This window comes from Zingiber officinale, chromosome 6A (assembly GCF_018446385.1).
Source record: "Zingiber officinale cultivar Zhangliang chromosome 6A, Zo_v1.1, whole genome shotgun sequence".
NCBI lineage: Eukaryota > Viridiplantae > Streptophyta > Magnoliopsida > Zingiberales > Zingiberaceae > Zingiber > Zingiber officinale.
In genome coordinates, this window is record NC_055997.1 from 43,433,109 (window position 1) to 43,505,197 (window position 72,089).

At 40.0% G+C, this 72,089-nt stretch overlaps 1 protein-coding gene and 1 pseudogene across 1 annotated transcript; both read right to left on the minus strand.

The window, feature by feature from the left end:
- Nucleotides 1–9,564: 9,564 nt before the first annotated feature.
- On the minus strand, nt 9,565–14,080 carry LOC121996329 (very-long-chain aldehyde decarbonylase GL1-4-like). Its single transcript, XM_042550262.1, has 10 exons — nt 13,982–14,080; nt 13,411–13,637; nt 11,955–12,187; nt 11,661–11,880; nt 11,201–11,573; nt 11,005–11,112; nt 10,692–10,892; nt 10,480–10,578; nt 10,171–10,344; nt 9,565–10,025 (listed from the first exon to the last, which is right to left on the minus strand). The coding sequence occupies exons 1-10, from the start codon at nt 14,039–14,041 to the stop codon at nt 9,870–9,872; spliced, it is 1,851 nt and encodes a 616-aa protein (XP_042406196.1). The 5' UTR covers nt 14,042–14,080; the 3' UTR covers nt 9,565–9,869.
- Nucleotides 14,081–28,791: 14,711 nt separating this feature from the next.
- LOC121994776 lies at nt 28,792–31,918 on the minus strand (annotated as a pseudogene).
- Between the last annotated feature and the right edge of the window lie 40,171 nt (nt 31,919–72,089).

Sequence of the window (72,089 nt, forward strand, 5' to 3'; positions counted from 1 at the left end):
CCTCCTCAACTTTGCCGAACCACACATAGGTGCTAGCACACCTCTTTGTGTGTTTTTCTCCACCTACGTGTCCGTGTGGTTGCTTCTAGAGGAGTATCTATTTTGATACTCTTGAGATCCGACACCGTTTGGACGAGCGGGAACGCGAAGGGCTTCACTTCAAAGGTATAACCCTTTTTCCATGTAGATCTAGGAGTAGATCTCGGTAGAAACTCGTATTCGTAGTTTTCAAAATTTTTTTTTGCACGGATCCGTTGGCTTTGGGGCTTTCAGGGTTTCCGCGACGCGAAAACGTCGTTTTCACGGCCGAAAAACCCAACAGTGGTATCAGAGCTACGTGCGAAGCGAGTACGAGTTTAGATTCATATTTTTATGAAAAATATAGATCTATAAACTTTCTGTAAATTCATGTTTTTATAGTTTTAATGGGTATTTTTCTCGTAGAAGCGAAGCACAAGTGTTTAGACACTTGTAGGCTTCGACTACCGAGAAGAATTTTCCGAAACGGCAATGTTTCGCCCCAAAATTTTTTGGGATAGCGGGCTTAAGCACTGTTAGATCGCAAAGGAACCCTCGCGATGGTTAGATCGCGGGTAGTGGTGCTGCCCCTGGCCCCGCAAGGGGATTCGTTCCGCGATTGCGCCCGAAAACGCTAAATGGGACCGTCGGGAAAAATTTACTCATAAAATTGTAAAAATTATGAAAATTATAGAAAATTATGAAAAAATATATAATTTAGAATTATATATTAATTTTGTGATAGTCATGGCTCAAACGACCCAAATTGGATTTGGAAATGTATTGTAATTCATAATACGGCCTACGTGCCGTTATGTGATGTGCGTGCTGTATTTATTTATTTTTTTTATTTTCACGACCTGCGCATCGTGCCTTTCTCTTATATTCTGGTAGTAAATTAGATTTAGACTCGAATGTAACTCGAGTTTCAAAATTTTAATGTAAATTTTGAAGCGGTGGAAGGTCCACACGAGACGGAGTTACGAGGAGGGCGCGAGCAACACAAGGTGGTCAAAGGAAGAACCTTGAGAAGCTGTTGACCTTAGGTTGACCATCCGATCTTCTCATTGGCTTGAGAAGATCGTAGTAGGGCCATGACACAATCACAAAAATAATTTAATTAATTGCTTATATGTATGTGATGCATGTTTAATTAAGTAGTTAATTAGTGCCTAGCGATTAGATTAGATCTAAATCGTGCACATGATGCACCCCACGATTAGATTAAATCTAAATCAAGTATTTGATATGCATCATCATTTAGATTAGATCTAAATCACGTCAACTCTAATGCCTACCGTGCCGTGATACCTACTACTACCTCGATCACATGTGTTGTTGAATCTGCCAAAGCAGAGCAACACATATTATTTTGGTAGGGTACGGAGGGACAATCTTGGTCCCGCCTATCAACGCATGGGTGAGTTCAACTCAATTAGATTGAGTAACTAGTTAACTCGGTTGGATCGAGTACAACTATAGGCATTCTTCCAACGGTTGGAAAGGTAGGACAAAATCACGTTTATATTAACTTTCGGGCGTATTAGTCAAAGCTAACTCGAGTTTTAATATCAATGCGGATCTTGATCCTATAAACAAGAGTTGCATAGAGATGTAATTGGTAATCGTTACCTACCGATCATACTAAGTCTTGGGCGTATTAGCCAAAGCTAACTCAAGGGTTAGTATGATGTGGATCTTGTCCCACATGAATTATAAAATTCAGTGGGAGCATCATTTAGTTAAAGGCCTAATTAAATGATTAAGAATATGATACTTATTTCTGCATTTATTTCTGTTGTAGATTACCATGACGTCGAATACGAACACCTTCTCCCTGCGATCTATCCTCGAGAAGGACAAGCTCAATGGAGCAAACTTCCTGGACTGGTACAGGAACCTGAGAATAGTTCTCACCCAAGAACGTAAACTGTACGTTCCGGAGGCTCCTCCTGCCACTGCCCCGCGAGCTGACCGAGATGCTTTCAAGAAGCATCAAGATGACGCATTAGATGTGTCTTGTCTAATGCTGGCGACTATGAACTCTGAGCTTCAGAAGCAACACGAGTTAATGGGCGCTTACGATATGGTTGAACATCTTCGTCAACTGTATCAAGGACAAGCAAGGCATGAGAGATTTGAGATCTCTAGGGCACTATTTCAGTGCAAGATGTCAGATGGGGCTCCCGTAGGCCCATATGTACTCAAAATGATTGGGTACATAGAGAACCTACAAAGGTTGGGGTTCCCACTTGGCCAAGAGCTGGCTACTGACCTAATCTTGCAATCCTTTCCGGATAGCTACAGTCAATTCGTTCTAAACTACAATATGAATGAAATTGACAAGCCACTGCTCGAGCTGCTTAGCATGTTAAGAACTGCTGAGCTGAACCTTAAGAAGGCAAAGCCCAACACTGTTCTGATGGTTCAGAAACATAAGGGCAAGGGCAAGCCCAAAGGCAAGGGAAAGTCCCAAGCCAAGGGCAAAGGCAAGGAACTGAAGCCTAAAGGAGGGGTCGCCAAGGATGCTACCTGCTTCCACTGCAGTCAGACCGGGCACTGGAAGAGGAACTGCAAGGTATACTTGGAGGATCTTAAGAAGAAGCGAAGTGAGACTTCCACTTCAGGTATATATGTTATAGAAGTCAATCTATCTATTTCTACATCATGGGTATTAGATACTGGTTGTGCTTCTCACATTTGTACTGATGTGCAGGCGCTGAGAAATAGCAGGGCATTGACAAAGGGCGAGGTGGACCTATGAGTAGGCAATGGAGCACGGGTTGCTGCTGTTGCTGTAGGGACTTACTTTCTATCTCTACCCTCTGGGCTTGTAATAGAGTTAGTCGATTTTTGTTATGTGCCTGCATTAACTAAGAACATTATATCAGTTTCTTGTTTGGACAAGAAAGGTTTCTCGTTTACAATAAAGAACAAATGTTGTTCCGTCTATTTAAACGATATATTCTATTGTAGTGCACCTCTGATAAACGGATTCTATATTCTAGATCTTGAGAGCCCTATCTATAACATAAATACCAAGAGGTTCAAGTCAAATGACATGAACCAAACCTACCTCTGGCACTGTCGCTTTGGTCATATAAATGACAAGCGCTTATCCCAGCTCCATAAGGATGGTTTGCTGGACTCATTTGATTTTGAATCATATGAGATATGCGAGTCATGCCTACGAGGCAAGATGACCAAGACTCCCTTTAGTGGGCACAGCGAAAGAGCGACTGATTTGTTAGGACTCATACATAGTGATGTATGTAGCCCTTTCAATGTCACTGCTAGAGGTGGTTATAGATACTTCATCACATTTACTGATGACTTCAGTAGATATGGTTATGTGTACTTGATGACACATAAGTCTGAATCCTTTGAAAAGTTCAAAGAATTCAAGAATGAAGTACAGAACCAGCTTGACAAGAGTATTAAGATACTTCGATCAGATCGAGGTGGAGAATACCTTAGCCATGAGTTTCGTGACTACCTAGCTGAGTGTGGGATTCTATCCCAACTCACTCCTCCTGGAACACCACAGTGGAATGGTGTATCCGAAAGGAGGAATCGTACCTTATTAGATATGGTACGATCTATGATGAGTCACACAGATCTTCCGACATACCTTTGGAGCTATGCTCTAGACACGGCAGCTTTTATACTCAACCGAGTTCCATCCAAGGCCGTGATAAAGACACCATATAGGATATGGACTGGGAGAGATGCCCAGGTGTCTTTCATGAGGATTTGGGGTTGTGAGGCTTACGTTCGACGTCAAGTCTCAGACAAGTTAGGAACCAAATCCGACAAGTGCTACTTTATTGGATATCCCAAGGAAACTAAGGGATATTACTTCTACATTCCCAGTCAGCACAAGGTAGTTGTGGCAAAGACTGGGGTCTTTCTAGAAAGGGACTTTGTTTCTAGAAAGACTAGTGGGAGCACGTTCGATCTTGAAGAAGTTTAAGATGCGAACAATAGCACTGATGCCTCGATGGAAGTTGAACTGGAACCACAAAGTGTTGTGGATGATGTTGTTCCACAAGGAGTTGAGGAACAACAACCAGTTCAAGTAGACATACCTCTTCGCAGATCTGATAGGGTACATCGTCAGCCTGAGAGATACTCATTTCTCTTGTCTGACCATGATGACGTTATGCTCATAGAGGATGAGCCTACCACCTATCAGGAAGCTGTGACGAGACCAGATTCTGAGAAATGGCTAGAGGCCATGAGATCTGAAATGGAATCCATGTACACCAACCAAGTATGGACTTTGGTTGATCCACCTGAAGGGGTAAAACCCATTGGGTGTAAGTGGGTCTTTAAGAGAAAGACTGACATGGATGGACTTATCTATAAGGGTCGCTTGGTAGCTAAAGGTTTCAAGCAGATTCATGGTATTGACTATGATGAAACCTTTTCTCCAGTAGCGATGTTTAAGTCCATTCGGATCATGCTTGCTATTGCAGCCTACCATGACTATGAGATATGGCAGATGGATGTCAAAACAACGTTTCTGAATGGAAACCTACTCAAGGATGTGTACATGACACAACCTGAGGGTTTTGTAGATCCACAGCATACTAGCAGAGTATGCAATTTGCATAGGTCCATTTATGGACTAAAGCAAGCTTCTCGGAGCTGGAATATTCGATTCGATGATGCAATCAAACAGTTTGGTTTCATCAAGAACGAAGATGAATCTTGTGTCTACAAGAAGGTTGTAGGGGACATAGTTATCTTCCTCATATTGTATGTGGATGACATACTGCTCATTGGGAAGGACATCCCTATGCTTCAGTCTGTCAAGACATGGCTAGGGAGTTGCTTATCAATGAAGGACTTAGGTGAGGCATCCCGCATTCTAGGGATACAGATCTATAGAGATAGATCTAAGAGATTGCTTGGCCTAAGTCAGAGTACATACATTGACAAGGTACTCCTTCGGTTTGCTATGCAGAACTCCAAGAAGGGATTTCTACCGATGTCACACGGCGTGAGTCTTTCGAAGACTCAAGCTCCCTCTTCTAGAGAGGAGAGAGACCGCATGGATCAGATCCCTTATGCCTCAGCCATAGGATCGATCATGTACGCCATGCTATGTACTCGACCTGATGTATCGTATGCTTTGAGCATGACGAGTAGATACCAGTCAGATCCAGGTGAAAGTCACTGGATAGCGGTCAAGAATATTCTTAAGTACTTAAGAAGGACTAAAGAATATTTCTTGATATATGGAGGCAATGATGAGCTAGCTGTAAAGGGTTACAGTGATGCTAGCTTCCAGACCGACCAGGATGACTATAGATCGCAATTGGGGTTCGTGTTTTGCATTAATGGTGGTGCTGTGAGCTCGAAGAGTTCGAAGCAGGACACAGTAGCTGATTCTACGACAGAGGCCGAGTATATTGCTGCATCAGAGGCAGCAAAGGAGGCAGTTTGGATTCGCAAGTTCATCACTGAACTTGGGGTGGTTCCTAGCATTGCTGACCCTATTGAGCTCTATTGTGACAACAATGAAGCTATAGCACAGGCGAAGGAACCTCGCTCACACCAGCGGACCAAACACATACTACGACGCTTCCATCTCATTCGAGAGATCATCGAGAGAGGAGATGTGAAGATTTGCAGAGTACCTACAGAAGCTAACATCGCAGATCCCTTAACCAAGGCTTTGGCACAGAGGAAGCATGATGGTCACACTAGGTCATTTGGGCTTAGACCCTACACTGATTAGCACTAGTGCTAGTGGGAGATTGTTAGCTAGAGCCCTAAAGCCAATCATTTGATGATTGTATTAGGGACTTATTGTATCATATTTTTTTTATATTCATAAAGGCATTTGTTTGGTTATTATACTTACTTGTATTGATGCCAAATAAACTAAGTATAATAACGTCCTTGAGTAGAAGGTTCTTACCTATATCAATCGATTGGTTGAATCGATAGTGAGATGATATATGGAACACTACTCTAAATCATTCCTAGTCGAGTATTAACATTCAGGGACAATGTTAATGCAATAAGATTAGCATGTAGGTCAACTCGATGACTTGATCTCACAAGTCATGGATATAGAGATATCAAGTTGACACATGGGTATACATTAGAGAATGTATACTGAATGATCCGTCATGAGAAAGTATCATGGATCGTTATATGAGTGTCATATACTTTCTCATGTGGCTATTAGTATGACTACTAGTCCTTAGACCTGAAGTCACCATGGTTCCCTACATAAGGAGTTATGTACTTTGATTTCGTCAAACGTCACCCATAACTGGGTGGACTATAAAGGCGATTACTGGGTATGTAACAAATTATGCGGAGGGATGTGAGTGATGTAGATGAGATCTATCCCTCCTATATGACGGGAGAGACATCGGTATTCTTGATAGAGTGAGACCACGAAGTGCATGACCATGCCCAAATGAGTCAATATAAGATATTGAGCTCATTTTATTTAGTGAGTCTACTTGGAGTTCAAGATTTAGATTGATCAGAGGATGACACGGTCTATGCCTCACATTGATCAATCTAGATCTCTAGGATAGAAGGACACTTATCATATATTGTGAGGAGTCACAATTAGTAGTCACAAGGTGATATTGGATCTCAACATTCTTGTAACATTGGGTAGTAATGATGTGTTGCTAGATACCGCTCATTACTTATGCTCCTAAATGAGTTTAGGGGCATTGCCAACGTTACAAGAACCTATAGGGTCACACACTAAGGACAATTAGATGGAGATTAGGTTCATATGATGAACCAAGAGGATTAGATTCATTTGATGAATCAAATTGGATTAAGAGTAATCCAAATTGGGCTAATTGAGTTAGACTCAAGTTGATTCAAGTATTCAATGAGTCTAATTTAGATTATGACTCATTAAATCAACTTAATTTAATGAATTAAATTCATTATATTAAGTTGGCTTGAATCAAATGGTTAGATTAGATCAACCATGGAAGAGATTTGGTCAAGTTTGACTTGACTTGAGAGGAAAAGGAAGAGTCAAGTTTGACTTGACTAATTGCTACATCATTAGTGAGATGGCAAGATGTGGACCAATGATGATGCTCCACATCATCAAAGTGTTCCACCTCATGGGGGTTACAAAGTCATTCTCTTTAATGACTATATTTAATGAGAATGGGGTTACACATTCTAATGTAGCCGGCCACTTTAGTGTGGAAGTGAATTTGATTTTTTCATTCAAGCCTCATTATTCCTTCTTCTTCCTCTAGCTCTCCCTCTCCCTCTCCTCCTCAACTTGGCCGAACCACACATAGGTGCTAGCACACCTCTTTGTGTGTTTTTCTCCACCTACATGTCCGTGTGGATACTTCTAGAGGAGTATCTATTTTGATACTCTTGAGATCCGATACCGTTTGGACGAGCAGAAACGCGAAGGGTTTCGCTTCAAAGGTATGACCCTTTTTCCATGTAGATCTAGGAGTAGATCTCGGTAGAAACTCGTATTCGTAGTTTTCGAAATTTTTTTTTGCACGAATCCGTTGGCTTTGGGGCTTTCGGGGTTTCCGCGACGCGAAAACGCGGTTTTCGCGGCCCGAAAAACCCAACACCTGTATCATAGAGAGTATTCCAAAAAAAAAAAAAAACTCCAAGCTATGAAACAATCAAGTTATTTTCTAATCTTCTATTCGTTGTATTACTTTTATTTTATTTGCTTGTATCTTTTGTATTTGTGTGTTGCTATAAAATTACATACTTATAAGAGCTCCTTCAAAAGGAATCTAAAGAGGATAAAGATAGTGGTGTTATTGGAGTGTTAACCTGTTGAAAAGTAATAAATTGTGGAGTAGGAATCGAAGTGTTCCGAATCACATAATTGGATTTGTCAGTTTTTTTGTTTGTGTTATTTTTATTTATATTTTTGTTGCACACTAATCTATTATAGACGAGCATGAGATCGATACAAAAGGCAAAACATGCTATTCAACCCCCCAGCCTTGCATCCCCCATTCATGAACGCGTCTACTAAGCATCATTGACAAAGGTAATAGAAGACTATTTTATACCATAAAAGAACTATTTATTATAATTGATATTCTCTTATATTGTCACTCAGCTATGAAAATACATATTAGACGTGTTTTTTTAAAAAATTCAACTATCCAACCTATCAATTCGAGAGATAATTGATTCAATTCCATAAAAATTTTCTATTCATCATCTAAGTAAATCAAAAAATACTCATGGAGGTTCATCCAAGCTGTCAATTTTTTTAGAATTATCATCCCATTGGAAGAAAATTTCTATAGTATGCCACAATAGGAATTTGATTTAAATACCTAATTAACTACCGAAAGAATTTAATCGCTACATCTTTGCAACGACAAATCAATTTTTTTGGTAGCAAAAAATGATTCACTCGTTTCCAACGCCTCCGTTAGTCCATCTACAGGTCAACATGGAAGAGGTAAATCATGGATAACTACTAACTTTGGACAGTTAAATAGTACATGAGAGAGGACAAACACCCGATGACACACCAATTCTCTTAAACACATGCATAGTGGATTTGCTATATTCCTGGGACAAAACTAGATATCATGGCACTCTAAAAGCAACCACAATGTCTCATTCGAGTACTAAAGCCAAATACAAAGCTATTGTCAACGCTAAATCTATGGTCAGTTGCCTTCAATCTCCTCTCCAAGGCACAACTATCCACTATTATTGCACCCAAAATTTTTGTGAGAATATTAAAGGATATATCTGCTACAAAATTAATCTTCTATACTACACAAAACATGTGAAAATTTTGATTGGGAATGTATTACAAATATCAAATTACGCTTTTAAAATTTTTTATTCACAGTCAGATTGTTGATAGAGTCACGAATCATTGTTAAGGAAAATGTGTCCCCATAATCTTTTATGGGGAGGTCAGATACCCAATAAATTATTTTACACTGAGAATTAATTCTAAAATATATTAGCCACCATCCTTTGATGATTGTATATTGTATCATCAAGGTCATATCAGATATATAATGGCCTATTCAACCGTCTACAACAAGATATGAAATTATTCTCTTAATCTTGTTCTATTTCTATTCTCTATTTTATTACAATTTCTTAGTTGAACCTTTTTATATTAGCCTTTCTATGTTTCTGTCTTTCTCCATTTGCTCCTCTCTAATAAATTTTTAAAACATTTATAAAGAGTTTATATTGAAATGTTTAAATCTCCCTTCAAATCAAAGATGAGTAAGATTTCTGAGAAGAGCTCTGCCTCCTTTCTACGTTATTTTAGAAGACGCTTTTGAAGCATTTTACTTTGGGAAATTCCAACAAATCTTTTTACTGATATTCTTTAAGAAAATATCTATTTGCCTTAATTTTTATTCCCAAGTCGTTGATGTTGTCTCTTTTCCATTTCATTATGGTGCATTGGTGCTCGAGGACTTTTCTTAGATTGTAAATGGAGAATGCCAAGTGAACTTAACAAAAAATAACAATGACAAATAAAATATTTCATTTTAAATAACAGAAGCAACAACTTGATAAAAGTCAATAAGGCCAAATTTATAATCTGATAGCAGACACAAAGAGCAAAGTGATAAATCCAGCATAGATCTTGGAGATGGATGTAAATATGATCCATAAAGTTAGCTCCAAGAATCATCTTACTTGCTATAATATCTTGCTTGGACCATATTTAAATCGTCTACAGGCTTAATGATACTTGTGATACAATAGCATTTTATTGAAGAAAGCAGGTTGGTTCTTGGTTTTAGTAGTGGAATATTACAATATAAGTTTCAGAGATGCACCCATTATTCTGTTTTGGTTAAGACAACTGATGAAGCTTAATTTACGGGGAGAAAACCATGACGCAGAGCAGCAGCCCACATTTTGTCAAGATCCTGCATATTGTCTCCGCATTCATGTGAGTTCCATCCCTCTAGTGCATGTACTATACCAGCAATTCGAGATGCACTCATCACTCTTCTTGGTAACCAATTCTGTGAAAAGCAAGAGTGGTATAAGCAAGGTGTTTCCTAGAACACAATACTCATGCAATTGCCTCAAAATTTTAAATTGTCTCAGAATCTTCTTGCTATCTAAACTAGCTAATCAAGGTAAAATTGCATTGCTAATGGAACATACCTCACATGAGTGCATGTTCTCAAATGTTTTAGGGATTTTCATAGCCGGAGTGGTGTAATAAATGCAATCTTTCCGCACTTTCTTCGTCGGGAACCATGAGAAGGGGATAAAGAGTGTCCCTTTTGGTGCTCTTCTTTGTTGTATATCTTCCAACCCATCTCCTACTAACCAGACCTGGGATTACATACCAATGTTAACATATATTATATGCATGGTAGGTTCTAATTGTCCACATTGTAACTAGTATGATTGTTGGGAACATTTTAATCAGCTAGAATGCAATATTGATTTCTGACTATTCCCGATTACCTGTGCATTGCAGTCGTTTGAAAGAAGAAGAAAACTCGATGCATTTTCTGGTAACTGTGACTTGATCATATAGTAATCATTCTTCTGTCTCATAGTCACCTGATGCGCATATATACAATAAAATACTTGTTCAAGCAAGAATGATTCTGTCATGTGATGGATTCTCTATTACAGTTTGATAAAGTCGATTTTCTGTGGAGAAGTTTTCATACCTCAACACCTTTCTGGCAAAGTGCTATAGTTACTCTGTAGGCTACCTTTGACTGATTTCCAGTTAAGATGACTTTTCTTGTTTCCGGGGGAATGCTGTTAACAACTATTGCTGCTGCTAAGCTGCTTCCGTCCACGATTCTTAATTTCAATTTGGGGTACTTTTGAAGATAAAGTTCACCACTTCCATTAAGTTCTTGCGCCTGAAAGTAGACAATTAGTCTTTTAAACAACGAAGAAGGAAATTTGCCCAAGTAAATATGTTTTACCCATTTGCCTTTTCAATTCGTTGCCAGAGAAGAGAAATTAGCAAACCTGATTTAGGAGTTCCAAAGTGAGAAATTTGATTCCTTTGTTATCAGCCTCTAAAATTGCCTTTTCGACCAGATCATTGATCGCATCTCTTGCACTCAGCAGCCCATACTGTAAGGTGAACAATTTTTTATCACTATGAACTGAAAGATGATCTGACTTTACCGAAAGGGAAACCTTTGTTTTGAAAACTTCTTACCTGGAATTTGAATCTAGGTAACGCCCACGTTTGCATCTTGACTTTCTCAAAACTATTCCTCTCCACAGTGAAGGAGTCGTTTATCCACATAAATATGATCGAGATCCATGCCAAAGGCCACAAGGAGAAGATAGGTGTCTTGGGATCGTATGGCTTAGAAGCTAATGAAGCAAACCCAACTCTCAGATGGTAAATCGATAGGAAGGAAGTGAGGTGAGTAAGGTGAACCACGTCAGGTTGTTCCTCCTTCCCTTCCAATGCACTTTCATATAGGAGATCTGACGACTTGTCCACGGTTCCGTACACGTAGTCATAGAATGGCATGAACAGGGAGTAGTTCACTCGAAATTGCGTGTGATGAAGCGAGTGAAAGCTGTAGCAAGGTGGAATTCAAAGGAAGCTGCTTCAAAATAAATAATAAAAAAAAAGGGTAGAACAGGCAGTTATGCCATATACTTACGAGGGAGTATACATGAGGTACTTGAGAGGTGGAAAGACAGTAAATAACCATTTCGGGATGATCTCGAAGTTACAATGGCCCAAATTGTTCATGAAATCAATATATGCAATATACCCGATCATCGAAATTATGGAGGCAGTTCCACAAAGTGTAGCAGTCAACGTCGGAATGGAAAAAAGCAAAAAATACACTATATGCTCCGCGAACGGATGGATGACGGCTGTCAAAAGGAAAATCACTCAGACGTCAAGTATTAATAAGTTTCTTACAAGAGGAGAAGAATGTATGACTTACATGTGATTGGCTCGGTAACAATTGATGCATGGTGGTGGGAATGGTAGCGAGTGTAGAGGAAATGATGGTGCAGGGCTCTGTGAAACCAGTAATAGAGGAACTCCACAGGACCCATATGGAGTAATGCTATCAGCAGTGCTCCATCGGATCTCCACAGCGGAAGGTTTCTTCCAGATGGAATGTACATGAAGGCAAGATAAAACAGTAACCCATTGAAGATGATTTGGTCATCCCTGTTGCACGCACGCATACTCTTCTTGTTCAAGTAATTCGCCAACAAATGAAAAAGCAACGACAAGAGAAATCATCGGAAGGAAGTAGGAACCACTCAATGAAATTAACCATCATTCCTTCACCTTTCTGCGTAAGTGACCTTGAACTCCACATGGCCACACTCGCGGCTTAGAACATCAATTAGTGTGTTTTGCTCATGTTTGATAAATATCATATGCCTACTTTATAAATGTCTACTTAAGTTCACTCAAATCCATCCACTAGACCATAAAGATGCACATGCGCAAAGCTCAAAACAAACCCCGCCATTACACCTCATCAGTCATCTAAATCTCGCTTATAACATGACGACACTTCCGGTGAATGTATCTATCACACACTAGTGCATACACAAAAAAAAGTAAGCGAACTGCATCACTCACATGTGTTGCACATGATCTAGATCATGATATTTGCGCATGATTTACCTGTCCTTATCATGGTGCCCCCCACTGAATCCACCTTTCACCGACGCATAGCTTCATGTAAAAAGTCTATATTCCTCTCCGCAATCTAATTGTTCGACTAATTTCCACATGAAACCCCCAACAATGCTCTTTTTCTTCTTCCTTCATCGTATTTTGAAAAACTATGTGAAAATAATTTTTATTTCGAGAAGTTCTACAAAAGAAGCCTAAGTTTAACTTTTATTATATGCTTGGATGAAATGAAACTTAAGCTTTTGTAACTCCCATTGAATCGCAGGCAGACTTAAACAACACCAAAGATCCATGCTAGTTCAACCTAGATCCGAGGTCAGATGGCATAAACAAATTTCTTAAAGAATCTTAATTAACTAGAGTGACCTATAAAATCAAAAGGCAAACTAAATAATAAAGTTCATTTGATTTTCAGATGGTATTTTTCATCTCTTATTTTTTTTTTGTGTTCTTCAAAAAACAAAAAAAAAATTGACAAACAGGGACGGCAGAGAAAATTTTTGTGGTGAGACATCCTTAAAGACTTAAACAGACACCATTTTTATGATGTGGACTTCGTTCCTTTATGATGTGGACCTCGTTCATCATATATAACAACTACCATTTATTTGATGGTGATCGGCTATGCATCTTGGAACATTTATTCACATGTGATAGAACATAGAGTCTATTAAACATTTGTTGCTTCAGTATTAGACTTGTACATGAGTAATTCTTCGAGCAGGAAGGGGATGAAAACTCACCAGTTCCTCTCCCTGTCGACTTGCTCAAACTCGAGGCTCTTGTCGACGATTCGGTGGTGCTTGCTGCGAGCGTTCTGAAAGCGTGATATGCTGATCCAGACTTGGCTGTGCACCATCCTTAGCAGCAAAGAGGGCAAGATCAAGAGGTACGCCAGGTCCCACTTCTTCCTCTCCTGTGTCGCCAACAAGTAGAGGCCATGCAATGCCCAAGGTGCCAACACCACGTACTGCAACAAACATAATCGACCAACCTTTTAGGCACCAAGCCTTTCCTTGCTCCTAATCTTTTACATTTTTATTTTCGGAGAACGTTCAAATGATTTTTTTTAGTCCGAAAAATGTATGGACCAAAAAAAAAAAAAGAAAAAAGAAATGCTATGGTTCATCACGCTTGTTCGAGTTCGCAGGCCATGCATATCTCAGACTTCATCCAAAATTAAGTTTCTGAACCCTTGGATCCATTGATATAAAAAAAAAATAAAAGGAAAGGGAGAAAGGGAGAGTGTTGCGATATCTTGAGGAGAAATTATATATTCATGCAAAGCGACCATAAGAGGGAGGATTAGGAAACCTTGAAATTGCCAAGGCGCTGCCATGGCCATTCCGTGAGGAGGCCGGGTCTTGAAGCCATGATTAGTGCGAGCAGTGTGTTTGCAGCTCCCGGGGTGCCTGTTCTGTGTGAACCATCGCTGCTGCGTTTTATAGCGTGGGATGGGCTGACAAGAAACATGATCTGGTATTCATTAATGGCACGAAACAGAAACCACGACGTGTTGGATCGAAAATCTTTATTTGAAAGAACTAGCAGACGCGGATGGTGGGTGCAGAGAGAGACCGAAATGGCGTTTGGACACACTTTGGTTTTTTTTTTTCCCTCCAAGTTATTACTGTGCATTTGTGTATTTTCTACCTCAGTTTGTTTATCGATCACAAGAAAATTAAGAGTCCACGGAATCTGAGAAAAACAACACTCAACTGGGTTAGCTCATCAACTTCTTGTTGGCTAAGTTGATATATGCATCATTAATTCTGCGGGGCAATAAATAAGTGGTAGGGAGGAGGAACCTACTTTCGTCCTGGATTGCTGCAGAGGGCGGTTTAGATGGAAGGGTGAGCCATTTCATTCAGTTCCTGACTCAGTCGCAGCTGTAACACACGGTAAAATGGTTCTTTAGTAATATAGTAAAATACAAAAAACACAACAGATAAATAATAAATGACATTTGTATTGTGCATTTAAATGTATCTGACTTTTATTAATATTTAAATTGCCCGACACACTTATCTGAAACATCTAGACCATAAAATATATATATTTATTTTTAATAAAACATATTATAGTGAGTTTTAAAAACACTATTTTTCTCAGTAAAAGGTAAAAAAAACCACAACCAACTAAATAAAAGACAGAATTCAAATTGAAGACATGAGAATCTCAAGAATATAATAATGTTGATTTAGATTGAATCTAATAATAAATCTTATGAAGTTTTAATCGAAATTAGTAAATGACACATTAATGAATTTTAATCAAAATTTATTAATGGATATACACATCCAAGTCATCGCAACTAGGACCATAGCACTCTTAAATTTCACCACACTCATAAATTTTAATTCTACAGTTTATATAGTAATATGATATGTTGTGAGTGGACCAAAGGTGATATGGTAGTCAAAGTGAAGGTGAAATGACGGTTAAAGTCAAGATAAGATGGCGGTCAGAATGTCACTCTCAACGGAATTTAGCTCCTCACTCCTCATGACTGAGAACTTCGATATGAGGACGGTCGACCCGAGAGTCGGTCGGACTTGTGAGATCTAGTGCTCCATTTGTGTTCATTCAGTGTATAGCCGGTCAACCCAAAGGTCGATCAGACTTATGGACCTAGCTCTTATTCTAAATGTTTCTCAGCATACAGTCCAATCTATCCCAAAAGACCTGTTGGGATTACAGGGCATAGCTTCCTATCTCTTAGCATTAATGAGACTCTCAGCATATGTCCGGTTGGTCAAAGGGTCGGTTGGGTACAGGGTATAGTTCCCTATCTTACAGCACTAAGGCAACTCAGTATATGGTCAGTCAGCCCCAAAGTTGATCTAGACTTCCCAGGCTATGGCCGGTCGGTCACAATGTCAATCGGGTTTACGAGGCTCAGCACCTCCACTTATATATAAGTCAAATGTATGAGGTATTTCTCAGTGCAAACCTGGTCGAACATAAGGCGGGTCAAACTCCTAGGTTAACATTCCTAGGGTCGATCTATCCAAAGTGTCCATCGGATCTTATGAGGTTTGGCTCCCCCTCTTCAAAAATAGGTATCACAGCATACAGGCGATCGACTAAAGATCTGGCCAGGATATCTCCAGGGGACAACATAGTCAAGGAATGTAACAACCCATCAGAGAATAACAGCTACTTGTTAGATAATATTCTGCTGCTATATAGCATATAAGTGCGATGGAACCTTCCTCAAAGGGTGGCTATATATCTTCTATCACCTGACATTTTGATGGTATATTCTCTTAACCGCCTCATTGATGGTAGAAGTTATAAGAAGCGATTCATATACTTATAATGAAAGATTCCTCAAAAGATGACTGTACATCTTTCAGGCTGCACATCTTCCATCACTAGGCATATTCTGATACAAAATATTCCTTGTTGCGTTATTATTGCGGTATATTGTAGGTTAGTCCTAAGAAAATCGTACCGGTTCCACTGTACAAAATTTTTTTGTACAAGTGTCGAACCTTTCCTTAAATAACCTGTTGTGTTATTTAGAAGTTAAATTAGGAATTGCAGACGGAACTTAACATCATTGATTCCAAATTTAACTTATCTGTTCTTAATGGTTTAGATTTGAATCGCAAGAGGAACTTAACACTATTGATTCAAATCTACCTAAGTTATTAATTCCATAAATATTAATTTCTAAAATTGGCTTCTAGGACTGCATGGCGAGGTACATGACCTTCTTGAATATGGGAGCAACTACCACCGCCTAGGCAAAGCCTTTTAAGGAAAGTTAATATTTATTTCCTTAAATAATTCTAGGTTAACCAAAAAGAACAATCGAATCACAAATTCGAAAAAGAAGAAAACACAAACTCGAAAAAATATTTCGAAAACTCTAGAATCATATGCCTTTTGTGTTTGGTATTTCCAAAAATAACAATACAAAGAAAACTAGTATGATGCGAAAAACAATTACTAGTTATACCTTCCTTTGTAAGTAAAAATAACCTCTTGATCTTCTACCGTATTCCTCTTCTAACCTCGGACGTTGTGTGGGCAACGATCTTCCGAGACGAGAACCACTAAGCACCTTCTTCTTCCTTCTAGGTTTCGGCCACCACAATTTTCCAAGAGAAGTAGAGGTTCGGCCACCACCACCAAGCTCCAAGGGATGCAAGAAACAGAACCTCCTTTCTCTCCTTCTTCTCCTAGCTAGAACCGACCACCATCAAGAGCACCAAGAGGGGTTGCCGCCGGCCACAAGAAGAAGAGAAGAGGGAGAATCTAGGGCCGACCACCAAGGAGGAAAAGAGAGGAGAAGAATAATAGAGTCGTTCACCATGAAGGCACCTCTACCCCTTCTTTATAATCCTTAGTCTTGGCAAATAAGGAAATTTAAATAAAAAACTTCCTTAATTCTTTTGCCATGAAAAGGAAAATTTATTTAATTAAAAATAATTTTCTCTTCTCAATATACTTGGCCGGCCACTTATTTCCCCAAAACAAGGAGAGTTTTAATTAAAACAAAAATTAAAACTTCTTAATTTGTCTCCGGAAATTTATAAAAAATTTCTCCAATAATTTTTCCCTTCATGGTGGTTTGTAAAAAGAAAATTTTATAAATTAAAATCTTTCTTTTAAACATGTAGATAAAAAGAAAGTTATCTCTAAAAATTAAAATCTCTTTTAATCTACAAATAAGGAAAGATATCAAATCTTTTCTTAATCTTTTGTAGAAACTTATAAAAGAGAATATTTAATTTTTAAACTCTCTTTTAAATCATAAACATGGTTAAAAAGGAAAGTTTTCTCAAAATTAAAATCTACCTTTCAATCTACAAATAAGAAAAGATTTCAAATCTTTTCTTAATCTTTTGTAGAAAGCTATAAAAGGAAAGATTTAAATTTTAAACTCTCTTTTAAAACCATGATATCCACATAAGAAATAATTTTAACAAAAAACCTTTTTAATATGATGTGGCCGGCCACCTAAGCTTGGGCTCCAAGCTATTGGCCGGCCACCTTAAGGCTCAACCTTTAGGCTTGGCCGACCCTAAGCTTGAGCTTCAAGCTTGGCTTGGCCGACCCCTATTGGTTGGCTAAGAAGGTGGGTATGTGGTGGGTATAAATCTTTATATACAAGAGGCTACGATAGGGACCGAGAGGAGGAATTGATTTTGGTCTCCCGATGAAATTAAGCATCCCATGTTCGCCCCGAACACATAACTTAATTTCATCAATAATAATTCATTACACTAAAGAACTATTATTGAACTACCGCTCGAATCCCAAATTACATTTTGGGCTCCTTCTTATTATGAATGTGTTAGTCTCCCTGTGTTTAAGATAATGAATGCCCACTAATTAAATGAGTTACTGACAACTCACTTAATTAATATCTTAGTCCAAGAGTAGTACCACTCAACCTTATTGTCATGTCGGACTAAGTCCACCTGCAGGGTTTAACATGACAATCCTTATGAGCTCATCTTGGGGTCATTCTCAACCTAGATTACTAGGACACAGATTCCTTCTATAATCAACAACACACACTATAAGTGATATCATTTCCCAACTTATCGGGCTTATTGATTTATCGAACTAAATCTCACCCATTGATAAATTAAAGAAATAAATATCAAATATATGTGCTTGTTATTATATTAGGATTAAGAGCATACACTTTCAAAATAACTAAAGTCTAGTTCTTTTATCAAGTCAGTATAAAAAGAATTTACCTAAAATGGTCCTACTCAATACACTTAGAGTGTACTAATGTAATTTATTAGTCAAGATAAACTAATACCTAATTATACTACGAATATTCCAATGGTTTGTTCCTTTCCATCTTAGTCGTGAGCAACTGTTTATAATTTATAAAGAACTGATAACATGATCTTTTGTGTGTGACATCACACACTATGTTATCTACAATATAAATTAATTTAACAACTACATTTATCATAAATGTAGATATTTGACCAATGTGATTCTTATTTCTAGATAAATGTTTATACCAAAAGCTAGGCTTTTAGTATACACTCTAACAATCTTCCACTTATACTAAAAGACTAAGCTGTCATATCTGTTGGTATACATTTGATTCCCAACCCTTCAACATGCCCATCAAAAGCTCTTGCCTTAAGGGCCTTAGTGAAAAGATCTATAGGTCATTATCTGATGCAATCTAGGCGGCAACAACTTCTCCTCTTTTATATGATTTCTCGTATTGGGTGGTACTTGCGCTCTATTGTATTTACTTGCCTTATGGACTTATGGTTTCTTCGAGTTTGCTACTGCACCAAATTATTTTGGGTAAACCAGAAATCATATCTAACTCTATCTTGAAGTATCTGAGTCATACAACTTCTATGGCTATCTCAGAGGCTGCCATATACTCAGCTTCTATGGTGGAGTCCGAAAAAGCACCTATGCTTATCGCTCTTCCATAGTTATGACTTTACCTCCTAAAGTAAACACAAAACCCCGAGGTTGACTTACTATTGTCCCTTTCCGATTGGATGTTAAAATCCATGTAACCCACAGGGACCAAATTATCTGCCTTGTAAGCTAGCATATAATCTCTAGTGTCTCTAAGGTACTTCAATATATGCTTTACCGCAGACAAATGTCCTTATCCAGAGTTACTTTGATATCTGCTAACCATGCCCACCGTAAAACAGATATCCAGACTCGTACACAGCATTGCATACATTAGACTTCCTACAGCCGAAGCATAAGGAACTGCCTTCATGTCCTTTATTTCCTTTGATGTCTTCTGAGACATCTCTTTAGATAGAGCTACTACATGCCTAAAAGGTAATAAACCTTTCTTGGAGTTCTGCATGCTAAAACGAGCTAAGATTGTTTCGATATATGAAGCTTGGGATAAGTAAAATATATTATTTTCTTGCGATCCCTTTGATCCCAAGAATATATGCATTCTCCCAAGTCCTTCATATCAAATTGTTTGGACAACCATACCCTTACTTCTGACAACACTTTGATATTGTTTCCAACTACCAAAAATGTTATCTACGTATAGTAGAAGAAATACCATCACGTTTCCATCACACTCTTTGTATACACAAGACTCATTTGGTTATTAAATAAATCCAAAGATCTGGATTACTTCATTAAACCAGATTTTCCAAGACCTTAAAGCTTTGCTTCAATCCATAGACTGATTGAGCTTGCACACAAAATGCTTCTTTGTTCTTTGCAATGAACCCTTCTGGTTGCTTTATATGGATGTTTTCTTCAAGACTTCCATTAAGGAAAGTTGTCTTGACATCCACTTGATAAATCTCATAGATAAAAGAATTCGGGTAAACTTAAGCATGGCTACCGGTAAAAAAGGTTTCCTTTTTCAACAAGCCTTGCTTTGAAAGTTTCTACCTTCCTGTCTATCCCTCTTTTCCTATTGTAGACTAATTTTCACCCAATGGCTTTTACACCATTTGGTGATTTTATAAGCTCCCAGACTCTATTAGAATACATATATTCTAATTTTGTATTTATTGCTTTTTGCAAAGATGCTACCTCTTTATCTTGAAGTGCTTCGTCATATATCCGGGGATCAGGTTCATGTCCACCAGGGATCGAGTCCAAAGATTCTCCCAAAACATGAATATTTTAGGTTACCTAACAACCCTCCCACTACGACGAGGCACTTTCTGCAATTGTGTATCATTTGTGATACGTGTTGCAGTTTCTTGTAATATTTCATCTTGTACATTTGGTACTAGGTTAGACGTTTCCTTTAATTTCCTTAAGAATAATTTTTACTCATGGGCTTGTGGTTTATAGTATAGTCCTTTTCTCAAATCGAGCATTGGTGCCAACAATGACCTTCCGATTTTAAGGACTACAAAACTCTTTTCGTTTTTCTAAGATAACTCACAAACAAGTGAACTCATGTCCAATTTTTCAGTGTCTCTCACGTGCTAGACCACCCAAATCCGAATATGCTTCAGACTAGGCTTACGCCCATTCTGTAATTTTGTGGGAGTAGAGAGTTCTGACTTAGAAGGTACTATGTTCACTTCCGTTTCCAATGTATATCCTTAAAATGAATTTGGTAACTCATCATCGATCTAATTATTCCATAAGAGTCTTATACCTTCTTTCTACTACACCATTCTGTTGGGATGTACCAAGTGCAATTAGTTGGGATTGAATCCCTACTTCTGATAAGTGACTCCTAAATTCTCCCAAGAGGTATTTGCTACTACGATCTCACCGTAGTGTCTCGATATTTTTTACTTTGACATTTCTCCGCATCAGCCTCGTACTCTTTGAACTAATCAAAGCACTTAGACTTGTGGTGTATCAAGTAAATCTATCTGTGTCTCGAATAGTTGTCTATAAAATAGACGAAATATTCGAAACTACCTCTTGTCTGGATAGTCATAGGACCACACAAATCAGAATGAACCAATTCCATTATATCTTTGGCTCCATATCCCTTAGACTTAAAAGCTTCTCGGTTATTTTTCCTTCCAAGTAAGACTCTCAGGTTGGAAAGATTTCCACTACCAATGAACCCAAAAGTTCATTAGCTACCAATGAATCCTACTTAAGTTAAAATAACCTAGCCTTTGATGCCAAAGATATAATTTGTTCATTTCTGAAGGTTGCTTTCTCTTAATAGTTAGAAGATGTGTTATTAATTTCCATTTATTGCATCATGGGAGTTATTAGATTTATAAATTGTTAACCAACGTACCAGAACAGATTTCTTTCCTATTTTCTTGATAACAAGTTTGTTATCAAAATAGATAGAATATCTATTCTTCTATAGTTTAGAAACCGAAATCAAATTCTTTCTAAACTTGGTACGTAAAGATAATTTCTTAAAATCCATATTTTATCCCTATCAGAGGATAAGCATCTCTCACTGCAACAGCTACCATTTTTGCAGTAGTGCCCATGTAGACGGTGACTTCCCCTTCATATAGTTATCGGGTTTCTTGGAACCTCTGCAATGAATTGCAGACATGATTAGTGACTCCCGTATCTACACACCAGGTACCGGTAGATAACATCACTAATCATGTATTAACTAATGAATGAAATACACCTATTTTGTTCTTAGCTCTAAGAGGACAGTCTGCCTTAAATGTCCAAGTCCTATTTCCAATCATTACAATTGAGACTACTAAGTCTATTCTATAGTATAACAACTAGGGATTGGCAAACATTTTAAATCGTAAGAATCACAAAAATATTTGGTCAAGACCAACACCTTAAAATTCCCATGAATTTTGTATTGCCACGATAGTGTGGACGTATACAAAAACAAAGAGGAGATTTTATTCATTAATTTTATTATCTCGTCATCCTAACTTTATGACCAATAAAATTAATAGTTGGTCTATCAAATATTTTGGTCAATAACTTTGAATTTGAAATAATATTGATTCCTCAAAACAATATCATTTAAATTCACCAACACCTCAAACACCGTGAATTTTGCATGCCACGATAGTGTAGACGTATACAAATTCAAACATTTGTAAGAGGAGGGGTTTACCCATTAATTATCTTATCAATAAGTCTTTATGACACATAAAATTACCCCAAACACCGTGAATTTTGTATGCTATGATAGTGTGGACGTATACAAAACCAAACATTTGTAAGAGGAGTTTTTCCCATTAATTTTATTTTCTTGTCATCCTGACAAATAAAATTACCTCATACACCGTGAATTTTGTATGCCACGATAGTGTGGACGTATACAAAAACTCGACATTTGTAAGAGGGGGTTTTAATTTTATTATCTTGTCAACTTATCTTTTTGACAAATTAATAGTTGGTTTTTCTTTGGTCACACAAATAATAGCAGTGACTCCGATAGGGAGGATACTATTAGACGTGCCTAAGTGTATACAATTACTTGACACTAAGTCCATTAATAAGATTATGCCCCTTCCGATGGGGAAGATCACACGCTCTTAATTAATTTCCTATAGTCATCCTAAATGGAAGTTTGATCTAGTGATCCGCAAACAAACTCATCCGATATGGAGGAAGGTACTCAGAGCCAACGCGCAAGTTTGTTTGCATCACTTACAAACCAGTAATGGAGACCGTGGAATTTATTAAAAAAAATCCCTCTCCCACTTAGTTATTTAAAGTGAGGAATTTTAAGTTATCCTAGCATACATCACATACATACATACACATCACAGTAAATAAAGCAATAAATATGGAAATTATTTTCCAACTATTATGGCTTTTTCCTGTTACTGTCCTCCATATGCTCCAACCCTAGCTGCTGCCATCTTTAGCCACCGCCATTGGGTCGAGTTATCGCATCCATCTTGCTTCTTATTCCGCTGCGCCTCTGGTGCTCCAAAAGTACCACGCCTCGCAAGAATCCGATCCGCGACAAAAATAGAATTTTACATATATCGATCATATATTCCACAAGGGAATGTACATGTATTCTAGATCGAAAATAAAATTCTAAAATCCTAAGGCTAATACAGCTCCTGCTGTATTAGTTATATACAATCATGCACACACAAAAATAATGCCCTTGACATGTCCAAGGGTTCAATCACACACAACATCTATAAGCCATAATAGTTGGAGCCTGCAACCACAAAGTTAACACATCCTACTATTATCCTGCCTAAATTATGTATGACATGTGCATAACCTAATTTGAAAACCAAACACACAGAGGCAAACCCTAGCTCTGATACTAATTGTAGGTTAGTCCTAAGAAAATCGTACCGGTTCCACTGTACAAATTTTTTTTGTATAAGTGTCGAACCTTTCCTTAAATAACCTATTGTGTTCTTTAGAAGTTAAATTAGGAATCGCAGACGGAACTTAACATCATTGATTCCAAATTTAACTTATCTGTTCTTAATGGTTTAGATTTGAATCGCAAGCGAAACTTAACACTATTGATTCAAATCTACCTAAGTTATTAATTCCATAAATATTAATTTCCAAAATTGGCTTCCAGGACTGTATGGCGAGGCACATGGCCTTCTTGGATATGGGAGCAACCACCGCCTAAGCAAAGTCTTTTAAGGAAAGCTAATATTTATTTCCTTAAATAACTCTAGGTTAACCAAAAAGAACAATCGAATCACAAATTTGAAAAAGAAGAAAACACAAACTCAAAAAACTATTTCGAAAACTCTAGAATCATATGCCTCTTGTGTTTGGTATTTCCAAAAATAACAATACAAAGAAAACTAGTATGATGCGGAAAACAATTACTAGTTATATCTTCCTTTGTAAGTAAAAATAACCTCTTGATCTTCTACCGTATTCCTCTTTTAACCTCGGACGTTGCATGGGCAACGATTTTCCGAGACGAGAACCACCAAGCACCTTCTTCTTCCTTCTAGGTTTTGGGCACCATAATTCTCCAAGAGAAGTAGAGGTCCGGCCACCACCACCAAGTTCCAAGGAATGCAAGAAATAAAACCTCCTTTCTCTCCTTCTTCTCCTAGCTAGAACCGACCACCATCAAGAGTACCAAGAGGGGTTGCCGCCGGCCACAAGAAGAAGAGAAGAGGGAGAAGCTAGGGCCGGCCACCAAGGAGGAAAAGAGAGGAGAAGAATAATAGAATACAATCATCAAATGATTTGCTCTAGGGCTCTAACTAACAGTATTGGTGCCAAATAACTAAGTATAATAGCGTCCTTGAGTAGAGGGTTCTTACCTATATCAATCGGTTAGTTGAACCGATAGTGAGATGATATAGGGAACACTACTCTTAATCATTCATAGTCAAGTATTAACATTCAGGGACAATGTTAATGCGACGAGACTAACATGTAGGTCAACTTGATGACTTGATCTCACAAGTCATGGATATGGCGATATCAAGTTGACACATGGGTATGCATTAGAGAATGCATACTGAATGACCGCCATGAGAAAGTATCATGGATCGTTATATGAGTGTCATATACTTTCTCATGTGGCTATTAGTATGACTACTAGTCCTTGGACTTGAAGTCACCATGGTTCCCTACATAAGGAGTTACGTACTTTGGCTTCGTTAAACGTCACCCGTAACTGGGTGGACTATAAAGGCGATTACTGGGTATGTAACAAATTATGCGGAGGGATATGAGTGATGTAGATGGGATCTATCTCTCCTATATGACGGGAGTGACATCAATATTCGTGATAGAGTGAGACCACAAAGTGCATGGCCATGCCCAAATGAGTCAATATAAGATATTGAGCTCATTTGATCGAGTGAGTCTACTTGGAGTTCAAGATTTAGATTGATTAGAGGATGACACAGTCTATGCCTCACATTGATCAATGTAGATGTCAAGGATAGAAGGGCACTTGTCATATATTGTGAAGAGTCACAATTAGTAGTCACAAGGTGATGTTGGATCTCAACATTCTTGTAACTTGGGTAGTAATGATGTATTGCTAGATACCGCTCATTACTTATGCTTCTAAATGGGTTTAGGAGCATTGCCAACGTTACAAGAACCTATAGGGTCACACACAAAGGACAATTAGATGGAGATTAGGTTCATTTGATGAACCTAAAGGATTAGGTTCATGTGATGAACTAAATTGGATTAAGAGTAATCCAAATTAGGCTAATTGAGTTGGACTCAATTTGGTTCATGTATTAAATGAGTCTAATTTGGACTTAGACTCATTGAATCAATTTAATTCAATGAATAGGGATTCATTAAATTAAAATTGACTTGAACAAATGGTTAGATTAGATCAACCAAGGGAGAGAAGTGGTCAAGTTTGACTTGACTTGAGAGAAAGATGAAGGGTCAAGTTTGACTTGACCATTTGCCACCTCATTGGTGAGTTGGCATTAAGTGGATAATGGTGATGTGCCACATCATCAAGGCTAGCACATGTGTGTGTCACCTCATGAGGGAGATCAAGAGTTTTTGACTCTTGAAATTCCATGGAGTATATTGTTAGGATCGATGGTCGCGGCTAGAGAGGGGGGGTGTGAATAGCCGACCCCAAATCTTCGTTTCTTTCTACAAATCAAGTTAGCGCAGCGGAAAAATAACAACCGAAATGTAAATGGAGAATTCAAACCTCAAGCACAGCGATGTAACGAGGTTCGGAGATGAAACTCCTACTCCTCGGCGTGTCCGTAAGGTGGACGAAGCCTATCAATCCGTCGGTGGATGAGACCCCGGAAAATCGGCTAATATGAACTCCTTCTGGGTGGAGAAACCTCGCCACAATAACTCTTGCAACAGCAAGATAGAAGTACACAAAATACAAAGAAGCACAAGACAATATGAATGTAAAACAAACAAGCTTGCCTTCTCGTCTGGAGTCCATTGATGAAGCAGCAGCTTCACTGATGCCAGCAGGGAAGCTCACGCGAAGCTTCTCAGCAAAGCTCGCAGAAGGAACCTGGAAGAACTTGCAGAAGCAAGAAGAATAACCTGTAGAGTCGCTCGACTCTTTATATAGCTGAACCTGCAAACCTGTGAAGGCAGAAGAAGACACAGAAGACCGAGATCTAGCCGTTGTCACTCACAACGGCTAGGCCTGGACCGATCAGGCTCCAACCTGATCGGTCCACACTGTCCCTGATCGGTCTTGGGGACCGATCAGGCTAAGCTTGGACCGATCAGGCTATGTCCTGATCGGTCCAGGAGGAGTCTGATCGGTCCCTGGACCGATCACCCTTTCTCCTTCTTCTCTTCTGTTTGCTTCCTGATCGGTCTTCAGACCGATCAGATAATCCACAGAGGCATTCTGTTTGGTTACTGATCGGTCACTAGACCGATCAGCCGTATCACTGGATCGGTCCCCAGATCGATCCAGAGCTTGGTTTTTCCCAATACCAAGTCCCAAGTCTCCCACACCAACATCCGGTCAACCTTGACCTGTTGGTACATCATGCTTAGTATCCAGTCACTCCCTTGACCTGCTAAGACTCCCCACCAAGTGTCCGGTCAATCCCTTTGACCCACTTGGACTTTTCTCTTCGTGCCAAGTATCCGGTCACTCCCTTGACCTACTTGACATTCTCAACACCAGATGTCCGATCATTCTTGATCCATCTGGATTTTTCCTTGCCCGGCTTCACTCACCAGGACTTCCCAACTGCCTGGCTTCACTCACCAGGACTTTCACCAACTGCCTGGCTTCACTCACCAGGACTTTCACTTTCACCTAGCTTCACTCACTAGGGTTTTCACCTGGCTTCACTCACCAGGATTTCCAATCTGCCTGGCTTCACTTACCAGGACTTCCAAACTGCCTAGCTTCACTCACTAGGACTTTTACATCTGCCTTCCTGGTCTAGAGAACGAGCTACCGAGCCCTCTCTGACCTAGTCCGGAGAACGAGCTACCGAGCCCTCTCCGACTTCCACATCCGGTCTAGAGAATGAGCTACCGAGCCCTCTCTGACCTAGTCCAGAGAACGAGCTACTGAGCCCTCTCCGACTTCCACTTGCCAAGTTCCCATACTTGGACTTCTCCGTGCCAAGTCTCCATACTTGGACTTTCTCCCGTGCCAAGCTCCCTGCTTGGACTTTTCCCGTGCCAAGCTCCCTGCTTGGACTCTTCCATGCCAAGTCAACTCACCTCGGGTCAACCAGGTCAACCTTGACCAAGGGTTGCACCCACAACCTCCCAAGTTTCTGTTCTTGTCAAACATCAAGATACAACTTGAGTCAGGTCAACTCGAGTCAGGTCAACCTTGACCTAAGGTTGCACCAACAATCTCCCATCAAAATACAACTCTTCTGTTCTCGTCAAACATCAAAATACAACTCGAGTCAGGTCAACTCGAGTCGGGTCAACCAGGTCAACCTTGACCTAAGGTTGCACCAACATATATAACCCCTCATGAAAAGTGGCCGGCCACTTTTAGTGCTTGTGGAGTTTCAATTTTGTTTTGTAACTCCATCATCTTCTTCCTCCTCTTAAGCTCTCATCTTCTTCTCCCTCTCCTCCACCTCCTTGGCCGAAACTTCTAAGGGTGCTAGCACATCTATTAGTTGTTTTCTCCATCATTTGTTCGTGTGGATACATATAGAGAAGTATTTACTTTGATACTTTCGAGATCCGATGAACCATGGACAAGCGGGATTACACGAAGGGCTTTGCATCAAGGGTAACCTCTTCATCTTGTAGATCTAAAGTAGATCTAGGCTTAGAAAACTCATACTCGAAGTTTTTCTACTTTTATTCTTCGCACGGATCCGGTGGTGGGGGTTTCGGGGTTTCCGCAACGCAAAAAGCGGTTTTTGCGGTCCGAAAAACCCAACAATTGTGTGCCACCTCATGAGGGAGACCAAGAGCCATGACTCTTGGTATTACATGGAGGTTTAAAACCTCTCAAGTGTGGCCGGCCACATTAACTGAATTCAAGGGGTGTGAATTCAAGGCTTCATCTTCTTCCTCTCTTCTTCTTCTCTCCCTCTCCTTCATTGTCGAAACCTCTCAAGGGTGCTAGCACACTCTAAGTGGTTTCTCTCCACCTTTTGTCCGTGTCGATACGTGTAGAGGAGTGTACACTTGACACTCTACGAGATCCGGCAATCATTTGGACAAGCGGGATAAACGAAGGGCATTGCTACAAGGGCAACACTTCTTTCATGTAGATCTAAGGTAGATCTAGTGTAGACAAACATGTACATGAATTTTTATTTATCTTCACACGGATCTGTGGCTAGTTTCGGGATTTCTGTAACGCAAAAAGCGATTTTTGCGGCTCGAATTGCTAACAAGTTCCTTAAGATTTTAGAATAAATTAACTAATAAGACAGTTTCCTAAGATTTAGGACAATATTAAATTTAATTAAGGAAAAAATAAGCTAAACTTAATAAATGAATAACTAATTAAAAAAATCTAAAAGATACAAATCTGAATATTTTAGATCTCCTTCTGTATCAATCACCCATGATTGAAAAAAATATCATCCTCAAGTTCAGAATAATATCAAGAGGTATCCTAGGAGGAAAATTATCTGACATTAAATCGGCAAAATCTACTAGTAGATGTTCGACTTTGACAATCCTCGTTGATCCGTCAATGAACATGACATCATGAACACTGTTCTTGGCCATCTTCACATCCCTCAAGTACTTCACTGGTCCATGCACTTCTTGAATGGGTCAATGTTTACCACCTCAAATCGAGCTCAAGTGATCGTGAGGTAGATGAACTCAGGAGGCTTCTTGACCAAGTCTTTGAAATGACTTTCTTTTTCATCCTTCGTAGTTTGCCTAGCCTCTTCAATTTCTTCAGCAAGAATGAGTGCAGTCTGTTTATCAAGATGATACTTAAGATCAGTCTCCCAGTAACTTTGACCATTAGTAATCTCAAAGCCATCACGGTTCAAAAGATCACCATCAAAACCAGAGGAAGGCCCGGTATAAGAGCTCTGAGGCACCAAAACCTCCTTAATTTTGTCCTATTCCTTCCCTTGATGCCATTCAGACATTGCAAAACTATCCACTTCTATTTTTAAAACTGCTTCTTCCACAACATCAAGATTGCCTATGGCACTAATACCATTGTTACTTTCAAAAGATGAAAAATTTCACACCAACAGAACTAAAGTAAAAAATAGTAGATGCTCCAAGAGAATGCATTGCTTCTCCCTGGAAACCATCCTTGCAATGCTGCAAAATTATAGCGGCATCGACCTTCATCTTTGACACGTCCATATCTGAAGAAACAATAGAAGAAGTGGTATGACTGGAAATGATTGTGTCATCCTCAAAGATGTGGATGTTTGGATTACCGCCATCAAAATAACAATTGGAAACTTAAGGCGGGGTTGAAGGTGGTGGATGGTAGGAAGCACCTGTAGCAATCTGTAGAAAACCAATTACTAATGGAACTATGCCAGATCGAAGAGCATCTTCTTGGCCCAAATGATACCTACTAGTTTCTCCCCTTGGAACAGAAGAATCCAGAACATCATTAGTTGAAGACTTATTTGTTTGACATATACACTAGTCCCATCCTCAATATTAATTACTTGAGAAGATTCGTTATGTTTTGGGATTTTATCCTCAACACTCTCCAAACGATTTCCATAATCTTCTATTGCATTTTGGTCTTCAATAATCTATTTTTTTGATCCCTAGATGTGAAAACTTCATGTCTTATTACCTCATCATAAGGTACCTCATCAATTTCATTGATAACATCAACCACTTCATCATCATCATCATAAACTGGATCACCAAGTATTTCGATCTTGTCATCTTCTATGCCTCCTCCAATGATCAGATGATTGGTAGAGTAGGATTCGTTGATGTTGTCGAGTTCCGCATCTTCATGATTGTCTCTGCAGTCATAGGAGGAGGGGGACGTAGAAGCACTGCGGAGCTAGAGTTCTCTAGAAGTTGTAGGAGGCAGGGCGATTGATGCTAAATTCCTTTAAACCAAACTCGCACTTCGACATCTCTCCTTGATTGAGAATTAAGGATTTTTTTTATAAGGGAAATAAAGGAACTTACGATCTTTATAAGCTTGCACTGCTGGACGTCGGGATAACTTTGTGACTTGTCTTTTTATATCTCGAATCTTGTTTTAGGCTTCCTCAGTCGAAACTTGCTTGTCGCAACCATGATAATGACCATGACGACCATCCAATAGATCTAAAGCTCTGGTACCAACTAACGCAGGGGAACCTTCGGGTGCGATATTCGAATTAGAGGTTTACAGAAAAAGACATAGAAAGATAATTCATAAATAAAGAGGAGTCGCCTCTAGGTTTAAATGAAAATAAACTTTATTCAAATCAAAACCAAACTTATCATGTTTTTACAAGAGTCCTAACCCTTCTTTAAATAACCTAAGAAATAAGAAAAAGTCACAATAGAAACAAGAAAAAGTAAAAGAAAACTCATCCTAAAAAAAAGGAGATAAAATCTAAACTAACTTTTAGAAAAGAAAATTAATCCTAAAATTTAAAATAAATAAAAGAAAAGGTAAAAAAACTAAATCTAGAGTTTTGATGACCTAATTAGCTGATTCCATCTTATATGGGTTCCGAATAGAGTGCAACCATATTAGGAGGCCACGAGTTAATCATCTTCTTTGTAAATAGCCTCGATCGTCATTCTTCAAGACCCAAAAGGGAGGTTGGTAGCCTCGTTTTCTTCCCGTCATAGCTCGAAGGGGAATATAGCTATATCGGAGGATATAAATTGGTCCTGCTATTCGATGCTCCTGTATCAAATATCCTAGGTTGAAAAGAACTCAGCTTCGAGTTTATAATAGTATCATGTGGTAGTCCGGGATATAGATCCTCTATCATCAACTCGACAAAAGCAATTAGCCGATGTTGCACTTATCCTAGATAAAAATGTCCACCGAGCACCCCACCATGATCATTTATCTTCTCCATTGTATCTAGCATGACATCACATTCAAAATGAAGTTGGAGTTGCAAAACTAGTGGGAAATCAATGAACAAAATACATTTCGGAGCATTTTGCATCCCATGATTTTTTTGCTTGATATTTATTTTTGCGCTCTACCTCAATATACTTTTAAATTGTGGCACAAACATCACGACAACCCTTTACATCTAGCTGTAGATCATAAAAGGATGCTTTTCTGGTGGATTTGTAGTCAACATTAATGCTTTTAATATATAGTTCATATGGTGTCCTTCAAACAAATGTTGGATTGCTCCCTCAGCCACAATTCCCTTCATCTTATCTTCTAGTTTTTCACATAAAACCCCGTTGAGTTGTTGGACATCATGTTAGATAAAAGAATCATATGTGTCCCAACCAAAAGATTTTGTCAATTACTTTGTTGCAAAAGTGTTGTCACTATAATGATGTTTATAGAAAAAACTTTTAAGAGCCAAGGGAATGCTTCCAGATGTCTCTGTTGTTGGCATATGATACACAACCTTTCTGCAATATGGAATATGATACAAAGTCGATAGAAGAGAGTTCATGTAACAAGTCACTCCTCGACACTTAAGGCCAACATAATCAGTTTCTTTTTTTGAGTCATAACACTAGTAATCTTCAACCTTATGGACGTAAAGTTCTCTTAGAGACATAAATGAAGAAATTCTCCGATTACTTTCTCATCCATTAAATTGATGTATGAATTTTATTGACAACTTCAAGGGAGAACTGTGCATATCTGCTCCATTCATAAGGTAAAGTGGTTGAATAAGCAACATCAGGGTATATCGAAAAGTGGTCTACAATATTTCCCTTGGGAAAAATTAGCATTTACCATTGTTGATTTTCTAGTGTAGTTGCTTGTTGGACTGATATAACTTCCATCGGTTGAGTTTCCTCCGTAAACTCCTGATGAGGTTTCTCCTCATCCTCTTGGTTAAGGGTTGGATCAATCCCAAGAGAAGCCCTAATTTGTTGCTCCTCTTGGTGATCTCCTCATCCTCTTCCTCATCATAAACTGGCTCACTAGTAGACTCAGTCTCATCTTCGTCGTAAATTGGATCACCGAGAATTTCAATCTTATTGTCCATATCTTTATCAAGAAATTTTTTATCCAAATTAAAATAAAATAACTTACAACCTTTAAGATCTCAGATACTATGATCACAATGTGAGACTTCCTCAGTCTGAACCAGTCTGTCATGATTTTGACCACGTACCTCACACTCTTCAAGATCTTGTACTACTAGACACTAGGATAACTTTGCAACATGTCTCTATAGATCTCAAAATTTATTTTGGGTGCTACGTCTATGGTGCAAGGCTACCTCAGCTATAACCTACCTATTATGATCATAATCATGACCATGACGGCCATCCATTAGATCTAAAGCTCTGATACCAACTGACACAGAGGAAGGAACCTCTAGGTGCAATGTTTGAATTAGAGGTTTACAGAGAAAAACATAGAAATATAATTCGTAAACAAAGAGGAGACACCTCTAGCTTTAAATGAAAATATACTTTATTCAAATCAAATCCAAACTTATCATGTTTTTATAGGAACCCTAACCCTTCTTTAAATAGCTTAAGAAATAAGAAAAAGTCACAAAAAAAAAAGTAAAAGTAAAAGAAAAATTATCCTTAAAAAATTGAGATAAAATCTCAACTAACTTTTAGACAAGAAAATTAATCTTAAAATTTAAAACAAATAAAAGAAAAAGTTAAAACACCAAATCCAGAGTTTTCATGACCCAGTTAGTCGATTCTTTCTTGTCTGAATTTTGAATAGAGTGCAACCATATCAGGAGGCCATGAGCTAATCATCTTTCTTGTAAGTAGCCTTGATTATCATTCTTTAAGAACAAAATGGAGGTTGATAGCCTCATTTTCTTCTCGTCATAGCTCGAAGGGAAATATGGCTATACTAGAGTACATAAATTAGTCATGCTACTGAATGCTCGTACATAAGCTTCCTTTATTTAGCATCTAATCACTTGATCAACCATGTCTTTGATGTCCTATCTTTGTTGACCCATAGGGTTTGTCCTACTAGATATCCAGTCCCACTGACCCATCTGGACTTCATCTTCCTGGTATATAGTCTCTTGATCCACTGAGTCTTCTGTTGCCTAGTACCCGATCTACTTAACCTACCAGGCTTCTGTTTCCTAGTATTTAGTTCACTTGACCTATTAATAATTTTATGTTAAGTCATGCACACTTAACAAAGATATCAGAACAAAAAAGGACTTAGCATTAAACTTTTGCCAACATCAAAATATAAGTTTGATTATCCGGTACTCTTTGCACCAACAATCTCTTCCTTTTTAATGTATGACAATATAATTTAAAGTTCAAAAAATACATTTAAAAACCCTTTTAAAACTCTTGAATTTTAAACCCCCTTGAATTTTAAAAACTCCCCTTGAGATTTTGAAAATAACAAACCATTTCAACTTTAAAAACTTTCAAACTTTAAACTGATATTCTCCACTTTGACATACATCAAAATGAGAAAATAGGTTTAAAACCATTAAGTTTTGAAAATATACTTTGATTCCAAAATTTAGTTTGAAATCACTTTTCAAAATTTCCAAATTATGATACTTTGAAATACATAATTTTTCAAAATTATTTCTAAATAATGTTCAAAATAAGTCTTATTGAAATAATTTTCAAAGATATGTCCATGTAATTTCTAACTAATTTTTCAAATTATAGTCTTATGGATTTACATATTTAAAAATAATTTTCAAAGGAACTTTCAAAAATATTTTGTAAAATCACCTTTCAAAAATATTTAAATCATTAGCAAAATGTGTTAAAAAATTTTCAAAATTATTTCCAAATCTTTCTAAATTTAGTCTTATTTCCTTTGAAAGCAGATTTTTAAAATAGTTGTCAAGAATTTATGCACATTTTGTAAAATAATTTTCAAAACATTTCAAAATTATTTAAAAAGTTTTCAAATAATTTTCCAAAAATAACTATTTTACAAAACTTGATAGCTTTTAAAAGTAGTTAATAAAAATATTTTTGAAAGGCACTTTGCAAAATTTTAAAAAATAACTTTTAAACCATTAAAAAATAATTGAAAAATAAATAATTAATTTATGGAGTCAAAGAAAGAGAACAAGTTGCCCAACATGCTAATGATAGTGATCAAGTTAAGGCTCTGGAGAAAAAGAGCAACCCACTCTAGATATTAATGATGATCCATTATGCATCAATGAAGGTCTAATTATAAAGGCTAAGGCTAAAAAGATGAAGGAAGTAGTTAATGTACTAATTGAAGTTGTGAAGGCCAAAACTACAATTAAAGAATATTTGTCCAAGAGAAAGTAATGGAGCTTAGTCAACCTAATTAAAGCCTTACATGAGCTTAATTAGTCACTTAAGTCTCATGTCTATGTAGTAGGGATATGTTTGATATGTAGGCTCAATTCTATCTTTATTTGGGTTGAAGCTTAAAATAGCTAAGCACTCTGCATAGCCCTTTACTAAATGAGTTTTCTTTTGGTATTTTAGTCTTTTTTAGGTCACCCTATAGCTATAAATAAAGGGAGTGGCAACCATATATATAGGATAGAATCGGCATGGGTGGGGGAAGAGGGGGGGGGGGTAAATAGTATTGCAAATTTTACAAACATATATTTTAAAAAATAACAAATAAATAAAGTATAGTACAACAGAAATAAATATTAATCTAACAATTTATTAGTTAAATTAGAAATGTAAGTTTAGTACAATTAAATCATGATGGAAATAGGCACACATAGTAATAATAATAATATAATTTTTATCTCTAAATTTCTCCTTGGTGAAGAAATTTTACAGAAAAGAATTTAAAAATTAAGAACAATAACAAACAAGGCAACACAACAACAAAAAAAAAATTATTCTAGTTGTTGTTGATCAAAACTTAAGCATAGGTTGCTATAAGTACCTCATGATAGTTTTGATGTGGTCAAGCAAGTTAAGTTATGTCCTGTTTGTGTTTGATGCATTGCTTAAGTGTGCCGAAACTTAAGAGCATAAGAAGTCGAGTGGAAGACGCAACGGATGAGAAGGATGACATGGAAAATGAGCTGATAGGCTCGGTGCATCCAAGGGACGAGGAGTTGTAGAAGAGTACACTGGTAGACGAGAAGGACATGTGTAATGTTCGAGGGACGAGAATGTTAGGATCTTCGGATGGCTAGAGAGGGGGGGGGGGGGGGTGAATAGCCTCCTCTAAAACTCAATTAATCACTAACACAACAAGGATGTACGAGGTTCGGGGATAACTTGCCCCTACTCCTCAACGTATCCGTAAGGTGGACGATCCCTTGATCTTTCGGTAGATCACACCCCGGACAGATTCCGGCTAAGTATTTCTCCTTCTCGGTGGAGTAACCTCTCCACAAAGTCTCAGAAAAGATTTGAAATGAAGCACAAGACTTACAGAGTTTAGTGGCTAAAAGGAATGAACAATAAACTTACAGCCACGATGAAAGCAAAGCGCAAAGACAGAAGAAGTTCCTCAGCCAAGAGCTCAAAAACACAGCACTCTTGCTTGATCGACAGAGAGATTTTCAAAATCCTCTCCCAAACCTCTCTTCTTCTTTCTTCTTATTGCTCTGCTTTCTCACTGTCTTCAGCCAGAGCCGAATCACTGTCACCTGTATCGAATCACTACGGCCAACTCAGGCGTCGCTAATCACTCTTCCTCCTCATCTAGTTCTCTGAACTCACACCAATACCATCCATGGTTTTCACTGGTGTCTCTGAGCTCGAACCAATAAGCAAGAGTTAAGCTGTTGCCAACTGATCACAACCAGTGAACGTTGACGCTCCAATTGCACCATTTGCAGTGAAACACAGCAGAAAGAGCACTTGGTCTTATTCTTCTGATGGAGCTTAATTTGAATTTAAGCATTGGCATGACACCTGCAACCTGTAACTCAAAAAGCTTACAGCAGATGGTTAAATCAGATGAATCAGAAATCGCAGAGAAACAGCAGAAGACAAACGACATCGTTGTGGATCGGGCAACAGACCGATCCATAACCCTCTGGACCGATCAGGACACATCCTGATCGGTCTGGGATGATGCTGATCGGTCTGTGGACCGATCAGCCTATAGGTGGATAGGTCCACAGACCGATCCCCCTATTGATCCCCCTGTTGTTCTCAATCACATCGCTTCATACTGATCGGTCACCAGACCGATCAGATAACCCACAGAAAGCTACTGTGTGGTTACTGATCGATCACGAGACCGATCAGATAACTAAGGTATCACTGGATCGGTCGACAGACCGATCCAGACAGCCAAAGTATCACTGGATCGGTCAACAGACCGATCTAATGCCTCTGTTGGTTTTAGAGCTTCCCAGCCCTAAACCCTAACGTCTTCCTGGTCCAGAGAACGAGCTACCGAGCCCTCTCTGACCTGGTCTGGAGAACGAGCTACCGAGCCCTCTCTGACCTAGTCTGGAGAACGAGCTGCCGAGCCCTCTCCCACTTCGTCCGGCCCAGAGAACGAGCTACCAAGCCCTCTCTGATCTAGTCCGGAGAACAAGCTGCCGAGCCCTCTCCGACTTCGTCCGGTCCAGAGAACGAGCTACCGAGCCCTCTCTGACCTAGTCCGGAGAACGAGCTGCCGAGCCCTCTCCAACTTCGTCCGGTCCAGAGAACGAGCTACCAATCCCTCTCTGACCTAGTCCGGAGAACGAGCTGCCGAGTCCTCTCCGACTTCCACGTCCGGGTCAGAGAATGAGCTACCTGTTGGTGCGGTTAGCACTAACGGTCTAACTCAGGTTTTGATGAATGACAAATCAGGTTAAGTTAGGTTCGTCGTTATCTAACACTCTGATCGAGTGTGCAGGATAAGTCCAGACAGGTCGACGGGCTGACCTGATGTCTGGCACGAAGTCCTGCTAGGTCGACGGGATGACCGGATAGCTGGCGAGAAGTCCAAGCGGGTCGACAGGCTGACCGGACGCTTGGCGAGAAGTCTAGCTAGGTCGACGGGCTGACCGGATAGCTAGCGAGAAGTCCAAGCGGGTCGACGGGCTGACCGGACGCTTGGCAAGAAGTCCAGCTAGGTCGACGGGCTGACCGGATAGCTGGCAAGAAGTCCAGACGGGTCGAAGGGCTGACCGGACGTTTGGCAGGTAAGTGAGGTAAGTCACTGGAGGGGAGTGACTGCGAGGACGCGTTCCCGGGAAGAGAACATTAGGCGTCGATCCGGCTTAGATCCATTTCGGATGTCTAAGTCGAGATCGTGACGGAAAAACGGAATCTAAGTCATACTCTTTTATCCATCTGTTGAACCTTAACTGTGCTAACAATCTGTTTTACAGGATACATATTTGCCTCGGACTAACTTTGTTTTGCAGGAAAAGGGAGTTTTCTGAAACAAGGTGGTCCGGGCGCCCGGAGGGGATCCGGGCGCCCGAAGGTCCGGGCGCCCGGAAGGGATCCGGGCGCCCGGAAGGCGAATTCTATCCAGCCGAGTCGTCGCCACGTGGAGCATCATGGTTTGTGCAGCTACGTCACATTCCAGGCGCCCGAAAGGGATCCAGGCGCCTGGAACAGCATATAAAAGAAGCCCCAGACAGGAGCTTCAGATGAATGCAATTAAGCTGAGAACTCTTCTACTACTGGTCTTGCTGCTCGACGTTCAGTGCGACGCTAACAACGCTCCGACAAAGTGCTCCTTCAGTTTCTATTTAATTTCCTTGTCGGTATTGCTTTATTTTCACTAGCATTTCCTGTATTCATTCTGTAATCATATTTCGATTTGTTAGTGATTGCCCAACGAAAGTGGTCAAGGACCACGGGCCTTCGAGTAGGAGTCGTCACAGGCTCCGAACGAAGTAAAAAACATTTGTGTCTATTTTTACTTTTCCGCTGCACTTAGACTCGATATTCACCCCCCCTCTATCGAATCTAACGGTCCTACAAGTGGTATCAGAGCAGGTACCGCTCTGAATTGGTGCAACCACCAATCAGGCAAAGGGGGGACTTTTTGAAAGAAAAATTAGATATCGTTTGTCTTTAAAATAAAACCTTACGCCTTTCGTTTTTTTTTTCCCTCCAAAACTATTTTTGAAAAATACATCGTCATCTCTTTACCATTGCTTAGTATTGACAAGATATTACATTTTCAAAAATTTGAAATAATATTTTTTTATTAATATTTTAATAATATTTTATTTTTTTTCGAAAATAGTGAAATATTATTTTTTTTGGCACTGCTAATCCAAGACCAAGTCTTGGGATCTTTTGTTTGTTTCTCTGTGTGCAAGAAATTATGACTCTTCTAGAAGGACGGAACCCCTGCGAACCACCACCATACGATCATGAAGACTTCAACTACTGGAAGCGATTAATGGAATGCTTCTTAGGAAGCGTAGACATCGATTATATGCTAATTTTGAGGAAACCTTCTCAAAACTCGGAACTGAACAAAAAGGTAAACAACATTATTTGTAATGTTTTACCTAACAATATTTTATGCAGATTAGAAAAGTACAAGAACGCATATGAGCTGTGGACCCAGTTGATCAAGCTTCACGAGATGCCGATGGAGCTAGAAGATCAAGTTAAAGTCGAATCCGGACTCGAGTCAGATCCAACGGAGAAGCCTGCTAAATTAAGGGTTGCGCTCAAGGTTAGTAATATTTACCAAAACACTCTTGCTAGTAGTAGTTTAAAATATGCGCCTGTTAATTTGGATATGTCTGAAAGTATATGTGAAAATAGTGTACATGACAATACTTGCAAAAATACCTCTAGGATATTTTCTGATAAAATAAATATAATTACTTTAGAAAATATAGAAAATATGAAAATAATTAATAAATCTAAAAATTTGAATTTAAACCTAAACAAATTTGAAAATTCAAACAAAAAAGATGACAAGGTCAATATTGATCTAGATAAAATTAATAAATTATTTAATCTAGACAATATTAATCTAGAAAATGCTATCCAAAACCAAGATAATTTAATTAATAAGAAATTAAACTTTAAAGATAAAACTAATCTAATAAATTCAATTAACCATATCAATTTAAAAGGCAAAGAAAATATAAGGATAAAATCAAACACTTTGATAAAATCAAAACGGAATTTAACAAACTTAAAATTAAATGTTAAAGATAACATATTAAACAAAAATAATCTAGAAATTTCAAAATTAACAATTAATAAAAAGCTAAAAGATAAACCGTTAAGAAAAAATAATTCAAATTTAAAAATAAATAAAAACTTAAACTTTAAAAATAAGCTATTAAAGAAAAATAATTCAATTAACCCAATAAAATTGAAATTGAAAGAACATTCAAATATTAAATATACTCTCTTAAAGAAAGATAATTTGACCAATTTAATTAATTCAAAATTAAAAACTTAAATTTAAATTACAAATTAAACATTACAACTTAACTAAAACCAACTCTAATTATACAAAAATCTTAAATTAAAGACCAATGATTTAGGGGGAGGCTCCAGAATAGCTGGCACCTCCAAAACTAACTTACCCGACAGGGTAACCCAAACAAAACTAACCCGGCAGGGTAATTAGGATTAGTTAAAAAGAGACCAAGTTTAACTTGAATCATGGTACTGGTGAAGTTTTTGGATGATAGTACGTTAGGGAAGCTTGGGCATCGCATGTCTAGAAAGATATGGCTTCGATCTGGTGCATTTGGCCAAGTGGAACTGACCGAAGCTACCCTTAAATGGATCCTAACTAGCAAACAACAATAATTTGTTAAACCTTATAGTTTGTGTGAGATGTTCCCAAGTTGCCCAAATTAATTTCCCCTTTTTTTTCTCTTATCGTTTTAATTGTCCTTATTGATCATGACTTGGTCCTAATGACCTATTGAGCCAAACACATTCCCAATTCTCTCCTCAAATGACTAAATCCATTTTCCGGAAGAGGTTTGGTGAAAATATCGGCTAAGTTTGACTTTGACTCAACATATGTGAGTGCAATGTCTCCCCTAGCTACGTGATCTCTAATGAAGTGATGACGCACTTCAATATGTTTGGTCCTTGAATGATGGACTGGATTTTTTGTTAGGTTTATTGTGCTGATGTTATCACACAACACTTGCACTCCCTTATATGAAAGCCCATAATCTTCTAGGGTGTGGATCATCCACAACAATTGTGATACACTCTCTCCCATGGCAATGTATTCAGCCTCGGTTGTGGAGAGAGCAATGCAATGTTGCTTCCGACTTGACCAACTAACCAATGATGAACCTAAAAATTGGCAACCCCCACTAGTGCTTTTCCGATCCAATTTGCACCCAGCATAATCAGAGTCGGTATAACCTATCAAATCAAAAGACTCAGTACGAGGGTACCAGAGACCTACTCTAATTGTGCCCTTAAGGTATCTTAGAATTCTCTTAACTGCAATTAAATGAGATTCCTTGGCACATACTTGATATCTAGCGCACATGCCCACAGTAAAAAGTATGTCCGGTCGACTAGCTGTGAGATATAGAAGACTACCGATCATGCTTCTATATTGCGTTAGATCAACTGTTTTTCCATTCTCATCATTGTCAAGGCGAGTGTTCGTCACCATTGGAGTGGATACTTCCTTAGAGTCACTCATTTTGAATTTCTTGAGCATCTCTTGAGTGTATTTTATTTGATGGACATAAATGCTATCTCAAGTTTGTTTGATTTCAAGTCTAAGGAAGAATGTCAACTCTCCCACCAGACTCATCTTAAACTCACTTTCCATGTGAGTGATAAATTCATTCAAATAGCCCTTGTTATTTGAGCCACAAATTATGTCATCGACATACACCTGGGCTACAAATATGTTTTCACCATCTCTACGCAGAAATAGTGTTGGATCTATTTGACCTCTTACAAAACCCTTTTCTAGTAAGTAAGTTGACAACCTTTCGTACCATGCTCAAGGTGCTTGTTTAAGCCCATAAAGAGCTTTCTTGAGCTTGTACACGTGGTTTGGAGCTTCGGTATTCACAAACCCCTGTGGTTGTTCAATATAGACCTCTTCTTTAATGAAACCATTTAAGAAAGCTGATTTAACGTCCATTTGATAGAGTTTGAAGCCTCTATGTGCAGCAAAAGCTAGCATTAAACGAATGAACTCTAATCGAGCCACGGGAGCATAAGTCTCATCATAATCGAGGCCTTCGACTTGACTATAGCCCTTGGCTACAAGTCTTGCCTTGTTTCTTACGACTTCTCCCTTTTGGTTTAACTTATTTTTGAAGACCCATTTGGTTCCAATAATGGTGGTCTTCTTAGGTCTAGGAACTAAGTCCCACACTTGGCTCCTTTCAAATTGACCTAACTCATCTTGCATAGCTATGATCCAATCAGGATCGTGCAATGCCTCATCAACTAATTTTGGTTCGATTTCTGAGATCAAGGTGACCTCATTAGACTCATTTCTATAGAATGATCTAGTCCTAACCCCTTGTTGGATGTCTCCCACAATCTGGTCTTGGGGATGACTAGAGGCTATCCTAGATTGCCTTGGTGTTGGCGGTGCGTCATGAGTGGTCTCACTAGACACAGGCAAGGGCTCAGTATCAGGCAAAGGATCAGACTGAGCCCTCTCTTGCCTTTGCTCATCATCATCGGAGTCAATTTCGACTCTTTCTATGTTTCGATCATTTAAACTTAGATTTCTAAGTTCAAATTGAATTTCTCCTACATCCCTTGATTGATCATTTGATTTAGGAATTTCTTCAAATGTTACATCTGAGGACTCTTCAATCAATTTAGTCCTATTGTTGTAGACTCGATAGGCTTTGCTGATGAGAGAGTACCCGACTAGTATTCCTTCGTCAGCCTTAGCCGTGAACTTTCCAAGATGATCCTTGGTGTTCAAGATAAACACCTTACAACCAAACACCCTAAGATGTTTAATTGTAGGGGGTCTCCCAAACCAAAGTTCATGGGGAGTCTTTCCTAAAAACCTATGTATCAAGACTCGGTTTTGCACATAGCAAGCGGTATTTACAGCTTCAACCCATAAGTAGCTCGATAGTGAGTACTCATTGAGCATGCTTCGTGCAGCCTCTTGCAAGACTCGGTTCTTTCTCTCCACAACCCCATTTTGTTGTGGGGTCCTTGGAGTAGAGAACTCATGCCTATATCCTTTTTCTTGACAAAATTCTAAAAATCTATGGTTTTGAAATTCTCCACCATGATCACTTCTAATTGTTTTAATTGTTGTTGATTTTTCATTTTCAGTTCTTCTACAAAAAGAAACAAAAACATCTATGGTTTGATCCTTATTTTTCAAAAAGAAAGTCCATGTATATCTAGTGAAATCATCAATGATCACTAAGCAGTATCTACTTCCATTCAATGAAATAACATTACTGTAATCAAACAAATCCATATGCAACAAATCTAAAGCAGTAGATGTACTTACAGCGCTTTTACCTTTATGAGACGCTTTTGTTTGCTTACCCTTTTGACATGCATCACATAATTTTGTCTTTTGGTACTTGATGCTTGGTAAGTCTCGCACTAATCCTTTGTTGGCCAGCTTTCGAATATTCTTCATGTTTACGTGGGCCAACCTCCTATGCCACAATCATGATTCTTCTTCTTTTGACATGAAACACTTAGCAGAGGCATTAGTAGCACTTTTAAAAAATACTTGATAAATGTTATCTACCCTTGTGCCTACTAGTACCGTGTCAAGTGTGTCAATGTGTTTGACCAGACATTGACTTGAATGAAACTCAATTGTGTAACCCGTATCACACAATTGGCTGACACTTAGGAGATTAAAGGTCATCCCCTTGACTAGAAGGACATTTTTGATTTGGAGACATTCGGATATATGAATATCTCCAACTCCTATAACCTTAAGGCTACCATTATTACCAAAGGACACATTACCTCTATTTTTGTTTTGAAGGGTAGTAAAGAGTGACTTGTCCCCGGTCATGTGCTTGGAGCATCCACTATCAACAAACCAAGTTGATAGATGCTCCCCCTTGACAAATGCCTACAAGACACGAAAGATAGATGTTTTAGGTACCCAAATCTTGGGACCTAATGCATCTACAATGAAAGACCTAGTAACCCATGCCTTGGTCACACCCTTTCAAGTCTCATGAACCCTAGAAGCATGTGATCTATGAAATTGGGTTCTAGACACTAGGGAAATGAAACTAGACTCCTTAGGTTGATATCCTAACCCAGCCTTGTTGTAGACCGCCCTTTGGGCATTTAGAATCATATCTAATGTCTTAGAGCTAGTTGAGAATTTCTCAAGCATTTTCTTGAGTTTCTCAACTTCACTCTTTAAGGCTTTGTTTTCATCCTCAAGAAGCTCTTGATGTAGGTCATCAACCTCATCTTCCTTAAGAGTCTTCAAGTGTTCTACTTCATCTTTTAATGATTTGATTTCATTTTTTGATTTCTTAAGCAAAGTAGATAAATGTGCAATAGTTTTATAGAATTTTTCTAAGTGAGGAGAAGTTACCTCTTCATCATCCGAAGATGATGAAGCCGCGGCTGATGTATCACTTCCGGAGTCCGATTCCTCCCTTGCCATGAGCGCTAATTGACGAGTGCTTTTCTCCTTCTTCTCTTCCTCTGATAGCTTGAGGAGGATTCATCCCAAGTAGCTTTGAGAGCTTCCTTCTTCTTGGCCCTTTCCTCCTTCTTCTTGAGTTTTGGACACTCGCTCCGATAGTGTCCTTTCTTGCTACACTCATAACACGTAACATTAGTCTTATCAATATTTTGATCAATAGACTTACCTTTCCCTTTGTATCTCCGGCTCCTTCTCATGATTCTCCTTACAAAGTTGGCCATCTCGCTTGATGATGATCCACCTTCATCATCGGACTCGGAGGAGGATGAGGATGTAGGAATCTCTTTCTCCTTCTTCTTTTCTTTCTTCCTTCTTCCATCCTTGCTCTTTTCTCCTGCAACTAAGGCAATACCTTTCTCTTTTTGACCCTTGTTAGCAAGTTCATGAAGTTCCATTTCACAAAAGAATTCATCTAATTTAACAATTGAAAGGTCCTTGGAGACCTTGTAGGCATCTACCATAGATGACCACAAGGCATTCCTCGGAAAGGCTTTGAGAGCGTACCTTACAAGATCGCGATTCTCTACACGTTCATCTATGGAATGAAGACCATTGATGATCTCTTTGAATCTTCCGTGTAGTTCACTTACCGTTTTGTTCTCCTTCATGGTGAGATTTTGTAGTTGGTTTAGGAACAAGTCTCTCTTGGCGATCCGAGAGTCTCGGGTTCCTTCTTGGAGCTCGATGAGCTTGTTCCACAAATCTTTTACGCTCATAAATGGACCTACCTTGACAAGTTGATCTTTGGCTATCCCACATTGTAGAGTGACCACCTCCTTGGCATCGGCTTGTCCTTTGCGAGTTTACTCGGCGGACCACCTTGACGACTCTAGTTCCTTACCTTCTTCATCCTTCGGAGGTGTGAACCCTTCCTTGACCGAGAACCACATGGAGATGTCGGTCTTGAGATAATACTCCATTCCTACTTTTCCAATATTGGAAGTCCGCTCCGTCGAAGTAGGGTGGACGATTGGTGCTAAAACCTTCCTTCATAGCCATCTTCTTGCTCTTTAGGGTGTTAATCCGGATGAAAAGCGCCTTGCTCTGATACCACTTGTTAGGATCTTCGGATGGCTAGAGAGGGGGGGGTGTGAATAGCCTCCTCTAAAACTCAATTAATCACTAACACAACAAGGATGTACGAGGTTCGGGGATAACTTGCCCCTACTCCTCAACGTATCCGTAAGGTGGACGATCCCTTGATCTTTCGGTAGATCACACCCCGGACAGATTCCGGCTAAGTATTTCTCCTTCTCGGTGGAGTAACCTCTCCACAAAGTCTCAGAAAAGATTTGAAATGAAGCACAAGACTTACAGAGTTTAGTGGCTAAAAGGAATGAACAATAAACTTACAGCCACGATGAAAGCAAAGCGCAAAGACAGAAGAAGTTCCTCAGCCAAGAGCTCAAAAACACAGTACTTTTGCTTGATCGACAGAGAGATTTTCAAAATCCTCTCCCAAACCTCTCTTCTTCCTTCTTCTTATTGCTCTGCTTTCTCACTGTCTTCAGCCAGAGCCGAATCACTGTCACCTGTATCGAATCACTGCGACCAACTCAGGCGTCGCCAATCACTCTTCCTCCTCATCTGGTTCTCTAAACTCACACTAATACCATCCATGGTCTTCACTGGTGTCTTTGAGCTCGAACCAATAAGCAAGAGTCAAGCTGTTGCCAACTAATCGCAGCCAGTGAACGTTGACGCTCCAATTGCACCATTTGCAGCGAAACACAGCAGAAAGAGCACTTGGTCTTATTCTTCTGATGGAGCTTAATTTGAATTTAAGCATTGGCACGACACCTGTAACCTGTAACTCAAAAAGCTTACAGCAGATGGTTAGATCAGATGAATCAGAAATCGTAGAGAAACAGCAGAAGACAAACGATATCATTGTGGATCGGTCAACAGACCAATCCATAACCCTCTGGACCGATCAAGACACATCCTGATCGGTCTGGGATGATGCTGATCGGTCTGTGGACCGATCAGCCTATAGGTGGATCGGTCCACAGACCGATCCCCCTATTGATCCCCCTGTTGTTCTGAATCACATCGCTTCTTACTGATCGGTCACCAGATCGATTAGATAACCCACAGAAAGCTACTGTGTGGTTACTGATCGGTCACGAGACCGATAAGATAACTAAGGTATCACTGGATCGGTCGACAGACCGATCCAGACAGCCAAAGTATCACTGGATCAGTCAACAGACCGATCCAATGCCTCTGTTGGTTTTAGAGCTTCCCAGCCCTAAACCCTAACGTCTTCCTGGTCCAGAGAACGAGCTACCGAGCCCTCTCTGACCTGGTGTGGAGAACGAGCTACCGAGCCCTCTCTGACCTAGTCTGGAGAACGAGCTGCCGAGCCCTCTCCGACTTCGTCCGGCCCAGAGAACGAGCTACTGAGCCCTTTCTGACCTAGTCCGGAGAACGAGCTGCCGAGCCCTCTCCGACTTCGTCCGGTCCAGAGAATGAGCTACCGAGCCCTCTCTGACCTAGTTTGAGAACGAGCTGCCGAGCCCTCTCCGACTTCGTCCGGTCCAGAGAACGAGCTACCAAGCCCTCTCTGACCTAGTCCGGAGAATGAGCTGCCGAGCCCTCTCCGACTTCCATGTCCGAGTCAGAGAACGAGCTACCGAGCCCTCTCTGACTCCGCGTGCCAAGTATCCATACTTGGACTTTTCCTCTCCACATGATCAACCTTGATCATTAATCAGTCTGAGTTTAATTAATATCTGATACAAACTTAAATCAGTGTCAACATCAAAACAACAGCCAGGTCAGACTGTATTAACAGAGAAGTCAAGGTGGAAGCTTAATTGAGGAGAAGTCGGAGTTGGGGTCGGGTGAGCTCAACTTCTGTTAATTGGAGTATCACCTAAGCGAACAAAGATCAGCTTAAAGGCCAATCTACCTAATAGAAGGCACCTTCAATGGCTTGGAAGGAGTCTCATATGAATAGTGTTGAAGGCGCCTTTTAACCTGTTGAAAGCATCTTTAGATGACCGTTAGCTGAAGATAAAGTTTTATCTTCAGCAATAAAACTTGTCTTGTTGAAGGTGCCTTGGATCACCTTGAAGGTGCCTTCAAGCTACGGATAACATTTTCCAAGAGCTATAAAAAGACCCCTAGACCTAGGAATAGAACAACTTTTGTATTCAATTTCTAGTTAATACCTGATCTTTTTAAAGAGTGTAAGAGGATTCTCCACCTTCAACGAAGGATATTGATATGGGTTATATATGATAAGTGGACCCTTTTGTAGGAGAAGGAAAGGGGATAAAAAAGACAAAGAAGGCTGAAAAGGGCGAGATGAGGGGCCGCCCGGAAAAGTTTGACCCTATAGTGGGGTTGCTACATGTATGACAGACAAAGATCGGTCGAACGTAATAAACTGATCGAACATATAGGACCGCCAAACGAAGATCGACCGAATATAAAAGACCGATCCAGTATGTATGGACGGTCGAATATAAAGGATCGACCCAACATAAGGAAAGTTTAACCTTAGGCGGTCCGGAACATGGTAAGGTCATTTGAACATAAGAGTTTAGTAAGCAAAGATTGATCGAGCACGGGTACTCGATCGGGCATGTATAACCGACCAAGCATAGAGAGTTGACCGGGCGTGGAAGTTCTTAACCTTGCGTACAAGAAGCAGAGGTCAAATGAATGTAATAGACCGAACAAGTCTATAAGTTCGGCGGGCAAAGGTTAGCCGGGTTCCGTAGATCGGCCGAACACAGAGGCATTTAGTCTCACATGATCCTTAACATACGGTCGATTGAAGGAAGGGCTATCGGGTAATACTATCTCTATAAACCCAACTAGTTGATCTTGTTCAATAAGGTAGTGTCGGTCGTGCTCAATGGACCGACCGAGAATATGAGTTCGGTAGGCGAAAATCGGTCGAATGTGAGAAACTGATCGAAAGTAGAAGCACTTAGTGTTAAGTTGGCTTGAAAACCTATATATGCTCGACCTGTTAGTCTTGGTCGATAAAGTAGGACCGGTCGGGCTTAATAGACCGGTCAAAGCATAGAGACATTTAGCAGCATACAACCGATCGAAGGAAGCATTAAAGGGCAATGATGCCTTTATACACCCGACTGATTAATCTCGGTCGGCAAGGTGTGATCGTCCGGGCTCAATAGACAGGCCGAGTATGAGAAGTAGATCAAGCATAAAGGTCTTCAACCTTACATGGTTTCTGACATATTTATAATGAAGTCCTAGCCAGGTATAAATAACTGATCGAGTAAAGAATACCGGCCGAGACTAGTACAGACAGAAGATATTCCTCATATATGTAAAATGAGCTTATGTAACTAACCAAGTATATGTAATATGTGAACCATAACAATATTTAATCATATGACAGCTTAATCAATTTGACGGCAAATAGCTTCTAGAAGTCTCCACAGGTATGCTAAATGACAAAGAAGGTACATCTGGGGTAAGAAAAAGATTTCTTAACTATTATTGCAGTTTTGGCTTAAGTCATCTCTTAACAAACCGGGATCCACCTCATGACTGTGGAGGTTAGATGAGGTGGAATAAAAAGGGGAATCCTCTCCACTGGCAAGGTACGCAAACATATGCATTGCATCCAAATCAAACCCTAATTTTTATATTGCTTCTTCTTCTCGCCGAAGACTAACTTGAGCGTCGGAGGGGCTAGCCAGGGATTCCCACCCCGATCTTAGGTCACTAACACTTTGTCAGTTGGTCTCATCATGTGCAGGAGGACGAGATAATCTCATCTATTGGATTGCCAAGCTTTGGCCAATCCGTAGAGCCACCTCGCCGGAATTCCTTTTTCCAAGGTATTATTCATAGATCTGCTTTGGTTTTCTCGGGTCTATTGTGCTGCATTTAAGTGTTTGGGAGGTCTGCTATAGTTTTCTCGGACCCTTCTGTTGGTCCCTTTGGAGGCCGGCAAGAGGGGAGGGGTGAATTGTCCTACAAAATAAAACTCGAACCTTTCTCAGATTTCAACTATATCATAAACACTTGTAACAAAAAGTAGAGACTAAGTAAAGAAATCATACACCAGAGATTTACTTGGTTTGCAATCAGAGGATTGCTAATCCAAGGAAAGTAAGCGCACTATGATCTCCTCTGGGCGGAGAAGCCTCTTTACAACGTTGATAGCACAAATGAAAAGAACACAACTAAAAGCACAGAAAGAATTTATTACAAGTGAGTTAAATGATCTTTGCAAACCAGTGCTATATTTATAGCACTGGTCGGGGCGCCCCGAAGGGGTTCCGGGCGCCCTGGGGGGATAAAACTTTATCCCCCAATGTTCAGATCGAGTTTGACTCAATCTGGTCAACAACTTCGGTCCGGGCGCCCCGGAGGGTTCCGGGCGCCCCGGAGCGGTCCGGGTGCCCCGGAGGGTTCGGGGCGCCCCGGACCCTAAAAGTTAACTCTGGTTGACTTTTTCCATCCGGTCGCTCCACTTCGGTTCAGCTCGTCTCGGTCCGGGTCTTCTGTTCCGGCTCCACTAGCTTGGGTGATCTCGGCCATCCGGAATAGGGCTCACCCGAACCCATGTTCCGACCTTCTCCTCGAGCAGCCTTCCTTCCCGGTTTCTCGTCCCTCGAATGCCGCGCACGTTCTTCTCGTCTACCGGTGTACTCTTCCGCGGTCACCTTGTCCCTCAGACGCACCGAGCCCGTCTGCTCTCTCCCGTGCCGTCCTTCTCGCTACCCGCATCTTCCGCTCGACTTCCTGTGTTCCTAAGCTCCTACACACTTAGACACAAGGGTTAAACAAACGCAGGACCTAACTTAGCTTGTTTGATCACATCAAAACACCTTGAGGTTCCAACAATCTCCCCCTTTTTGATGTGAGCAACCCAAGTTAAGTTAGTGAAAACATATGCAATAAAAACAATTTATATTCAAATAAGTCCAAATATTTTTCAATTGAAAAATTATATTATCTTTCCCTAGACTTAACATACTTCTTCCCCTTTGATCACATAAAAATTGGGGTTATAAACAAGTCTAAGGTAAATTCAAACAAAAACTTTGAGTGTAAAATATTTAAAAATGTCTAAGTAAAGACACTCTTCAGAATTTTTCTTTCGAGAAAAATTTAAGTAAAATATTTTTCAGATAAAAACAGTCATAAGTGTTAAAAAAATTTTAAGTTTGAAACTTATCTCAACATTCCCAAAAACAATTTTTCAAAAAAAAATAAATTCTAAGTTAATATTTATAAGAAACAATTCTAAGTCATTTTAAGAAAAATTATAAGGCAATATTATCATAAAAAAATTCTAAGATAACTTTCATATAAAAAATTTCTAAATGAATAAAAATTTCTAAGATAATAAAAATTTCTAAGTCAAGTTAAAATTTTTTAAATATTTTCTAACACAAATTGAATAACTCTTTTAAAGCATTAAGTAATTTAAATTAATGCTTTTTCAGTTAGTCAATTAAACTTTTCATTTCGATACTTGGCTTCTAGGTCGTGGCGAGACACTAGGCCTTCTTGGTTATTGGAGCAATAACCACTTCCTTAGACAAAGCCTCATAAAGAAATTAGTTGTTTAATTTTCTTGCTGAAAATGCTAAGTATGATTTTAATTTTAAATTAAACAGGTTTTTGGAACCTAGTAGAGGTTCCTACCTATAGGATTAACCAAGTATTTCCTAGTTACATAGATTTTTGATATATTTCTAATTTGACTTTGATGAAATCTATAATACCAATTTAAACCTCTATAATTTCTAAAAGTAGAAATATTTGAACCATTAGATTTTTTCAATATTTTTATTTCTTCTTTTAGTTTTTCATTTTCAATTTTTAATTTTTCAAAATCCTCTATAAGACATGATTTTGCCAAAATTCTTTTTGTTTCTAGAATTTTATTTTCTAATTTGGTATTTTTATTTTCTAATTTATACATGGATTTAGTCATATCTTTGATACCAAAGTAAAGTTCATCAGGGGGTAAGAGGCAAACCTCACTTATCATATCAGACTTGAAGCCTGAATCTCCCCCTACTTCGCTACTTCCATCTGAGGTCGCTCCCCCTTCATCGATGCTGGGTTCTGATGTACTTTGTCCTTCGTAGCTTGCCATCAGTGCTATCTCGGCATATTCTTGAGCTTCTGATTCGGATGAAGAACTGTCAACCCAAGTTGCTTTTAGGTTGTGTTTCTTGGGTGTCTTCATTTTGACCTTCTTGAGTTCTGGGCAGTCTTCCCTTAGGTGTCCCTCCTTCTGACACTGGTAGCACCGTACCTTTCTTCTACCTTTTTGATTCTTTTTATTCTGTATTTTAAATTTATTAGATCTAAAAAACTTTTTAAAGTTTCTTACCATGTACGCTTCTTGATCATCTTCGGAGTCTGACTCGGGTTCATCCTTGTTGGTTGCGTTCAGTGCCATAGTCTGGGTTGTGTCCTTTGATATCTCTGCACATCTAGTTTCATGTAATTCAAGGGTAGAAAAACATTCCTCTAATGTACTTACCTCCAGGTCCTTTGAGATGTAGTAGGCGTCGATGATTGACGTCCACTCTGGAGTTCTGGGAAACACGTTGAGTGCGTAGCGTATGCTGTTTCGATTTGTTACCATTTCTCCAAGGTTCTCGAGATCAGTAATCAGTTCTTTTACCTTTGCGTGTAAATTGACTACCTTCTCACCTTTTTCCAGACGAATGTTCATCAACTTGTTCCGGAGGATGTCTCTTCTAGCGAGCTTCGCTTCAGACGTGCCTTCATGGAGTTCCAGGAACTTCTCCCAGAGTTCTTTAGCAGATGAATAGCTTCCGATGCGGTTGACCTCTTGAGGTGGTAACACACTCAGCAGGTGATATTCCGCACGGCTATTTGCTACAGATTCACTCTGCTCCTTCTTCGTCCAATTGTTCTCTTCTTTTTCTTTTCCATCTTGATTCGTCGGAGCTAAAAAACCATACTTCATTATAAACCAAATTTCGAAATCAGTTCTTAGGAATACCTCCATATGATGCTTCCAGTCTGCGAAGTTCCCCTCGAATTTTGGTGGGACGATGCTTGGTCCGGCCATCTTGTTGCTTCGATCGGCGGATAGTCCTCCTGAAGCGCCTTGCTCTGATACCACTTGTTGGTCCCTTTGGAGGTCGGCAAGAGGGGAGGGGTGAATTGCCCTACAAAATAAAACTCGAACCTTTCTCGGATTTCAACTATATCATAAACACTTGTAACAAAAAGTAGAGACTAAGTAAAGAAATCATACACCAGAGATTTACTTGGTTTACAATCAGAGGATTGCTAATCCAAGGAAAGTAAGCGCACTATGATCTCCTCTGGGCAGAGAAGCCTCTTTACAACGTTGACAACACAAATGAAAAGAACATAACTGAAAGCACAGAAAGAATTGATTACAAGTGAGTTAAATGATCTATGCAAACCAGTGCTATATTTATAGCACTGGTCGGGGCGCCCCGAAGGGGTTCCGGGCGCCCTGGGGGGATAAAACTTTATCCCCCAATGTTCAGATCGAGTTTGACTCAATCTGGTCAACAACTTCGGTCTGTGCACCCCGGACCCCAAAAGTCAACTCTGGTTGACTTTTTTCGTCCGGTCGCTCCGCTTCGGTTCAGCTCGTCTCGGTCTGGGTCTTCTGTTCCGGCTCCACTAGCTTGGGTGATCTTGGCCATCTGGAATAGGGCTCACCCGAACCCATGTTCCGGCCTTCTCCTCGAGCAGCCTTCCTTCCCGGTTTCTCGTCCCTCGAATGCCGCACACGTTCTTCTCGTCCACCGGTGTACTCTTCCGCGGTCACCTCGTCCCTCAGACGCACCGAGCCCGTCGGCTCTCTCCCGTGCCGTCCATCTCGCTAGCCGCGTCTTCCGCTCGACTTCCTGTGTTCCTAAGCTCCTGCACACTTAGACATAAGGGTTAAACAAACGCAGGACCTAACTTATCTTGTTTGATCACATCAAAACACCTTGGGGTTCCAACACCTTCCTCGTTCATCGAAATCAGCGTCACTATTTGCTACCACTCGTCATCGGCTAGTGCTTCATCCCGCAAGCTCTCAGACATGATCAAATTTGACGCCGTCTGTGGGAAATCTTACCTGAATCTGAGACTACGTGATGGAGGACGTTGGAAAGCCTAACACTATTACTTTGACCCAAGAAGACTTGGAGTTGCTCATCAACTCCAGGGTTCAAAAAACATTACAATAGCAACAGCAGCAGCAGGCCAACACTGGAGGTACCTTATCGGTAGCAATAAATCCGGCGATCTGGACTACAGATCGCCGCAAAAATAGAGGTATAGAAGAAGATGATGTGGCTTATATAACCCCTGCACCTGTTTCCCCCACTAGACATCCTCGGGCATTCTTTATCACTCCCATGGAGCAAGGAGGACAAAAGCCGGTACTACAAGAATCCTCTGATGAGGCACCAGTGAAGGAAAAACACAAGGGAAAAATGGTGACCAGTGATAGCTCTCTTGAGAGAATTGTTACTCCATTCTCTCAGAGAGTTCGATGATCCATTGCCAAAATGCTATCAGAATTTGAATGTCGGAGAATACTCTGAAACTACATACCCAGAGGATCATCATGCTAAATTTGAGAACGCCGCTCTGTTACAGTAATTTTCTGATAGGGTAAAATGTCGAATGTTCCTTACCACCCTTGGTGGAGCATCCCAAAGATGGTTTAAACGCTTACCAGAAGGCTCTATTCGACGTTTCAAGGATTTTCGTAAAGTATTTCTGCATCTTTTCTCTAGCAATCAGAGATATCATAAGACCCCTTGGAGTCTTTTCTCTATCAAACAAGGGCCTAAGGAAAGTATCAGAGCATATATTAAGAGGTTTAATCAGGTAGCTATCGATGTTCCTAATGCTACTACAGAGATCTTGGTAAGTGTTTTCTCTCAAGGCCTCAATGATAACGATTTTTTCAAGGACTTAGTGCGTAATTCCCTAACCAATTTTGATTTATTGATTGAGCGAGCTACTAAATTCATTATTGTCGAAGAAGCCCAAGCAGCTTGCAAGAAGGAGAATGTAGTGCCTGTCTCAACCACAATCCACGATGGAGCTGTAGCTCCTGTTCATCTGCCAAGGGTGCCTCGCGGAGCTCCCCCTCCACACTGTCAGCCTGAGCGAAGACCGCAAGCAGTCCAACATATAGAGATGCCACAAGAAGTCCCTCGAAGACGGTGCACCTATCATATGTCGGGCACTCACTATACTGAAGATTGCTTTGCCCTGAGGAACCAGAGAACAAATAACAATCATTATCGTCGGCGATCTCCCAATCGACAACCCTACCAAAGGCAGAATAGTTCGCCTACGCAGGAATATCAGGTGACTGAGACACAACAGGGGGCATTACAATTGTCGGGCGGGCCATCTCGGGTGCATGAACTAGCACAACCCGATATAGCGATTGCTCGACAGGAAGAAAACTGGAGCAATGCTGCCAGAGGAAATATTAATATGATAACGGGCGGACCTACTGATGGTGATTCTAATCGGGCGAGGAAGGCACATGCTCGGCGATTGCAGATCCATGTGGTAGGATGCAACATAGAAAAAGTAGCGGGACCAGAGATTAGTTTTGGTCCTAAAGATTTGGAGGGGGTAGAAGTACCTCATGACGACGCTCTGATAATAAAAACCGTTATAACTCACTATAATATTTCCCGTACTTTTATTGATACTGGTAGCTCTATCAATATTATTTTCAAAAAAGCTTTTGACTAGTTGTAGATGGAACCGAGCACGCTCCAACCCATGGTAACCCCTCTTTACGGTTTCACGGGCAATAAAGTTCAACCGCTTGGTCAGATAAAGCTAGCCATTTCTTTAGGGCAGGATCCTCTAATGAGAACCAGGAGATCCTATTTCATGGTGGTGGATGCGCCTTCTGCATATAATGTTATATTGGGTCGACCAGCCTTGAATGAGTTCCGAGCGGTCGTTTCTACTTTCTGCCAGAAGGTCAAGTTCCCCATTGACGACCAAGTGGGAGAAGTCCATGGAGATCAATTACTCGCACGGAAATGCTATGCGGAGATCATCCGAACGGAAGCCAATGTCGCTCACAAAACTCAGAGGATGGAAGTTAATGCCATCTAGGAGAAACCACCTAGTTTGATATATGAAGAAAAGGAGGAAGTACAAATACAAGTCGGGCGACCAGAAGCTGTAACTTATGTGGCGGCCGACTTGGACCTTCCACTCAAAACTGAGTTGATACAATGTTTGAGCCGGAATAATGACGTGTTTTCATGGACTCCCAAGGAGGTCACAGGTATTTCTCCTCTAGTAATGGAACATTCATTACATATTTATCCTGATGTTAGGCCTGTCAAGCAAAAGAAAAGAGACTTTGGGGCCGACCAGAACCAGATCATCAAGGAAGAAGTGGATAAGCTACTGGAGGCGGGATATATTCTGGAGGTACAATTTCCTAGTTGGTTAGCCAACGTCGTCCTGGTACCTAAACCAAGAAATAAGTGGAGAGCATGTATTGACTTCCGGGACCTCAACAAAGCTTGCCCAAAGGATTACTATCCTCTGTCGCGCATTGACCAAGTGGTGGACTCTACCGCCGGATGCGAATATATTTATATGCTGGAAGCCTACCAGGGCTATCATCAAGTACCTTTTGCTAAGGACGATCAGGAAAAGGATAGTTTTATTATAGCTGAAGGTACCTATTGTTATAGGGTTATGCCTTTTGGACTAAAGAATGCAGGGGCGACCTATCAGAGGCTTATGAACACAGTCTTTCGGAAATAGATAGGAAGAAATATGGAGGTATATGTGGACGATATCTTGATTAAATCTCCTCAGGCTGTTTATTTGTGTAAAGATGTAAATGAGACATGCCGAACCTTAAGACAATATAGACTCAAGCTCAATCCTGGAAAATGCCTGTTTGGAGCCAAAAGTGGCAAATTCCTTGGCTATATGATGACAAAGTGAGGGATAGAAGCAAATCCCAACAAAGTTCGAGTAATCCAAGATATGGAGCCCCCACGCAATATGAAAGAAGCTCAAAGACTAACCGGGTGAATCACTGCATTATCCCACTTCATCTCTCGATCAGTCGACCGAAGTTTTCATTTATTCAAGATACTTTAGAAGGCCAATACATTTTAGTGGAATCAAGAATGTGACAACACATTTCGAGAATTACAAGATTACTTGTCAACCCTACCTGTGTTAGCCAAGCTGGTAGTAGGAGAAACCTTATGGGTTTATCTTTCAGCAAATGAGCATGTTGTAGGCTCAGTACTGGTGAGGCAGGAGGGTAAGGAACAACAATCCGTGTATTTGTCAAGTCATTTATTGAAAGGAGCCGAGTGTAGATATACTACGCTCAAGAAATTAGCTTATGCCTTGGTCTTGACATCTAGAAGATTGAGACTTTACTTCTTATCGCACGCAATCATAGAACTAACCAATAGCACTCTCGGCCGACTGCTCCTTAATCTGGGAGCATCTGGCCGATTGATCAAGTGGATGATTGAGCTTAGTGAATATTGTTAGTTAGAGCCCTAGAGCCAATCATTTGATGATTGCATTATGGACTTATTGTATCATATTCTTATATAAATAAAGGTATTTGTTTTGGTTATTATACTTACTTGTATTGGTGCCAAATAAACTAAGTATAATAGTGTCCTTGAGTAGAAGGTTCTTACCTATATCAATCGATTGGTTGAATCGATAGTGAGATGATATAGGGAACACTACTCTTAATCATTCCTAGTCGAGTATTAACATTCAGGGACAATGTTAATGTAATAAGACTAGCATGTAGGTCAACTCAATGACTTGATCTCACAAGTCATGGATATAGAGATATCAAGTTGACACATGGGTATGCATTGGAGAATGTATAATGAATGACCCACGATGAGAAAGTATCATGGATCGTTATATGAGTGTCATATACTTTCTCATGTGGCTATTAGTATGACTACTAGTCCTTAGACCTGAAGTCACTATGGATCCTTACATAAGGAGTTATGTACTTTGGTTTCGTCAAACGTCACCCGTAATTGGGTGGACTATAAAGGCGATTACTGGGTATGTAACGAATTATGCAGAGGGATGTGAGTGATGTAGATGGGGTCTATCCCTCCTATATGACGGGAGCGACATCGATATTCTTGATAGAGTGAGACCACGAAGTGCATGGCCATGCCCAAATGAGTCAATATGAGATATTGAGTTCATTTAATTTAGTGAGTCTACTTAGAGTTCAAGATTTAGATTGGTCAGAGGATGACACGGTCTATGCCTCACATTGATCAATCTAGATGTCTAGGATAGAAGGACACTTGTCATATATTGTGAGGAGTCACAAGGTGATGTTGGATCTCAACATTCTTGTAACTTGGGTAGTAATGATGTGTTGCTAGATATCGCTCATTACTTATGCTTCTAAATGGGTTTAGGGGCATTGCCAACGTTACAAGAACCTATAGGGTCACACACTAAGGACAATTAGATGGAGATTAGGTTCATATGATGAACCAAGAGGATTAGATTCATGTGATGAATCAAATTGGATTAAGAGTAATCCTAATTGGGCTAATTGAGTTGGACTCAAGTTGATTCATGTGTTCAATGAGTCTAATTTACATTATGACTCGTTGAATCAATTTAATTAAATGAATTAGATTCATTATATTAAATTGTCTTGAATTAAATGGTTGGATTAGATCAACCATGAGAGAGATTAAGTCAAGTTTGACTTGACTTGAGAGGAAGATGAAGAGTCAAGTTTAACTTGACTTTATGCCACCTCATTTGTGAGTTGGCATTGAGTGGGCCAATGATGATGCTCCACATCATCATGGTTACTTAAGTGAAGTGCCACCTCATGGGAGTTACCAAGAGTTGTGACTCTTGGTATCCCATGGAGGTTACAAACCACATAAGTGTGGCCGACCACTTTATTGGATGAAAAGAGTTTCATTTTGCAAATGTAACTCTCATCTTCTTCCTTGCTCAAATTCTTCTCTCCCTCTCCTCATCTTGCCGAACCCTACTAAGGTGCTATCACACTTTAGTTTGGTGATCTCCTTCTTGCGTTCGTGTGGATACTTCTAGAGGGTTGTCTACTTTAACAATCTTGAGATCCGGCACCATTGGACGAGCGGGATTCGCGAAAGGCACGCATCAAGGGTAAAACTCATACTCTAATGTAGATATAGAGTTTGTAAACTCGTACTCGTAATGTTTTTGAAGTTTTATTCTTCGCACGGATCCGCTGGCGGGGCTTTCGGGGTTTCCGCGACGTGAAAAAGCGATTTTCGCGGTCCGAAAAACCCAACAGTGGTATTAGAGCCACGTGCGAAGACTTGTACGAGTTTAATTTGATTTTTTAATGAAAAATATAGCTTCTGTGATTTTCTGTAAATTTAAGTTTTTTATGGTTTTTATGAGTAATTTTCTCGTAGAAGCGAAGCACAAGTATTTATACACTTGTAGGCTTCGACTACCGACAAGATTTTTTCGAAACGGCAAGGTTTCACCCCAAAACTTTTTGGGACAGCGGGCTAAAGCGTTGTAGGATCACTTAGGGACACTCGCGATGGTTAGATCATGGGTAGGGGCGCTACCCCTGGCCCCGCAAGGGGATTCGTTCCGCGATTGCACCCGAAAACCGCTAAACAGGACCGCCGGGAAACTTGACTTGTAAAAATTGTAAAAATTAGTATTAAAATTATAGAAAATTATGGAAATTACATAATTTAGAATTATGTATAATTTGTGATTGTCATGTCCCAAAAAGACCCAATCTGATTGGATTTGTGTTGTAATTCATATTACGGCCGGCGCACCATCATTTGTGTTGTGTGTGTTGTACATTTGATTCGTGACCTGCGCGTCGTGCCTTTTTCTATTTTGTATTCTTGTTGTAAATTAGTTTAGACTCGAATGTAACTCGAGTTTCAAAATTGTAATGTACAAAATTGGAGCCGTGGAAGGTCCACTCGAAACGGAGTTACAAGGAGGGCGCGAGCAACACCAGGTGGTCAAAGGGAGGAGCTTGAGAAGCTGTTGACCCTAGGTTGACCATCCGATCTTCTCATTAGCTTGAGAAGATCGTAGTAGGGTCATGACTAATCACAAATAAATTTAATTAATTACTTGTGTGTATGTGATGCATGATTAGTAATTAATTAGTGCCTAACGATTAGATTAGATCTAAATCGTGTACAAGATGCACCCTTTCGATTAGATTAGATCTATCGCATATTTGATACACATCGACGATTAGATTAGATCTAAATCGCGTCAACTCTAATGTCTACCGTGCTGTGATACCTATCACTACCTCGATCACATGTGTTGTTGAATCTGCCAAAGCAGAGCAACACATATTATCTTGGTAGGGTATGGAGGGACAATCTTGGTCCCGCTTATCAACGCATGGGCGAATACAAACTCAATTAGATTGAGTATTCCTAGTTAACTCGGTTGGATCGAGTACAACTATAGGCATTCTTCCAATGGATGGAAAGATAGGACATAAATCACATTTATATTAATTCTTGGGCGTATTAGCCAAAGCTAACTCAAGTTTTAATATAACTGCGGATAATGATCCTATAAACAAGAGTTGCATAGAGATGTAATTGGTAAATCGTTACCTACCGATCATACTAAATCTTGGGCGTATTAGCCAAAGCTAACTCAAGGGTTTGTATGATTTGGATCTTGTCCCACATGAATTATAGAATTCAGTGGGAGCATCATTTAGTTAAAGGCCTAATTAAATGATTTAAAAGAATATGATATTTATTTTTTACATTTTTCTGTTGTAGATAACCATGACGTCGAATACGAACACCTTCTCTCTGCGTTCTGTCCTTTAGAAGGACAAGCTCAACGGAGCAAATTTCCTGGACTGGTACAGGAACTTGAGAATAGTTCTCACCCAGGAACGTAAACTTTACGTTCTGGAGCAGCCCATTCCGGAGGCTCCTCCTGCCAATGCCACGCGAGCAGACAAAGATTCTTACAAGAAGCATCAAGATGACGCATTAGATGTGTCTTGTCTAATGCTCGTGACCATGAACTCTGAGCTTCAGAAGCAACACGAGTTAATGGGCGCTTACGATATGGTTGAACATCTTCGTCAACTGTATCAAGGACAAGCGAGGCATGAGAGATTTGAGATCTCAAGGGCACTATTTCAGTGCAAGATGTCAGATGGGGCTCCCGTAGGCCCATATGTACTCAAAATGATTGGGTACATAGAAAACCTACAGAGGTTGGGATTCTGGCTTGGCCAAGAGCTAGCCACTGACCTGATCTTGCAATCCTTGCCGGATAGCTATAGTCAGTTCGTTCTAAACTACAATATGAATGAAATTGACAAGCCACTACCCGAGCTGCTTAGCATGTTAAGAACTACTGAGCTGAACCTTAAGAAGGCAAAGCCCCACTCTGTTCTGATGGTTCATAAACTCAAGGGAAAGGGCAAGCCCAAAGGAAAGGAAAGTCCCAAGCCAAGGACAAAGGCAAGGCACTGAAGCCTAAAGGAGGGATCGCCAAGGATGCTACCTGCTTCCACTGCGGTCAGACCGGGCATTGGAAGAGGAACTGCAAGGTGTACCTGGAAGATCTTAAGAAGAAACGAAGTGAGACTTCCACTTCAGGTATATATGTTATAGAAGTCAATCTATCTATTTCTTCATCATGGGTATTAGATACCGGATGTGCATCTCACATTTGTACTAATGTGCAGACGCTGAGAAATAGCAGGGATTGGCGAAGGGCGAGGTGGACCTACGCGTAGGCAATGGAACACGGGTTGCTGCTGTTGCTGTAGGGACTTATTTTCTATCTCTGCCCTCTGGGCTTGTATTAGAGTTGGATGATTATTGTTATGTGCCTGCATTAACAAAGAACATAATTTTAGTTTCTTGTTTGGACAAGAAAGGTTTCTCTTTTATAATTAAGGACAAATGTTGTTCTGTTTATTTAAAAGATATGTTCTATTGTACTGCACCTCTAATGAACGGACTCTACATTCTAGACCTTGAAAGCCCTATCTATAACATAAATACCAAGAGCTTCAAGTCAAATGACCTGAACCAAACCTATCTCTGGCACTGTCGCTTAGGTCATATAAATGACAAGCGCTTATCCCAGCTTCATAAGGATGGTTTGCTGGACTCATTTGATTTTGAATCTTATGAGACATGCGAGTCATGCCTATTAGGCAAGATGACCAAGACTCCCTTTAGTGGGCACAGTGAGAGAGCGACTGACTTGTTAGGTCTTATATATAGTAATGTATTTGGCCCTTTCAATGTCGCTGCTAGAGGCGGTTATAGGTACTTCATCACATTTACTGATGACTTCAGTAGATATGGTTATGTGTACTTGATGACACATAAGTCTAAATCCTTTGAAAATTTCAAAGAATTCAAGAATGAAGTACAGAACCAGCTTGGCAAGAGTATTAAGATACTTCGATCAGATCGAGGTGGAGAATACCTTAGCCATGAGTTTCGTGACTACCTAGCTGAGTGTGGGATTCTATCCCAACTCACTCATCCTGGAACACCACAGTGGAATGGTGTATCCGAAAGGAGGAATCGTACCCTATCAGATATGGTACGATCTATGATGAGTCACACAGATCTTTCGACATTCCTTTGGGGCTATGCTCTAGACACGGCAGCTTTTATACTCAACCGAGTTCCATCCAAGGCCGTGATAAAGACACCATATAGGATATGGACTGGGAGAGATACCCAAGTGTCTTTCATGAGGATTTGGGGTTGTGAGGCTTACGTTCGACGTCAAGTCTCAGACAAGTTAGGACCCAAATCCGACAAGTGCTACTTTATTGGATATCCCAAGGAAACTAAGGGATATTACTTCTACATTCCCAGTCAGCACAAGGTAGTTGTGGCAAAGACTAGAGTCTTTCTAGAAAGGGACTTTGTTTCTAGAAAGACTAGTGGGAGTACGTTCGATCTTGAAGAAGTTCAAGATGCGAACAATAGCACTGAAGCCTCGATGGAAGTTGAACTGGAACCACAAAGTATTGTGGATGATGTTGTTCCACAAAGAGTTGAGGAACAACAACCAGTTTAAGTAGACATACCTCTTTGCAGGTCTGATAGGGTACGTCGTCAGCCTGAGAGATACTCATTTCTCTTGTCTAACCATAATGACGTTGTGCTCATAGAAGATGAGCCTACCACCTATCAGGAAGCTGTGATGAGACCAGATTTTGAGAAATGGCTAGAGGCCATGAGATCCAAGATGGAATCCATGTACACCAACCAAGTATGGACTTTGGTTGATCCACCTAAAGGGGTAAAACCCATTGGGTATAAGTGGGTCTTTAAGAGAAAGACTGACATGGATGGACTTATCTATAAGGGTCGCTTGGTAGCTAAAGGTTTCAAGCAGATTCATGGTATTGACTATGATGAAACCTTTTCTCCAGTAGCGATGTTTAGGTCCATTCGGATCATGCTTGCTATTGCATCATACCATGACTATGAGATATGGCAGATGGATGTCAAAATCGCGTTTCTGAATGGAAACCTGCTCGAGGATGTGTACATGACACAACCTGAGGGTTTTGTAGATCCACAGCATACTAGCAGAGTATGCAAGTTGCATAAGTACATTTATGGACTAAAGCAAGCTTCTCGGAGCTGGAATCTTCGATTCGATGATGCAATCAAACAGTTTGATTTCATCAAGAACGAAGATGAGCCTTGTGTCTACAAGAAGGTTGTAGGGGATATAGTTTTCTTCCTCATATTGTGTGTGGATGACATACTACACATTGGGAAGGATATCTCTTTGCTTCAGTTTGTCAAGACCTGGCTAGAGAGTTGCTTCTCAATGAAGGACTTAGGTGAGGCATCCCGCATTCTAGGGATACAGATCTATAGAGATAAATCTAAGAGATTGCTTGGCCTAAGTCAGAGTACATATATTGACAAGGTACTCCTTCGGTTTGCCATGCAGAACTCCAAGAAGGGATTTCTGCCGATGTCACATAGCGTGAGTCTTTCGAAGACTCAAGGTCCCTCTTTTAGAGAGGAGAGAGACCGCATGGATCATATCCCTTATGCCTCAGCCATAGGATCTATCATGTATGCCATGCTATGTACTCGACCTGATGTCTCGTATGCTTTGAGCATGACGAGCAGATACCAGTCAGATCCAGGTGAAAGTCACTGGATAGCGGTCAAGAATATTCTTAAGTACTTAAGAAGGACTAAAGAATATTTCTTGATATATGGAGGCGATGACGAGCTAGCTGTAAAGGGTTACAGTGATACCAGCTTCCAAACCGATCAGGATGATTATCGATCGCAGTCAGGGTTCGTATTTTGCATAAATGGTGGTACTGTAAGCTGGAAGAGTTCAAAGTAGGACACAGTAGCTGATTCTACGACAGAGGCCGAGTACATTGCTGCATCAGAGGCAACAAAGGAGGCAATTTGGATCCGCAAGTTCATCACTGAACTTGGGGTGGTTCCTAGCATCGCTGGCCCCATTGAGCTCTATTGTGACAACAATGGAGCTATAGCACAAGCGAAGGAACCTCGCTCACACCAGCGAACCAAACACATACTACGGCGCTTCCATTTCATTTGAGAGATTATCGAGAGAGGAGATGTGAAGATATGCAGAGTACCTACAGAGGCTAACATTGCAGATCCCTTGACCAAGGCTTTGGCACAGAGGAAGCATGATGGTCACACTAGGTCATTGGGGCTTAGAGCATACACTGATTGGAACTAGTGCTAGTGGGAGATTGTTAGTTAGAGCCCTAGAGCCAATCATTTGACGATTGTATTATGGACTTATTGTATCATATTCTTATATAAATAAAGACATTATATTTGTTTTGGTTATTATACTTACTTGTATTGGTGCCAAATAAACTAAGTATAATAGCGTCCTTGAGTAGAAGGTTCTTACCTATATCAATCGATTGGTTGAATCGATAGTGAGATGATATAGGGAATACTACTCTTAATCATTCCTAGTCGAGTATTAACATTCGGGGACAATGTTAATGCAATAAAACTAGCATGTAGGTCAACTCGATGACTTGATCTCACAAGTCATGGATATAGAGATATCAAGTTGACACATGGGTATGCATTGGAGAATGTGAATGACCCGCCATGAGAAAGTATCATGGATCGTTATATGAGTGTCATATACTTTCTCATGTGGCTATTAGTATGACTACTAGTCCTTAGACCTGAAGTCACCATGGATCCCTACATAAGGAGTTATGTACTTTGCTTTCGTCAAACGTCACCCGTAACTGGGTGGACTATAAAGGCGATTACTGGGTATGTAACGAATTATGCAGAGGGATGTGAGTGATGTAGATGGGGTCTATCCCTCCTATATGACGGGAGCGACATTGATATTCTTGATAGAGTGAGACCACGAAGTGCATGTCCATGCCCAAATGAGTCAATATTAGATATTGAGCTCATTTGATTTAGTGAGTCTACTTGGAGTTCAAGATTTAGATTGGTCAGAGGATGACACGGTCTATGCCTCACATTGATCAATCTAGATGTCTAGGATAGAAAGACACTTGTCATATATTGTGAGGAGTCACAATTAGTAGTCACAAGGTGATGTTGGATCTCAACATTCTTGTAACTTGGGTAGTAATGATGTGTTGCTAGATACCGCTTATTACTTATGCTCCTAAATGGGTTTAAGGGCATTGCCAACATTACAAGAACCTATAGGGTCACACACTAAGGACAATTAGATGGAGATTAGGTTCATATGATGAACCAAGAGGATTAGATTCATGTGATGAATCAAATTGGATTAAGAGTAATCCTAATTAGGCTAATTGAGTTGGACTCAAGTTGATTCATGTGTTCAATGAGTCTAATTTAGATTATGACTCATTGAATCAATTTAATTAAATGAATTAGATTCATTATATTAAATTGACTTGAATTAAATGGTTGGATTAGATCAACCATGAGAGAGATTAAGTCAAGTTTGACTTGACTTGAGAGGAAGATGAAGAGTCAAGTTTGACTTGACTTTATGCCACCTCATTGGTGAGTTGGCATTGAGTGGGCCAATGATGATGCTCCACATCATCATGGTTACTTAAGTGAAGTGCCACCTCATGGGAGTTACCAAGAGTTGTGACTCTTGGTATCCCATGGAGGTTACAAACCACATAAGTGTGGTCGGCCACTTTATTGGATGAAAAGAGTTTCATTTTGCAAGTGTAACTCTCATCTTCTTCCTTGCTCCAATTCTTCTCTCCCTCTCCTCATCTTGCTGAACCCTACTAAGGTGCTAGCACACTTTAGTTTGGTGATCTCCTTCTTGTGTTCGTGTGGAAACTTCTAGAGGGTTGTCTACTTTGACAATCTTGAGATCCATCACCATTGGACAAGTGGGATTCGCGAAAGGCACGCATCAAGGGTAAAACTCATACTCTAATGTAGATCTAGAGTTTGTAAACTCATACTCGTAATGTTTTTGAAGTTTTATTCTTCGCACAGATACGGTGGCGGGGCTTTCGGGGTTTCCGCGACGCGAAAAAGTGGTTTTTGCGACCCGAAAAATCCAACAAATATGACATACAACATCAGCCTCGTTCGGCAATTAAAGCGCAAGCTCTGGTAGATTTTATAATAGAAGTGCAACGGCCCGGAGAAGAAGGGACTTGAAAAATTTATATAGACAGGTCTTCAACCAGACAAGGTAGTCGTATTGGTATTCTTCTTATATCTTCGAGAGAAGATCAGGTTCAACTTTCTGTTAAGCAGATTATGATCGGGTATGTAACGAGCCACCAATAATGAAGCAGAGTATGAAGCATTGATAGCAGGTTTGCAAGCAGCCAGGCATGTGGGTGCTGCTCGGGTATGGATTTATTCTGATTCTCAGTTGGCAGCACAACGATTATCGGGCAATTTTAAGATTAGCAGTGATCAACTCAAGTTATATGCAGAAGCTTTTGATAAATTGAAAACTACATTCCAAGAGGTAAATATACAGAAGATCCCCAGATCAGAAAATCAAGTGGTGGATGAACTAGCAAAGCTTGCATCTGCAATAGTACCTTGGAACCTAGACCGACCAGTGGAGCAAACAATATTGGTGTCTTGTATCGAGAGACAAGCTAACATAGAAATAAAGGGTGATTGGAGAGTGCCAATCATATCATTTTTACAATAGGGTACCCTACCAACAGATGCAGAACAAGCTAGAGTCTTTAAGAAAAAGGCCACCCGGTATACTTTGATAGGAGATCAACTTTACAAAAGGGTTTTTTCTAGTCCCTTACTCAAATGCATTGGACTAGAAGATATGCAATATATTTTACAGGAGGTTCATCAAGATTTGTGTGGTAGTCATATTGGGGGAAGATCTTTAGCACGTAAGATACTATTGACCGATATTTTTGGCCCACTCTACAGGAAGATGCAGCTTAACTTGTAAGAACATGTATGTCTTGTCAAAAGCATCAAAATATCTCACATCATCACACTCAGTTGTTAAAGACTTTCATCGTTTCTTGCCCTTTTGATCAATGGGGTATGGATATAGTAGGCCCATTCCCCCTGGCCACAGCTCAAAGAAGGTTCCTATTGGTAGCTGTAGATTACTTCTCAAAATGGATGGAAACTGAATCGTTAGCAAGAATTACTGAGAATGCAGTCATCAAATTCTTGTGGCAACACATTATTTGCAAATTCGGTATTCCCCAGAAGTTAATCTTTAATAATAGGAGACAATTGAAGGGACAAAGAATTAGAGAATGGTGTGCAGGATATGACATTACACAAGCATTCACCTCTGTAGCATATCCATAGAATAACGGGCAAGCAGAAGTGACCAATAGAGAAATCATCAGAGGACTTAAGACTAAGCTAGATCATATAGTTGGTAGTTGGGTAGATAAGTTACCCAGTGTGCTATGGGCTTATCGCACCACCCATCGGGAAGCTACAGGGATAACTCCATTTCAACTAGTATACGGGGGAGAAGTAGTAGTCCCCATTGAGGTGGGGGTATAATCTGATTGGAGATGGCTTTATGATGAAGATAACGATGGTCGATGTCTTATGGAACTCAATCTTATCGAAGAATCTTGGGACAAGGCAACAACTCGTCTTACATCTTATCAATAGTGAATGAGACAGAACTATAACAAAAGAGTTATCCCCCGGTTCTTTCAAGTAGGGGATTTACTGTGGAAGTGTGTTAAACTTATGGGGGATGTTACTAAATTAGCACCCCAATGGGGGGGACCATACAAAGTTATACACAAACTTGCTTCTGGCTCTTATTATCTCCAAGACTCAAAAGGGAGAAATCTTGAAAGGCCTTGGAGTGCGAATCACTTACAACCATACAGAGCCTAACAAGTACGTCTGTAATTTTTCCATATATTCCATTTAATTTTTGGATATAATGAAAAGATGCAGGCATATACTCTTTACATTACTTTGATAAAGTGAACCAAACAATTCTTCTTTCGAGCGTGCTTCCTCCACTCGGCAATAGTCGATTGGGGACCTTAAGGAGTGACTGGGTTGGCTTCCTTGAGGGGAACCAGAGACTTTAAACCTCTAAACATTGAGCGTGTTTCCTCTGCTCAAATCTATCCGAACGTGCTTCCTCTGCTTGGCAGTAGCCGATCGGGGACCTTAAGGAGTGATCGGGTTGGCTTCCTTGAGGGGAACTGGAGACTTTAAACCTCTAACCATTGAGCATGTTTCCTCCGCTCAAAACTGTCCGAACATGCTTCCTCCGCTCGACAGTAGTCGATCGAGGACCATAAGGAGTGACCGGGCTGGCTTCCTTGAGGGGAACCAGAGACTTTAAACCTCTGACCATTGAGCGTGTTTCCTCTATTTAAATCTATCCGAACGTGCTTCCTCCGCTCGGCAGTAGTTGATCGGGGACCTTAAAGAGTGATTGCGCTGGCTTCCTTGAGGGGAACTGGAGACTTTAAACCTCTACCCATTGAGCGTGTTTCCTCTGCTTAAATCTATCCGAACGTACTTCCTCCGCTCGACAGTAGTCGATCGGGGACCTTAAGGAGTGACCGGGTTGGCTTCCTTGAGGGGTACCAGAGACTTTAAACCTCTGACAGTTGATCATGTTTCATCCACTCAAATCTATTCGAGCGTGCTTCCTCCACTCGACAACAGTCGATCGGGGACCTTAATGAGTGATCGGGTTGACTTCCTTGAGAGGAACCGGAGACTTTAAACCTTTGATAGTTAAGCATGTTTCATCCACTCAAATCTATGCGAGCGTGCTTCCTCCTCTCGGCAATAGTCGATCGAGGACCTTAAGGAGTGACCGGTCTGGTTTTCTTGAGGGAAACCGGAGACTTTAAACCATTGATATTTGATGATCGGGGACCATAAGGAGTGATCGATCTGGCTTCCTTGAAGGAAACTAGAGACTTTAAACCATTGATATTTGAGCGTACCTCCTCTGCTCAAGGCTATTCGAGCGTGCTTCCTTCGCTCGGCAACAGTCGATCGGGGATCTTAAGGAATGATCAACATAACCTCCTTAGGGAGAACTAGAGACTTTAAATCCTCAAAGTTCGAGCAGGTTTCCTCCACTCGACATCAGTTAATCAAGAAAGTTTAAGGAAAATCCAGCAGTGTTTCTTGGAATATGGGCGAAAACCCTATGCCTGGAACTGCTACATATCAGATTTTAACTTCCTCAATATATCATTATCATAGGCTAACCCGCTCGGGAGGGCATTCCCCACCAAAATATGATAATTTTCTGGCCTTCTCACATCAAAGCAAATTTGCTCGGGAGTACATGCCCGACCAAGATATATCAATAATTTTACCTCCTCATGTCATTCTAGATTCGCTCAGGAGAACAATCCTGATCAAAAAATATCAATCTGTTGGATTTCAAATATTATCTTATATTCACTCGGAGTACATGCCCAACCGAGATATATCAATACTTTTGCCTCCTCATATCATTCTATATTCGCTCGGGAGAACAGTCTTGACCAGAATATATCAATCTGCCGGATTTCAAATATTATCTTATATTCGCTCGGTAGTACATGCCTGACCAAGATATATCAATACTTTTGCCTCCTTATTTATTTCTAGATTCGCTCGGGAGAACAATCCCAACCAGAATATATCAATCTACCGGATTTCAAATATTATCTTATATTATCTTATATTCATTCGGGAATATATGATCGATGAAGATATATCAGTACTCTGGTCTTCTTACATCAATGCAAATTCGCTCGGGAGTACATGTCCGACCGAGACATATCAATACTTTCGCCTCCTCATATCATTCTAAGTTCGCTCTGAAGTACATTCCCGACCGAAATATGATAATATTCTGACCTTTTCATATTAATTTATATTCGCTCGGGATTACATGCCCGACCGAGATATATCAATATTACAGCCTGCCCATATCAATCTAAACTCACACGGAAATATGTGCTCGATTAAAATATGATAATATTATGGCCTTTTCATATTAATTCAGATTGGATCAGGAGCACAGTCCCGACTAGAATATATCAATACGCTGGAATCCAAGTATTTTCTTATATTCACTCAGAAGTATATGCCCGAGCGAAATATATCAATTTTCTGACCTTCATATATTAATGCAAATTCATTCGGGAGTATATTCCTGATAAAAAAATGTCAAGGTGATGGCTTTCTCACATTGGCTCGAGAGTACATTTACAATTAAAACAACCACAAGTTTTGGAGTAAAAGGAGGATAGTTTCGAAGACAAGCTGGTATGTCGTAACTCTCGATTAGTCCTTCATAATTTAGAAACATACTACATGCACCCAACTACTTCATGAATTCTCCTTTTCATACTTTACTTGACATATATTCATTTTGAAAATTCATTTACAAGCATGCTTGGAGTAGTAAGTAAGCTTCACAAATATGGTCTCAAAGGAATTCAACACAAATAGTTTTAACTGCCCACCAAAGTTCTACTTAAAACTACTGACAAGGTCCTTAGGTAGCTCCTTGTTAAGTCGCCGATGGTCTATGAATCGGGGAGGAGGTTCTTGAGGTATGAACCCTCCTTCTCGCAATTGTGTCAGAACCCCATCGACTGAATGAGTCAAGGTCTCCACAATGCAACTGACAAACTCATTCGTGAACTCAGGAGAAGTCAGGTACTCTCGATGAAGGTTTTCCCATCTTTCCTCTTCACCCGCCTTATATGTCTATAATTTTGACTCAAGGTGTTTTGCTTTCTCTTGGAAACTAACCTTTTCAGTTTTAAGATGCTCTAACTCTTTAGTGAGGAAGTCTATTTTTGAATCTTGAGCTTTCAATCTCTCTTGTAACTGCAATATCTCAAAATTCTGAGAGGCCAACTCTTGAGCTGAATCTGGAGACCTAGAGACAGAAGTTTGAAATTGTTCATGGATAGAAGATCTGAGAACAACATTTGAAATAGCCTTAATTTTCTGGGCTACTTCAACACTCAACTGAGAGGACAGACTCTGTATTTGCAACTCTAGAGTCTTTTTCTCTTCTTCTTTAACCCCTAACATTTGGTGATGATGCTGCAAATCCTTCTCCAAAAGGGTCATCAGATTGGCTGGAGAACTTACCTTCTCTTGGAGTTGGGTGACCTCATTGCCCGGAGCAGGGGAGGCTGCCTTTAGGGCTCTTAATTGATTCTTCAACTCTCTATTCTCCCTCTCTAGATTAGCAGCCAAGTTGCCCATGTAGAAGCTTGAAGCAAAAAACTAGAGGAATATAATAACATAATTAGTATCTACAGACATAAACAAGAAAAATATATCTAAAATACTTGCAGCGGAGGCTTGTTGATTGTAGGCATCAGCCTGATCAAAAATGTTTTTGCCTCTTAGAGAGTTCTGGCCTTGTACCCAAGAATCAACCATGGAGTCCTTTAGCTGAAGGATGCCAATAGAAGAAGAAATAGGATTGTTCCTCAACAAAGAAGGAAGACCTTGGGCCAACTTGAAAAGCACTCAAGGAGGGACCGGAGCTAAAGGTCCCATAGAAGGAGAAGGCAAGGACCCTGGAAGGGAAGAAGAAGGCAACAAAATGGGATGAGATGAAGAGGTAACAATGCTAGAAGTAAGAGGAGGTCTTGGCACAGTAATAGGAACAGTGGGAGGTAAAATAGAAGGCATAGAATCTATAGTTGGCCTATTAGTAATATCTTGTAAGATAGAACTGGAGGACCTTTTACAAGGAGTCCTTCTGGCTCTCACTACAGGAAGAGGAGGGGAAATCTGAGAAGGCGATGGAGACACCGATCCACCCAGAATTTCCCCAGAGGCAGGAATGACTGGGAGAATTGTTGGAATCAATAAACCTGGTCGCATCATGTTAAGAGTAATGTTGGGATGAATATGAGTATAAGGCACAGGTTCCTTACCTCTCTCACAAGACATTTCAGAAGTAACAATGGGAATTTGTTCCAATTCAGTAATAGTGATTGAAGCCACGCTATTCTTGGGAACAAATGTACTCTCTCATCGAGCAGTGAAGGGACTCTCTTCCTCAGAAGATTCAGGCGCCTCAACAGGGACCTCTTGAGGGGGAAGCAAGTCGAGCGACGAAGGAGTCAAGTTGAGACGCCGATTCTCTAACAACTTTTCCCCTAGCCTAGCCAAAATTGGTTTTGTTTGTTGGTTGCTACTCGGAAAACCTAATGGTTCCACTGTACAAAAATTTTGTACAAAGGTCTGAACCTTTTCCTAGCTACCATGTGTTCTTTTAAATTAAATTTTGGATCACCTGCGGAACTTAACACATTTGATCCAAAACTTAATCTATTTGTTCTTTTATGTTTAGACTTGGATCTCCTGCGGAACTTAACACGTTCGATCCAAATCACCTTAGTTATTAATTCCATTAAATATTAATTTCCATAATTGGTTCCCAGTACTGACGTGGCGAGGCACATGACCTTCTTGGATATGGGAGCAACCACCACCGACTAGACAAAACCTTTTAAGGAAAGTTAATATTTAATTTCCTAAAATAACTTTAGGTTAACCAAAAAGAACAATCAAATCACAAGGAAAAGAAGAAAACATAAGAAAACTACATCAAAAATAAATTCGAAATACTAGAATCGTAAGCCTCTTGTATTTGGTATTATTTCCAAAAATAATTAGTATGATGCGAAAAGGAAAAATACTAGTTATACCTTTTAGAAAGACCTCTTGATCTTCTCCCGTATTCCTCTTCTAACCTCGGACGTTGTGTGGGCAAAAATCTTTCGAGATGAGAAACCACCAACACACCTTCTTCTCCTCCTTGCTAGGTTCGGCCAAATCAAGAGCTTCACCAAGGATGAAGAGAAAACACCAACCAAGACTCCAAGGGATGCAAGCTTTCTCTCCTTCTTCTTCTTCTTCT

Excerpts from the sequence above, each read along its gene's own strand:
- LOC121996329 (XM_042550262.1), bottom strand. The coding sequence starts at position 14,041 with ATGGCTTCAAGACCCGGCCTCCTCACGGAATGGCCATGGCAGCGCCTT. Across the intron at positions 11,574-11,660 it reads TACCTCATGTATACTCCCTC|CTTTCACTCGCTTCATCACA; the intron begins GTAAGTATATGG and ends ACCTTGCTACAG. Across the intron at positions 10,893-11,004 it reads CTTTGGAACTCCTAAATCAG|GCGCAAGAACTTAATGGAAG; the intron begins GTTTGCTAATTT and ends GTCTACTTTCAG.